General features: G+C 34.0%; 4 protein-coding genes and 1 long non-coding RNA gene across 7 annotated transcripts; 4 read left to right on the forward strand and 1 right to left on the reverse strand.

The window, feature by feature from the left end:
* The first annotated feature begins 9,241 nt into the window (after window positions 1-9,241).
* LOC112009407 (uncharacterized) lies at window positions 9,242-10,864 on the forward strand. The gene has a single exon (XM_024041740.2). The coding sequence runs from the start codon at window positions 9,242-9,244 to the stop codon at window positions 10,862-10,864; it is 1,623 nt and encodes a 540-aa protein (XP_023897508.2).
* Window positions 10,865-15,672: 4,808 nt separating this feature from the next.
* On the forward strand, window positions 15,673-17,580 carry LOC112009408 (uncharacterized). The gene has a single exon (XM_024041741.2). It carries the CDS (start codon window positions 15,673-15,675, stop codon window positions 17,578-17,580), a length of 1,908 nt encoding a protein of 635 aa, XP_023897509.2.
* A 2,631-nt stretch (window positions 17,581-20,211) lies between these two features.
* Window positions 20,212-30,069, forward strand: LOC112009409 (histone-lysine N-methyltransferase ASHR3). Its single transcript, XM_065766943.1, has 11 exons — window positions 20,212-20,799; window positions 21,663-21,809; window positions 22,949-23,113; window positions 24,960-24,986; window positions 25,867-25,981; window positions 26,205-26,298; window positions 26,903-26,996; window positions 27,187-27,265; window positions 27,808-27,979; window positions 28,046-28,126; window positions 29,594-30,069. Exons 1-11 carry the CDS (start codon window positions 20,455-20,457, stop codon window positions 29,748-29,750), a joined length of 1,476 nt encoding a protein of 491 aa, XP_065623015.1. The 5' UTR covers window positions 20,212-20,454; the 3' UTR covers window positions 29,751-30,069.
* A 3,839-nt stretch (window positions 30,070-33,908) lies between these two features.
* LOC136064772 (uncharacterized) lies at window positions 33,909-35,906 on the forward strand. Of its 2 annotated transcripts, none has more exons than XR_010626380.1 (3): window positions 33,909-34,061; window positions 34,243-35,735; window positions 35,829-35,906. It is a non-coding gene; the product is annotated as an uncharacterized LOC136064772 (long non-coding RNA). The 2 variants fall into 2 exon arrangements; XR_010626379.1 differs by having other exon boundaries at window positions 34,243-34,352; window positions 34,446-35,858.
* A 13,732-nt stretch (window positions 35,907-49,638) lies between these two features.
* On the reverse strand, window positions 49,639-53,373 carry LOC112009412 (gamma-glutamyl peptidase 3). 2 transcript variants are annotated; one of them, XM_065766945.1, is made up of 4 exons: window positions 52,919-53,373; window positions 51,801-51,897; window positions 50,095-50,336; window positions 49,639-49,931 (listed from the first exon to the last, which is right to left on the reverse strand). In XM_065766945.1, the coding sequence occupies exons 1-4, from the start codon at window positions 53,234-53,236 to the stop codon at window positions 49,836-49,838; spliced, it is 753 nt and encodes a 250-aa protein (XP_065623017.1). In that variant the 5' UTR covers window positions 53,237-53,373; the 3' UTR covers window positions 49,639-49,835. The 2 variants fall into 2 exon arrangements, with proteins under 2 accessions (XP_065623017.1, XP_065623018.1); XM_065766946.1 differs by lacking the exon at window positions 49,639-49,931 and having other exon boundaries at window positions 50,083-50,308; window positions 51,785-51,897.
* Window positions 53,374-72,089: the final 18,716 nt, after the last annotated feature.

Genomic DNA, 72,089 nt, shown 5'->3' on the forward strand with positions numbered 1-72,089 from the left:
GTATAGTACTTACCATAGAGATAAGAGGCATACCATTGAACAATGCAAGGTGTTAAAAGATCATTTAGAGCAGCTGGTAAAGGCAGGGTATTTAAAAGAGTATGTAGTGGACCCAAAAAATCAAGAAGCTAGGCAGGGAACTCAACCTCAGGAGAATCCTCTCCCACCCCTATTGGGAGTGATAAAAGTCATCCACGTAGCTTCAAGGGGTATCATGGTATCTAACAAGAGAGGGGCACTAGTTGTGGCTCCGGTAGAAGGTTGCCCGGATGAGTGGCCCTCTAAGAAAAAGTTGAAGTACACTTGAGAGCCCAATGCCTTCAATGACAACGATCTAGAAGGAACGATTCAACCGCGCAATGTTGCTTTGGTGGTCACAGCCCAGATAAATGGTTTTATATTGAAGAGGGTACTAATAGATCAAGGGAGTGGAGCTGAAGTGATGTACCCTGACCTATTTAGGGGACTTAGCTTGAAGAATGAGGATTTCTCTAAGTACGACACACCCCTGGTGGGGTTTGATGGCCGGATGGTGATCGTAGAGGGGCATATTTCACTTTCCATAAATATAGAAGGTAAGGAAGTAATGGTGACATTTATAGTGGTTGCTTCGTTTTCTCCATATACAGCGTTCCTTGGAAGGCCATGGATTCATGCAATGGGGGCATTCTTGTCCGCTCTCCATGTCAAATTTCGCACCGAGTAAGGTATTACTATAGTAAGAAAAAACCAACAAGTGGCCAGGAAATGTTTGGTGGCCGCCATTAACCGGGAGATCAAACAAAAGGAATCAACCAAGGAAGTACCCATATAGCAATTATAGGAACCCCAGGAGGGAATAGGGACTAGTTGTGCTAAGGGCTTAATAAGAGAAAGAATATTGCCGAAAGATGATAGGAGTTTCTAGATATGAGCAAGTATGAAGGACGTAGATAGGGTGGAGATGCTACTATTTCTTGTATAGAATGTTGATGTATTTGCTTAGAGCCCATACGAGATGATCGGGGTAGACCCCGAGTTCATAGTTCACAAGCTTAACGTGGACCCATCATTCCCTCCAAGAAGTAGAAGCCAAGGAGATCGGCTAAGGAGCACGTCGAAGCCGTCAGGTAAAAGGTCAAGAGGTTAAAGGAGGCAGAGACAATAAATGAGTTTTTCTTTTCGGAATGGCTAGTGAATACCGTGGTGATAAAAAAGAAGAATGACAAATGGAGGGTTTGTGTTGATTTTACTGATTTGAACCGAGCATGCCCAAAAGACTCATTCCCCATGCCGATGATCGATCAACTAGTAGATGCCACGTATGGGCACCCGAGGATGTGCTTTCTAGACACTTTTTAGGGTTATCATCAAATTGCCCTAGCCGTTAAGGATCAGGAGAAGACGGCATTCATATCCCCTGATGCTATTTACCATTATACTGTAATACCGTTTGGGTTAAAGAATGCTAAAGCTACTTATCAACGGATAATGACGAAGATGTTCAGAGATAAGATTGGGCGTATGGTGGAGGTGTATATTGATGATATGGTGGTTAAAAGCAAATGAGAGGCGTAGCATATTGATGATCTTAAAGAGGTGTTTGAAGTGCTCTAATGACACAAACTGCGCCTCAATGCTGATAAGTGTGCTTTTGAGGTGAGGGCTGGTAAGTTCCTAGGGTATATGATCACTAGCCGAGGAATAGAAATCAACCCCAATCAAATTGAAGCTGTAGAGCGCCTCAAGCCGCTGAGCAATCCAAAGGAGGTCCAAGTGCTGACCGATATGCTAGCAACCATTAACCGGTTTATTTCCAAGTTAGCCAATCGATGTCATCCATTCTACCAGCTTTTGAAGAAATGGATAGGATTCTAATGGAACGAAGAGTGTGAAAAGGCTTTTCAGGATTTGAAGAAGTATTTGGTGCGAGGGCCTATGTTGACAGCCCCAAAACCCAAGGAGGATTTATTCTTGTATCTCTCAGTGTCCAAGCATGCCGTAAGTGTCATGCTGCTGAGGGATCAAAGAGTGTAACAACCAATATATTATGTAAGCAAAACCTTGATTGATGCCGAGACGAGGTACTTGTCTCTAGAGAAGTTGGTATAAACACTAGTACATGCTACAAGAAAGTTGCCCCATTATTTCCAAGCTCATACCGTCTATGTATTAACTGAATATCCTTTGTAGTCATTGTTGAAGAAATCTGACTTCACAGGCAGAATAGCTAAGTGGGGACTCGGCTAGGCTCCTTTGACATTAGGTACAGACCAAGAAGTTCGGTGAAGGGTCAGGTTCTTACCGATTTTGTTGCAGAGTTTTCCCTGAGGGGGGAGATAGAAGTGGTTTGTCATGTGGAGGTTCACCCGTGGAAGGTATTTGTGGACGACGCATCTAGCACAATGGGAGCTAAGGCTTCCAACAATGAGGCCGAGTATGAAGCCTTGCTTGTCAGATTGAAAGCTGTTCTGGATATGGGTACTCAAGAAGTTGAGGTTATTTGGATTCCCAGTTGGTGGTTAATCAGGTGCAGGGTAGTTTTGAAGCTAGGGATCCCCGAATGATGGAATGCTTGCCGGTGGTAAGGCAGGTTATGAACTAGTTTTTAAAGGCAAAGGTGGTTCAAGTAGCCGAGGGGTAGAATTAACATGCGGACTCTTTAGCCACTTTAGCGTCATCACTGACCGAGGAGATACCTCGATTAATCAAAGTGGAGCTAGTGGTGGAACCAAGTATTAACGCAGGGGTAGGTGTTTTAGTGGTAGCAATATCCGAGCCGTGCTGGATTGACTTTTGGTAGAAGATTGAGTGCCGGATGACGAAAAAGAAGCTGGCAGGGTGAGCATGGTAGCTACTCGGTACTGGTTGTCAACAGACTGTAAGCTGTACTGGATGTCTTTTGGGGGGCCGTATCTTCAATGCTTGGGCCCCAACAAAGTTAATGAGCTCTTGACCTAACTCCATGAGGGGGTATGTGGCAGTCATGTTGGGGGACACTCTTTGGCACACCAAGCAATGACTTAGGGATTTTGGTGGCCACAGATGCAAAAGGATGCTGCCGAATGCGTGTGAAAGTGCGAACAATGTCAAAAGCACACCCCGTTGATCCATTAGTTAGCAGAAAGTCTGAATCCCGTCAGTAGCTCGTGGCCCTTTATATAGTGGGGGTTGGACATTATTAGTCCATTCCCCCAGGCTACAGGCAATCGCAAGTTTGTTTTAGTGGTCGTGGACTACTTCACTAAGTGGGCAGAGGTTGAGGCATTGGCTAATATCTAGGACGTAGATGTTAAGAAGTTTGTGTGGAGAAACATAGTAACAAGATTTGGAGTGCCGGAGTTCCTAGTATCTAACAACGGGTTGCTATTACGGGATTTGTACCTACCAAGAATGGCAAATTAATGGTGAAGCAGTTGGACCTGTTAAAGGTATGCCAAGAATCAGCGACTATACGACTAGCTGAGTATCAACAGAAGCTTGCCCGGTGATACAATAAGGATGTGAAGAGGAGGGAATTTAGCACTAGGGACTTGGTGCTATGGAAAGTAGTAGGAAACATGAGGGACACCAGTGCAGGAAAGTTAGCCCCAGCATGGGAGGGGTCGTATAGAATTACTGCCATTGCTGGAGCAGGAGCTTACTATCTAGAGGATTTGGATGCAAGACCACTTCCTCGGCCATGGAATGTACACAATTTGAAAAAGTTTTACCATTGACTGTCGGAATGTAGAAACACAGGTTGAATGCACTGTAATATTAACAATGTATATGCATGCATGTGTATCCATATTCTCTGCATCGACATTATTAATTTGTTGCCTAGCCTTTATTTTATCTAAGGACAGGAGCCTGTCCCTACTTTGATCCTAATCACCGAGCAGGTGGAAACCTAGCCTCTATTTTATCTAAGGACAGGAGTCTGTCCTTAATTCGATCCTTATCACCGAGCAGGTGAAAACCTAATCTTTATTTTATCTAAGGATAGGAGCCTGTCCTTGGTTCGATCCTCACTACCAAGCAGGTGGAAACCTAGCTTGTATTTTATATAAGGACAGGAGCCTGTCCCCAGTTCGATCCTTATCACCGAGCAGGTGAAAACCCAGTCTCTATTTTATCTAAGGATGGAAGCTTGTTCCCAATATGGACCTCAAGACCGAGCAGGGGGAGACCCAATCCTGACCTGTATTTAATCTAAAAGCAGAAGCCTTTTGACATTGATGGCCGATCAAAATAGCATCCTAATTCGGTTACGGTGAAAACCTAATCTTTATTTTATCTAAGGATAGGAGCCTATCCCTGGTTCGATCCTCATTACCGAGCAGGTGGAAACCTAGCTTGTATTTTATCTAACGACAGGAGCCTGTCCCCAGTTCAATCCTCATCACCGAGCAAGTGAAAACCCAGTCTCTATTTTATCTAAGGATGGAAGCCTGTTCCCGATATGGACCTCAAGACCGAGCAGGGGGAGACCCAATCCTGACCTCTATTTAATCTAAAAGCAGAAGCCTTTTGACCTTGATGGCCGGTCAAAATAGCATCCTAATTCGGTTAAGCAAAGAAAAACGTATCCAATAAAGTTCAACTCCAAATATATTAATGAAAACCATTCATCGAGGCAAACATCAATAAAGTTGTTTGCAGATTTAAAACAAAATGTTCTGTCACAACATCCAAGTGACCATAGGCAAATCAATCAAAATGAATACGAAAGTTAAATAAGCTAGGCATAGGATAAAATAAGGCAAATGTTCTGTCACTACATCTCGGTGACCATAAGCAAATCAAATGAAAGGAATATAAACAGACAAAGGAATATAAAAATAGATAAGCAAAATCTTTTAAACAACAAGATATTCAGGTAGACGGGGAGTAGTGTCATCGCCTTACTCGGCTGGGGCATCTTCGGTGGGCTGAGAGGCAGGATCAGGAGTGGAGGACGGGGCGTTGTGTGGCAGGGCATCGGGGTTGCTTGTTATCTCGAGATCAACTAACTCCACATGAGAGTCAATTGCCTCTACCAATGCCCTCATGCTAAGGGTGTCTCCTTCTTCCTCGGCATCTGCAGGGTTTTAAATTGAAGGGGGAGGAGGCTTAGGGTAAGGTATTTGCTCAGGGTTTCTCAATGGCGAATCATCAGGGACCTTTATTGCTTGTAAAGCAACCACCCACTCTTCACCAAACCTATGGCGCCACGATTGGTAAATGAGCTCCACAAAATTTTTGGCATTCGAGAAGCCTGCATTGTACCATTTATCCTCGGCCGCTGCAAGGGCTGCCTTCAGCTCTGCTATCTCAGTGGCCTACGCTAGACTTAAGCTCTCCGTCTCAGCCAGCTTAAGCTCCATCGCCCCCAGCTTTTCACCCGTCTCCGCTAGGCTCTGCTTGGCTAATGCCCAGGCCTTCTCAGCTTCCCTCGTTCTTTTTTAGCATCCTCAGTCGCCTTTCCCTTATCCTTGGCTGTGGCCACTGCAACGTCTTTCAAAGCTCGCTCTCGGTCAACGTCCTCGATGGCCTCTTTCAGTTGGTCCTCAAGCATGTAAGCCAGTTGTGCTTAACAAGTGTGAGAGAAAAGTACAAACAATTACCCGTGAAATAAAAAAAAAAAAAGAGTGAAGTGCGTTACCGCTATAGTGTGCCACTGAAGCCGAAAGGATAAGGATTCGTCTACACCACCCGAAAAGAAGTGCACGTCCTTTGGGAGCTACAGGCCCTGGCCTAAGCTTCACGCTACCCGAGCACCCTCGCCCTGAGCCCAGGTTCTCACACTGGCAATCAAGGGGAGGGGCTCATTCCTGAGCCTAAAAAGGGTCTGCCATCCCACCGACGGGCATGTGAAGGAAGACACCACATTGGATCTAAGCTGCCGAGTAGGGCGAGCTCCACCAACGGGCTCCCAAATAACCACACCGCCCGTCGCGACGACCAAGGGAGTCCTTGTGAAGGCTTCTTCTTATGTTCGAGGAGGGTCTGCAGTGCGTTGCCTTTTCCAGGTTCGGGAGGTTAAAGGATGTTGATCTCTACCCGAGGCCTACTGTTGTTGAGTTGATGGGTGTGCACTAGGGATGAACCTTTCCATTGTCATTTTCCTTTGAGTTAACATGTTGCCCTTTTCCTGTTCGGCTTTAACTTCAGAAGAATTTATAGACTCGACCTCCGCTTGTTCGGCTATTTGAACCATGGCACCAGCCTCCTCAACAGGTTTATGAACCGCACAACCTTGAAAACAATGTTGGTAGATGCGTCTCTCATAGGGACTAGTGACTCTGCTCTCATCAACTGAGGGCCGAGATCCCGGGCTTCGCCTAAGGTTAGGTCGGGAAGGAGGAAGTTTGGAAGGCGTACGTTTATGTAAGGTAGTAACGAGCTATCTACTAATAAAGCTTGCTCGAACGGTTGCCAAGTGGAATAGACTGGAGTGCAACTGAGTATCAAGTGGGACGCTTGGAGCTGCCCGTCAAAATTCACGAAGATTTCTAATCGGAGGACAAAGTTTAAGTCCCTTACGTGTATGGCTCTGATGTCCAGTTTGAATCTTTTACTGTCTACGTTAAAAAATAATAATAATAATAATAATAAAGAGAGAGAGAGAGAGAGAGAGAGAGAGAGAGAGAGAGAGAGAGAGAGAGAGAGAAGAACACAACAAATAAACAAATACATTTTAGACAGTAACAAGGATAAGTAAAATACAAGTATAGATAGTTAGTTATGCACAGTACCGACCAATGTCCAAGGGCGAGGTTGGGTAAGTGAGCTCGTCGGCATGCCAATTGCCACTCACCCAGACTTATTCTCCCATTGAATTCATATTAGAATCGGGCAAGCATGATATAAGCCATACCTGTACGTCCCTAACTTTCAGGTAATAATCTATCCTAATGTTACCACACAAACTATACATGATATTGATGTCGTGGTGATCTAGTTGCAATCCGTATAACTAGTTTTAACGGTTGACGCAACTCACTACTCGATAAAAATTGGGAGAGAGTTGGTCGGGACTCAACCCGTAAAACCTAAGTGTCCTAAGTATCAGAAGGTCCACGAGAAACTTGACCCCCCCTTCTAAGATGGCCATTAATGGGAAAAATACTACTTGAGGGCGCCGTTCAAGGGCAATGTTACCCTCATAGCAGTAAGCTACTTTTACATCCTCAGGAACCCCATAGGTTGCTCTAAAGTTAGTCAGGGACACCTCAGTGTTAAGAAGGTGAAAGTACCCCATTTTTGAATCTAGAATCAGAGAAGGAAAAAAATATATTGCAGGAATAAGTGTAAAGAGTGAGAGGATGGGTACCCCATTTTTGAAAGAAATCAGATAGTACCCCATGGTGAGAGTACCCCATTTTTGAAAGAGAAGAGGGATGGGTGCAGGAACTTACTGCAAGCTCTAGGAATTGGAAATCTTGGTTGAAAATCTATGATCGGAAGAAGTGTGCTCGACAGAGGATGAAATTCAGAGAGTAAGGGTGTAAAGAGTGAGAGGATGGGCCAAAAGGTACTAGTTATAAAGGGAATGCATTTAATGAGGAGAAGCAGGAAAAATCCTTTGAGCTTCTTTTTGTAACTCTCACATGTGTAGCCTCGATTCACGAACCGCCAAGCCATGATTATGCTCAAACTTGATAAGCCGTCATAGCGCTACTTTCAAGAGAGCATTAATAACCGTCATAGAGCTGCTCATTTAATGACTGACAGTTAAACTTCCGGAGGAGTCTTTGGCACCTATTTGGTTGTCCTTAATTCGCTCCTGGTAACCAAGCACGAATCAAGGGGAGGCTATTATAGGAGGTATGGCCTCGGGCCTAATGGGCCTCAGCTATTGTACGGGGTACGGCCTCAGGCCCAATGGGCCTCAGCCCGAACATTCTCAAGAATCAGAACTAGGCCCAAACCTCATAGTGAGTCCATATCTGTCCTAAATGCGTGATTGATAAGCCCATATCTGACCGTTCATTGTCTGTTTGGGATTGCGCATGCCCGGAATAACGTACCTCCCCTGTGGCTCTGTATTGCCTTGGGGAGTATCGTTGCCGGGCAATCTTTTCGAGGCAGAAATCAATTCCAAAGCCACTACCACCATTTCCAACGAGATAGATTCTATGTCAGGGATAATCACATCAGATCCCACCCATACAAGTGAGATCAGAATGTAATCATGAAACCCCCACAAATCTCAAGCTATAAATAGAAGAATTGTGTAAGGAAAGGGGGTTGGGAACTCTGGGAAGAAAGGGAAGAAGAGAGAGAAAGTGAATTAGGAGAGCTAAGGAATACTCGGGGTGGAACTACCCTTAGTAGGAAACGCTAGGCCCATTCAATAAATAAATTGTGAGCCCAATTCTGGGCCCGGTCTTTAAGCCAGAGTTTGGGTACCCACATATATATATATATATATAGATGTAATACATACCAAGTTTGTAATATGCTTTTCTTTGCACATTAAAAATTATATCCTTTGAGTTAACAAGTTGTAAATGGTAAACTATGAAGCACTCTTTGAGGTAGGTTAATGTAAAAATTAATAAATACTACTTACCACCTCAGTAAGTTATGAAAATATTATGAAAAATTTTGTGTTTATAACAACTCTATAGCAAACTCGATTTGAATAAATTCAATAATCAAATTAATTCAAAATTTTTAATTTTTGATGCTAAGTTCTTTTTTGTTGGGAAGATAAAAACAAAGGATAATTTTAGAAATCTGTATTTAAGTTTAACATAATTCATGCATGCCATAATTGATACGTTAATATAATATACTGCTAGACTCAACTCAAAACACTTGGTGAAATAGTGTCACCCTACGTTCAAGTGGAGGATAAACTATACTTGTATTTTCCATTATTATCATGCTCTTATTATTAAAGTAAAAGAATAAAAAAGTGGGGATAGTTTTTTACTCTTCTTCTCATTACCATTTTCTCTCATGTTTTTTCCTCAATTTGGAAAGGAAAGAAAAAATGATAGACCCAAGTAAAAAAGCCCCATCTTTCCTTTTCTTTTCTATCCCTTTTTTACTCCAACCAAACAATGAAAAATAACATTTTCTTTTCCCATTTCTTTCCCCCATTTTCTATCATCTTTCTCTTTAATTCCAGTCCATTGGCTAGGCAACAAGACATGTATAGCCTACAGTATTAAATCAATGACAAGGTTTTTCAATTCCTTTTTCATTTTTGGTTTAGAAATGGAAGTTAAACTGATAATAATAAGAAAACTTTGCTAATTTTTCAGCTACATCTCACAAAGGAGAAATCATGCACCTAGATTTGATTCCAGGAAAATTGAAGGTCCTTTGGGATGTATGGGGTATTGATACCCTAGTCATGGTGAGCATAGCGTTGCAAGTCATTCTCACTCTCCTTGGTAGCCGCAGAAGATACATCCCAGGACTTAAGATAAGATTCACAATTTGGTTTGCCTACTTGTTGTCAGGTTCAGTTGCAAAGGTTATTATAGGTAATCTCACCACAATAGAAATCAGTGACACTAAGAAACACGATGTCACCTTGGAACTAGAGGCACTGCTCGCACCCATTGTCTTGGTTCAAATTGGGAATCCGGATACCATTACTGCCTATTCAATAGAAGATAATAAACTTGGATTGAGGCAGTCACTTAACTTACTCTTCCAAGTGGGTGTGGTAGTGTATATCCTTGTTAGGTGTTGGACTAGTTCTTTGCTCTCCATCCTATATTTGCCAACATTTTTGGCCGGAGTAATCAAGTATGGAGAGTTGGCATGGGCTCTTAAGTCAGCATTGAGGAATTATGGTTTAACCATTGAAGAAATAAACCATGAAGAAAATGTTCCTAATTTATTTCGAAGGCTACCTAGGGACATTCCTGGTCTAGAATTAATCTTAAAGGCTTATTACCGCTTTAATTGCTTGAAGCCTCACCTTGAGAACTGGCTTTATAAGCCCTTATATGAATCTCTTCCATGGATGTCCATTGATGCATATTCAGCTGAGGATGTCTTCAGAATCACAGATTCTGAACTTGGCTTCATGTACGATGTGCTCTATACAAAGGCACCTGTAACATATACGTGGGCAGGTTATATTCTCCGTATCATCAGTTTTTTCAGTTTAGCATCAACTTTCTGTGCATTCACAATCATGTTCAAGACTGCCATTTTACATCATATGGATGCTGGCTTTACCTTCTTGGTACTAATTGCAGCTATCATTCTAGAGGTTTATCAAATCTTACTATTACCCTTTTCAGATTGGGCAATAATTGAAATAACTAAGCACCATGATATGCCAATTATGATGCCATTCTTGCGATTTCTAGTCCCAAGAGCAAATAAGTGGAAAAGATGGTCTAATTTATTGGGACAATTCAATTTGTTAAACTTCTGCCTTCATGATAAGCCACCGAAGTTCGATAGAATCCTCAAGTTTCGAGGCTTTGATATGGAGTACAAAAAGAGCAAGAGTAGGACCCGTGTGGAGTTGGCTAAAGGATTGAAAGAACTTATGGTGCAAGAGATGAAAGAGGTGGATGCAATGAGAGATTTAAAGCCCATCAGCCAAAGAGGTCAATGGGCACTTGAAAGGTATGGATGCCTCAATCATGAATTCAAACGGAGTGTTAAGAGAGATTTCGATAAGAGCATTAGCATATGGCACATTGCAACAGACATTTGCTACCATTCAGATGTTCAGAATGCCATTGCAAACTCTCAAATTGAAATGGGTAAATTGTTGTCAAACTATATGATGTATCTTCTTGCCATGCGTCCTCACATGTTATGCACTACTACATCAGATATAATATTCCAACATACCTACAGTACACTCTCGAAATTTTTAAGAACAAGACCATCAATAACAAGAGATGAAGGTGAAGCTTGTAGGATTTTGAGGACATAAGAACTTCCCAAGGAGTTAGACTTTGATAGAAATAAGGAAACTATGGTGACATCTAATTGGCATGTCTTAAAAGATGCACAGGGACTTGCTAGGAGTTTGATGAGCAGGGAGAACAGATGGCATATCATTAGCAGTGTGTGGGTGGAGATGTTGTGCTATGCAGCAAGTAATTGCCCAATGGATTTCCATGCTGAACAGCTAAGGCGAGGTGGGGGATTGATCACTCATGTTTGGCTTCTCCTAGCCCACAAGACAGACAAGTTTTATACCAGTGACTAATGCATTTTTTTTTTCAATGTATTTGTTTGTTCTACATGTTCTGAGGCATTTTAGCTGTAATATCTAAATGTAATCCAATTATTATGTGAAAAGTTTGAAGGGATATATCATCTCCAACAAATCCTGCTCTCATGTTAGGATGAAACTAGCTTCCTTCAAATGTGGTTAGAGAGCTAGAGTTAATTATGATGGTAATACTTTAAAACTTTTATTGGTTTCTATCCTTTACTGTTTGTTTGGCTTGGCAACTGGAAAGACATTACAATTCTTAAAACTGAATATATAGTTATATATGAGTAAAACTTAACTACAGTACTTAAGTGCTATTTTCCCTCTTAGGATTTAGTCATGTGGTTATATTTTATTAAAAATGAACTTCTATTTATGAGAAAAAACCTGTATGGCTAAATCTTAAAAGATGAACATAAAGAAGAGCACGTAAGTACTATACTTAAATTTTGTCCATCACATATATATTGTTAAATTGTGGCTATTTAGAAATAAAATATTAAATTTTGACAACATTAAACAAGGGTAAAAAAAACATACCCCTATTTGTTCAAAAAGCTCTAATACATTTGAAAAGTAGGATTTAGATGTCCAACAACTAAAGCAACAGATTAATTGTTCAAGTTATGATTTTATCCAAACAAATAGCTCAAGCAAGTATTTCAACCACTGGAGCAATTGGTCAAGTTACAATTCAGTCCAAACAAATACTTCAAATAAGTAATTGATCAAAGTTACAATCTAGTGCTTCAACCACAGTTTCCAATCACCTAATCTAAAAGCAATAAAATTAAATCAATGAACAACATACAAATTTGTAAATATATAAATAAAATAAAATAAATAAATAAAAACTAATAAAGAACATCTTCAAGGAAAAAAAACACTTTGAAAAATCCACCCCCGTCGAAATTTATAAAAGAAAAAGTTATAATAACCTACTTACAAAACTCTTGCCGTTGGACTCTCTATGTAAAGACAGTGTTTTGGTTTATTCAGTCCTCCTTTCATTGGCTACAATTAATTCTAAGGATCTTGGATTTCCACTTTCCATTAGTTGCTAGTATTTTAATGTGCATTAAACTTTCCCTTAAAAAAAAAAAATATATATATATATATGCATTATACTTTCAATTTTTTTTGAGAAACCATTAAACTTTCATTTGATTCAATCTCTGGTTCAAGAAACCAGCATACCTTTATTCTTTTTTGCAAAATGCACGCTTTCATTCTTTCGAGCCAAGACTAATTAAATAGGTTTAAGCATGCCATGCAAGTTGCTACTTGCTACTTTGGGCAAAAGTAATGTCCGACCAACCCAAAAATAATCACTTGCATGTGACACGTCACCTTAACTATCTTTTTCTCTTTTGAACGGTTTCTTTTATTTTGTTTTGATTTTGAAATATTAAATCTGGAAACAAATTGTTTTACTTCTTTTTTTCGTAATTGCTGTGTTAATTGTTTTGTTTGGTCCATAATAAAAATGGTATTAATGATTGATGTGACAAATTGGAATTAGTTTAGGTGTGTAATGCACTTTCACTAGAACCGCCATTGATACTAATTTTATTGCACACTAATTACAATCAACGATCTTAGTAGTTGTGTAAAATCTTGTGATATTTTTGGGTACATGAGGGGAAAAAAAGAAATAAATAAAAGACAAGAAAGCAGAGTTTTTCATTTTCACGTGGGCTAAACTAAAAAGCTATTGTAGATCTCTTGCATGGTAGATTCACAAAGGACTCCTAAGAAGAAAGCCAAGCTTAAGGCCCATATAAAGTTTCACGTGAGCGGGGCACAAGGAAAAGGGAATAAAGCAAAGGGTCCAATACTATGATACCATAGATACAAGCATCCCAAAGCACTATTACAAGGTAAGAATAATTGGTTCCCCAAACTCCATTTTAAAAGTGAATAATTGGTACCATATAAATAAAGGTCATTAATACTTAATAGAGATCACTTAGTTAATGAGCAACCCTCATAGGCTATCAAAGATAAGAAAATCATCCTCCAACTCGAGCAAAACTTTGTAGAAAAGAAGAAAACAATCTCCTCCCCTTTTGGTTCTTTGATTCACATTTTCTATTAGCACTACTGGAGGTGAAGGAGACACTTCCTTCACACCAATCCTCATTGGCAATCGATCAAAAACCTCATTTTTTTTCCATTTCTTTTTTCTGATTACTGTATGCTTCACTATTACGTTCGATCTTGCTGGAGTTAGGAACCCGGTCGCTCAGGTACGTTACATGCAATATTTTAACTTCTTTTTCAAGTTTATGTCATTTTTAAAATTTAAAAAAAAAAAAAAATCAATAGTTAAATCAATAGGGAAGAGAAGATTTGAACCCTAGTTCTCCTTATAAAGAAAACAGACAATAACCACAAGCCCACAATAGTTACGAAAGACTTTTAAGTTAACATCTCTATGACTAAATATACTTGTAGGAAGTGTTGTTTATAGTTTATATGTTATATTTTTTACCTTTTTACATATTCAAATGTAACTCAATAGTATATGATACGACTCATCAACAACGCTCAAACTCTATCATTTATCTCAAAAAAAAAAAAAAAAAAAAAACCTCTATCATATATTCCATACATTATATAATATGATGGATTTTACATAATATATTGGATTTCATATTAATAGAATAAGGATTTAATAGATGTGCAAGTTCTATTACCTTATGATTTATTTATTCTTTTCTTTCTGTTTAAATTGTTGATCGGAAGGTTGTCTCAAGATATGCTATACTTGAAAGCTAATTAAAGTGCATTTGGATGTGCCTTGTTAATTACTTATGTTCTAAAAGTGTGATAGATAAGATTGGGTTAAAATTAAAAGGAAACAAAAAAATGGGTATAGAAACCTGTCAAAATTAGCTCAAAAACCCAAATAAGTTGATTTTTTTTACTAACTAAGTCACTAAATACACATGCATTTGCCATTAATGGTTTTTTCTTTTAACTTATTTGCTTATGTCCAATTTTTAAATTTTTTTTTATGTATAATTATACTTTCATCAATTTTCAGTAAATAAGAAAATAAGTTTTTAACAAAAAAAAATTGCATCCACAAATTTTTTTTGTATATAAAATATTGAGGATTGGGATTGTAATAAATTTTGTATCACCTATCACATCTTCTATATGCATATTAATTTCGTATCCTTTATCTTATGCATGCATGCATGTTCGTAAATTGATATCTACCTACCTCAATATAGCAAGGTAGGCATGCAATGAACGTAGAATTGCTCCAGATGCCTTTGTAGGAAAAAAAAAAAAGTAATTCTTAGATGTGCATGTATGTTTACACAAGCTATACATATGGAACATAGAACTTCTTTCAATAATTCAATTCATGATGTGTTCATGTGTATTATTTAAACAATTCATATAACTTTTTAAATAAGTCATGTAACAAAAAGTACATGTAGATAGCCTTATCAATAGTAGAAAATTGTATAAAATTTCTCTAAATCACAGTTGGGAGATAAACTTTTTTGAATCTACTGAGATTCCAGAATTCCAGATTCACTCATCTAACAAGAGGGATATCAATTACAAATCTGATTTGAGAACCATTTTGTTCTTCCTTTTCGGCCTAAGCTAGCTACCATGTGAACTGTAATGTAAACTGTTGCATTATATTCCTCATGCTACTTGATTTCGATTTGTAGGTTCTTTTTGATCTGTTCTGTTTTTGTGTTTGGACTACTCGTTTTTTTGGTTTTTTTGAAGATTCCCATTTCGTTTTCAACAGTGACTATTGTCATTGGGCTAAACGAATCAGTTTGTCTTTTCATATTGGTAAGGTTTCGAAAAAGAATTCCATGTGCGGAATCATCGGACCTAGAGATGTCTGTCTCTGGCCATACATTCCTTTCCTTCTGTTTTGAGTCATGACCAAATCTTTATTGCCAGCTCTTTTCGTATCCTAGAAACTTGTTTTTCCGTCCATTCAATTCGATTAAGATCTGGATTGATTAAAATACTCGTTACTCTTAAACCATTTTATGTTTTGTGTTTAGATGAAATCTCCTATAAATAATTTTTTAAGATAAAAAGGACATAAGTAAAAGCATGAATTCTATGAAAATCTTGGAGTTGAACCGAATTCAAAGTGAGTTATATATTTTATAAGTACTTAGGAATCATTTTGGTCTTAGCTAATTAATACCGATTTTCACCCCTGCATTACCCTATCCAGGTAAATATTGTATATGACTATTCCACATGAAATTGATGGATTTGCCAAAGTCAAGTACCATAGGGTTAAGTTTATTGCTCAACATAGAGGTTTATATACATTTGTAGAAGATTAATTATTGTTGTACACACTGAGTTATACATTGTTGTATACACTCCAGCTGAATCGTGTTTTGACTTGTGAAATGGTGAAATTGTATTTTGAAAATGAAAGGATGAACGTCTAATTAACGTAGTTTCAAAATATATATGTTTATGTTGCAGCTGCATTCTAAACTTTGGCAAAAGGAGAAATGTTGATCTTAGACTTGCTTCCAGGAGAATTGGAGGAACTATGGAATGCGTGGGGTATGATTACGCTAGCCTTAGTGAGCTTTACTTTGCAAATTGTGCTCACTCTCTTAGGCAGCCGCAGAAGGTACATCCCTGGAATCCAAATAAGATTTACAGTTTGGTTTGCCTACTTGTTGTCTGGTTCTGTAGTGAAAATTATCATGGGTAAGCTCACTACAATTGAGGTCATAGACACTGAGAAACAAAATATCACTATTGAACTAATGGCACTGTTGGCACCATTGCTCTTAGTCCAAATTGGAAACCCGGACACTATTACTGCCTACTCTATTGAAGATAATAGATTGGGGTTAAGGCAGTTACTTAGCCTCCTTTTCCAAGTGGGTATTGTAGTTTATATCCTCATCAGGTGCTGGACTAATTCTCCACTCTCATTTCTATACCTGCCAACGTTTTTGGCTGGAATAATCAAGTATGGAGAGTCAGTTTGGGCTCTCAAGTCAGCACTACGGAACTCTGGTCTAACCACTGCTGATCTTGCCCAAGAAGAGAATGCTCTTTCTTTATTCAAAAAGCTATCAGAGGACGTTCCCGATCTAGAATTGATCTTAAAGGCCTATTACCGGTTTAATTGCTTGAAGCCTCACCTTGAGAACTGGCTTTACCAGCCATTTTATGAATCTCTTTCATGGATGTCTATAGATGCATATTCAGCTGAGGATGTCTTCCGAATCACTGATTCTGAACTTGGCTTCATGTATGACGCGCTCTATACAAAGGCTCCTATTATATATACTTGGATAGGTTGCATTCTTCGTATCATAAGTTTATTTAGTTTAGCTTTCACATTATTTGGATTCACAATCTTATTCAAAGAGGGCTTCATAAGTCATACAGATGCCGGGTTTACCTATTCAATGCTAATTGGAGCCATCATTCTAGAGGTTTATCAGATCATCATATTGCCTTTCTCAGATTGGGCGATAATTGAAATGATTAAGCACTATGACATGCCATTCGTGATGCCTTGCTTGCGAGTTCTAGCTCCACGGTCATATAAGTGGAAAAGATGGTCTAATTCACTCGCACAATTCAATTTGGTAGACTTCTGCCTCCGTGATGAGCAATTCAAGTTCGGTGGAATCCTCAAGTTTCATGGAATGGACATGAAGATTAGAAAGTGCAAAAGTAAAACTCGAGTGGACTTCCCCAAAGAATTGAAAGAACTGATGGTCCCAGAGATGAAAGAGATTGATATAGAGAGAGGGTTAAAGCCCATCACTCAAAGAGGTCAATGGGCACTTCAAAGGTATGGATGCCTCGACCATGATTTTAAATGGAGTATTAAGAGAGATTTCGACAAGAGCATCACCATTTGGCACATTGCAACAGATATCTGCTATCGTTCAGATAATGCTCAATATGATACTACAAACACCCAAATTGAAATGTGCAAATTGCTGTCTAACTACATGATGTATCTTCTGGCAATACGCCCTCACATGTTATGCAGCACCACTGCAAAAATCATATTCGAACATACTTCCACTAAACTCTCGACATTTTTAAGAGCAAGGCCATCAAAAATAAAAGATGAATATGAAGCCTGCAGGATTTTGAGGACAGAAGAACTTCGCAAGGAGTCAGAAGCCAATAGAAAGAACGAAACTATGGTCACGTCAAAATGGCACGTGCTAAGGGATGCACAAAGATTAGCTAGGAATTTGTTGGACAGGGAGAACAGATGGCTGATCATAAGTAGTGTGTGGATGGAGATGTTGTGTTATGCAGCGAGTAATTGCCCTGTTGATCACCATTCAGAACAACTTAGGCGAGGTGGGGGATTGATCACCCATGTCTGGCTTCTCTTAGCCCACAAGACAGATAAATTCAGTACAAGTGACTGATATATACCATTGAATTCAGAGTATCAAAAAATTATTTCTTTCAAATAAAATTCAAGTTCTGTCAAGGGATATTTCTACAATAAATGCTTATCCCTTGTTGGCTTCTATAAGAGGTTTCCTTTGATGGTGGTCTCAGGTGTGGGCTAGAGTCATGTGTAATTTATGGATGGTAATACACTGTTTTTATTTTAAGTGATTCTTCTAGTTTTTTATTTTTTATTTTTTTTTTATTGTAGAGGAGTCTTGAAACAAAGGCATACGAATAACATTGATGAAGTCATTGCCAACAATATTTACTACAATGGCATGGAGTCATAAGAATTAATTGATCTTTTTTCTTTCGTACAGACTACAGACATCTTTAGGAAACCATCAAAATGCCTAGCACACTTCTACTTTCATTCTGAACTATTTGTTGGAAGTTTTCCATATGATCCGTATATAATTATAATAGAAAAAATTAAAATTAAAAAACTATATTGATCCTAGTGAAGCTAAGTAATGGATTATTTGTCACTTATTCCCAAATTAACACCATCACAATAATAATTACCACAATCCAATGCGATATATATATATATATATATATCTTTTACAGATTTTGGTGAAAGTGGAAAACTTTTGAAGAATTCTTCAAGAGAAAAATCACTTTGAGGGAATCCAACCTTACAAGAAAATTTTCTACTATAGAAGATATAGATAGTTGTTACAAATTTGTTTATACTTATAGAAACATACTAGACATTAGGGGCATTTAGTTTGCTATGATGTGCCCTTTATGTAATGCACATTACGATGATGTAACATTAATATTTTTGGTTTATTTTATTTTTTTCTAACATTACCATAATTCAAAATTTACAAAATATATCACATCATCTTAATCTCATTATCTTCCTAAATAATGTAATATCATATTCTTGTATTGAAATTACATTAATATAAAATTACAAAAACGTAATATTACACCTGACTTCTAGACTAACCAACGTTTTGTAACCCCAGCACATTACTTATTTACGTTAGCCGGTTAGGTCCATAAATGTAGGTTGGAAAATTGTAACAAAAAGTTTGTCTTGTATGTGCTTGAAAGTCTATTCGAAGTCCAGGATTCAAGCCCAAACCAGCTCAAAGCAAAAGGAAGTAATTGGAATCTAGACACTTAGGCCCAATAAGCTATCCAAACTCAAAAATTTTTGAGCTCAATTTGCTAGAGTATAAAATGATTAATTACAAACGATTTAAAGTCTGTTTGGATACCATTTATTTTACTGAAAACTGAAAATATTGTAACAAAATAATTTTTGAATGTGTGAATAGTATTGTAGGACCCAGTTTTAAAGGTTTTTTTTTTAAATAAAGTACATGTGAATCCCGTGAACAGTGTACGAGACACACTAGAAAAGTAAAAAAAACACTAATGCACATTCTCATTTAAAAAAAAAAAAAAAGAAAAAAGGCTAAAACATCGCTCACCATCAATCAAAGAAGATCAGAAGAACTAGTGATCAAGTTGAAGCTACTGCAATCAACATAGATGTGCTACTGTGCAAATCTTCCATAGGGTTCTCGAAGTCACAAATGAATTATGTAAATTAATTCATCGGAGTTGGAGCTGCGAGTGGTCATGGGTCACATTAATAAGTATTTATTGGAGGTAGCTTTAGACTTATAAGGTTAATTTTATTGTACAAACTTTGATTTTACTAATGGATCTATTTCCTTAAAAGTTTGACAGTAAACCGCCGAAGTATTTTTCCTATTAGAGTTTTCACTTCATAACCATATTAATTGTATTTTTTACTTTTTGCACTTGTCTATTTAGTAATATTGGTTTGCAACGATATTTAAACAAAGAATAATACTATAGATACAAACTATTTTACAATATTTTTACAAATTGCTGATGTAACTTTAGTATTTTCTAAATAGTTATTGCAAGTAAAAATATGATGTTAGTGATAGACTCATATTAAAACTAGTAAGAATTTGTCATATCAGCAGTTTGTAAAAATATTATAAAATAATTTGTGTTTGTAGCATCACTCTTTAACCAAAACTAAATATCAATATCATAATTAATTTGGTATATCATTTTAAACATATGTTTTCAGTTTTTAAATAACATATATTTTCATACGCTTTTTTACTAACACGTATTTCTAAAAAAACTGAAAAATGTTGTTTAAACACACGAACTAAGCTACCCTAACTTGAATTGGCTTAAATTTGCTAAACTGTTGGCAATCAGGGTCTAAATTCCATGCATACATCTGTGGCGAGATTTTCATTAAATATATTGAATACGTGTCTAGACATTTTTTCAAACACCTTACAAACATACAACTGGGAAAGCCAAAGTGAACAAACAAACAAGACATGAATCACACAGATACAAATACATAGCCTTATAATGTCAACCAAATTTGTGGGAAAATGTAAAGAATGTGAAGGGAAATTCATTATATAAAAAAAAAAAGCTTCAGAAAAATTGGCATTACTGGATGAAAAAGGAAAGCAAAATTGATCTGTTCTGATTGATTTATAATCAAACGGTGGCTGATTGGTTTAAAAAAAAAAAATTATATTTAAATCCCAACGTACAAGAGTGCAGGAGTTGGGAATTGGGACCCATCAACAGGACTACTCTCTCGAATAATTCAGCACCCACCAACACCAACCCATCTGACCTGCCAGGGGGCACTCTCGTAAATAACACCATTACCGTAATTTTCACTTTCCCCTCCTCTCTGCAACTACAAAATTTTCACTTTTCCCGCCCAAACTCCTCTCTCTCTCTCTCTCTCTCTCTTTCTCTCGCTATACATAGTGAGAGAAAGAGAGAGAGAGGGAAATAATGTTCTCTTCACAAAAATGCCAGACCTTGGAAACCTCTCCCTCTCGTCTTCTCTCGCTCTGACTAACCTCAAGCTAGTTCCTGACCCAGACCCACCCAAAACCCTAGACCAAGAACCCTGCCATTGGGACCAAAGGTTGCGATTCCCGATTCTTCACAAAGGGGAGGTCAGCGATGTCAATGGTAATGGAAATGGAATTAGGGTTTTGAAGCGGAGCCGGGGCTCGTTGGACCGGCCTAAGAAGGCCAACAACGGGAAGAGCTTGGAGGACCATGTGAAAGCTTGGGCTCTGAGTAAGATGGAGTTAGGGGTTCCCGAATCGCATTGCTCGCTTCCTTTCCTCGTTGGAGCTCCCAAAATGGTACCTACATTTTTACTCACTTTTGAGAAATTGAGGAGAAGTTTTTGAATTTTGAGAATTGAGAAAAAATTTGATCTTTTTTGGTACAGTAATTTGGGAATTGTTTTTAGTGTAATTTAATTTGTATGTGGTTTAAAGCAATTTTATTGAAATGAATGTTAGTTCATAAGAATGTTTTAGGGACAATTCTAGTTCTTCAAGATCGGGAGCTTTTCCGCTTTAAGCTTTAACTAGTTCATCAATTATAATTTAGAACAAGTCTACTAGCATCAAACATAGTCCCCACTTTGTTGAGTGATGATTCATACACTAGGTTTCTTCTAATGTGAGGAGCATGAAGAGCAAATTTCAAAGCTAGAGGATTGCCAGAAGTTAATTTCAAGAGTATTTTTCTCTGCCCTGCAAGTAATGTAGTATGAGCGTCTTCTAGATTGGTGCTCGGTCCATCTATGACTTCCTTATAATTGAGGAATAGCTTTTTGCTAGAACAAATATGTCTGGTGGCCTTTTGTCCATCTTCTGTTCAATTATGTTAACTGTATTTACTTCAGAGGCAACTACAGCTATCACCTCAGATTCTGTTAGATTAGCTTGAGACTTGGGTGATTAAATTTGAAGCTTGTCCAATCTTTCCAACAGTTTTCAAGCGTAGGTGGAGCTGAATTTTTTTTTTATATTTGTATTAAATTTGAAGCATTTTCAACGTAATGAACTTGTTTGAAAGGCGTATTTTCGTATTTTTTGTTCATGGACTTGTTAGTGATTTTTAGTGAGAATTGTGACTCCAACATGATGCTTTGTAATGCATTCTTGTCATTTGATACTTCCCCATTTTGTTCCTCTCTTGTTGGCATCCATTTCAGGTTGAATGTCTTGTTTGTCATAATTATATCTACCCTGAGGAGGGGGTGTTATGCTCTGTTCGTGGTTGTCAAGGACTCTACCACATACAATGTGCAAAGGAAAAGCTTCAGGTCTCAAATCTGAAAAAATTCAAGTGCCCACAACATGTAAGGTCTCATCAAACCCAATAGTAGTTTCTTTTTTCTTGATTTTTGGATGTATAAATCACTGAACTGTGTTAATTTGCTTCAATGTAACAATAATAGACACACACACACAAAATGTCATAATTTATGCTTGTATACAGCAAACAAGCTGGCTATTAATTTGTATTTTGAAGCTGCCTTGCATATTTTTGTGCTTTATTGATTTTGATACACCTTCAGTAGTTGGTCCACTTATTATTGAAATTCTGTCTAGGCTGTTGATACACACATAATAGCTGGTCTTTTTTAAAATGTGGATCACATCAAATTCTTACTATATTGAAATGGAAAGGCATACCAAGACTTCTTTTGGTTCTTACTATTCCTTGCATTTTGTTAATTTGATTAGATGTAACAAGGTTGCATGCACACTTTATCTTATATTATGCCTCTACATAATAAAAAATCTTGCTTTTGTTCTATACGTTGAAGGTGCTTTGTATATTTTTGTGCTTTATAGATTTAATACAACCCTTCTTATATTTGCAATTTTGCACTACTTATTATTGAATTTTATATAGGCTATTGAAATGTGGGTTTCCTTGGTTCTTTTTTGCTGTTGTAAGAAATCCTTCATTTAATGTTTCTTTACTTATGAACCCCCCCCCCCCCCCCAAAACCCCCTTTTTTAAAAAAAAAAAAAGAAAAAAAAAAAAAAGAGAAAAATACTTTCATTTAATGCCATGATGTGCTTCTATTATATTGTTTGGTGTCTTATCTGCCGTCAAATGTCAGCTTTATTATCATTTTATCTCTCATTTTATTTTGGAGGTAACTGTGGTAATTATTTTCAAATCTAGTCATCTCTTAAGTCTTAACTTTTAGGAGAAATTAAGAGCCCTTATTTATTACTTCAGAATGTCTCTTTTTTCATATCTGTTTTATAATACTATTATTTTTGAATTTTTTTGTCATTTTCTGAATCACAAATTTTTTTTTTTTTTTTTAGATGGTTAAATTGACACCTTTTTTGCCCCTGTTGATTGATATATGTTAATTTTTTTTTTCCTGTCAGAATAATGAATATCTAGATATTCTTATTGATTATTATACTTCTACTTGTAAAGGTGCTAATGTGTTTTCCATCTTTCGATGAGCAGGCCTGCTTCATTTGCAAACAGAAGTTACATTGGCGGTGTGTGCGGTGTCCAATAGCATCGCATGATAAGTGTGCACCATGGCCAGACCAAGTAAGGCATTTTGAAAGCCAACCAGGGAAAGCTGTTTGCTGGAGGCATCCTAGTGATTGGCAACTAGATATGAAGGTCAAATTTTCCTTTCCTTTGTCAATTTGGTTTCATTACTATTATTACCTTTTTGAAATATCTATTATAAGGGTTTTGTCGTTGCCTATTTAGTAATATTGATAAATGCTTGTGATATCAATGCAATCCACATGAGGAGCATTCTTTTATTATATTATATTCTATACCTTTTCTATTGACTCATTGTACCATGATTGTGTCTTGATTAACAAAAATTCATTAGTCAATTTTTATTAGTATTACATGTCTAGTTTTGAGTTTGTATAATTAATGTGAGGAAGCAACATTAGACAAGAAATAATTTCTAAATGTTCTCTTGTGAAGGCCTTTTTTGTGTGTTGTGTGGGCATGTGTTGAGTCCATGTCTAGTGTTTAATGGGTAGATCTTAACTATATAATGATTGCGAGAAACAATAATTGTAACTTGATGTGGCTAGTGCTTTTCTTGAGCTGTGAGAAATGGTATCTAAGGACCTTGATAAGGACATTAGGGATATAGGTGGAGGATATTTTGATACCTAAATTGGATATGAGTGTGAGTTGCGTGGGCATGTCAATTCCCACATCGAGCGTGTACTAGTTTAATTTGGGTTATATAAGCAATTATGAGGAATTCTAATTGTAACTTGGCTAGTCCTTTTGGTATATGGAGCAGATGTGGATAGTGTTTCCATCAGGTCACGACACACATGACTGCCAATCTTGTCATGTATGCATGGACAAAAACACACTGAAGCAAGTTGTCTTTGCAAATGGATCAATGGGTGTTAAATTTGTTATCTTGTGCTCTACTGGCCTTTATTTTCACCAAGGGGCCTCCCGTTCACCAATCTTTAAATTGCATCATTCCAATCTGCTTGTAGCACCCACCAACAATTTGAGGGGGAATGATAAAGAGTCAAATCTTAACCATGATTGATGCCTTCCATGCATTGGAGGAAATCATACCTTAATTATGATTCTTACCCATGATTGATGTGTTCAACTTGCATATTATTGTCAATGAATGTAAATTCACACTCTATATACAATTGTAAAGTCAAAGCTTAGCGGCTCAATCTAATATAAATATAACATTACAGCCCTAACAAGGAAACTCTTCCCAAATTACATTTATTAATTGCTCATGAATCAACATGTACATCTTTTAAGTTCTTTTTTTGGTGGGGGGTGGGGGGGGGGGTGTTATTTAAATCCCCATTGGACTACAAATCAGAGTTAGCCCTTGTAGCACCCACCAACAGTTTGTGGGGGAATTGTAAAGAGTCAAATCTCATTTGTAACGCTGTATTCTAGAATAATGGAATAAAAAATAACCTGCCAAAGGGAGTTTAGGAACATAGGGGTCAATAAAAGAAGTTTCTGGGGGAGCTGAAGAGGTTGGATGTGAAGGAGGGGGTACATGGGCTCACTGAGGAGGAGAAATGCTGAAGGAATAAAGTGCCATGGTAGTTACAAACTTGTACATTTATGAGAACCCTTTGAATCCCACTTGTAGGTTTCTAGAGGTTGCAACTTCCCCAATATTCTCCATAGAGTGCTGAACTGTGATCTATGGACTTCTCAATATGTTATCTTGTCATTTCTCTTTAAACCTATTTAACTAGTTAACTGATACATTAAGTTGCTGTTCTTGTGGGGCTCTTTGATTTACAATCTAGAGTGCTTTAAATACTTTTGTGGTTTATCAAAGAGAAAAAGATGATTTTGGGGTTGAGTTATACAGATTGAATTTTATTCAACTATCTCTCTGTATTTTAAATTTTCATTGAAGTTTTATTTCTTCATTCAAATTTTTCATTGATTAGGCTGGCTGACAAGACTGATATATTTGTTGAATGAGCAGCATGCAGCTTGGACAAGTGACATAAAGGTAAAATTCATGAGGAATCTGTTAATATAATTGTTTGAACTTATATAATGTAATCATATGTTACATGAATGCCCTGAAACTATGTACCCATGTCAGACATGACAATTCTTGGTTATGGGTATGGACATGGGATATGCTGGGCCTGCCTGCTGTCCCACGGTGATGTTATAGATGTGCCATAGAAACGAAGAGAGTAACATTCAGGATCCTATGAATCTAGAAGATTTTTTTTCCCAATATGTTGCAAGGATGAATATTTTATAATAAGAATAATTTTGTTGCACGCAACTGTGTTTGCATGAATAATTTATTCTATTGTGACATAGAAATGAAAAAAATTGAATCTTTTGGTATTGATTTGTCTCCTTTTGGTTAGAAATTGAAAGTGTGTATCAAAAAAAGAAAAAGAAATTGAAAGTGGAGGCACTCAATATCAGAAGCAAGTTAACACCCAACACAATCACCCCATGTAAATGTAATTTTGAGAAATGCTTTAGGAAATTTGCATATTTTCCTACCTTTAAAGTCTAAACCTAGAAATTACTATGCTTTGTCTGTGAGTTCAGTAGAGGAGTTATGTACTTGTACTTTGGGTGTTAGTGTTTGTTGTTTATGGTTTACCTTGTCAGGATGGCCTCTAGTCTCGGCCCTTACCAAATCAAAGAATGAACAAAATGGAAGTAGAGGGAACATAAATCTTAATATGACTTATTGAATCAGCAAATTTTTTCGACTTATACCTGTAACTTTATAGAGAAGCAAAGAAAGTCCTAAATGTTCTATTGCATATAAAGCTATAGATATTTGTTTAGTCATCATCATATACCAGTGTCTAACTCTCTTTCTCCCCAAAAAGATAATGAAACTCTTCAAATTTCAGGAAGTTTTTGGTCGCTTGCCTCTGCCTTATACAAATGAGGAGTTCAATGTTGACTCAATATGGAAAGACATGGAAAATAAAGTGGAGCCGCCCCCCTATATGCACATCAGGCGCAGTATCCTATTCTGATATGTTCTATATTGGATTAGTTATATTTTCTCTGCACCATCATTGTATCAATCATTTAAGCAGATCATTGCATATTTGTTAAAAAATTTATTGAGCAACTTCTTGGTGAAACAGTGAATGTTGCTCCAATTTGGCAGGTTATTTTTTATTCCATTATTCTAGAATTCAATGTTTATAACTACCATGGCACTGGCCTCAACTGAAAATAGATATCTACCTAGTTAAGAAGAAGCGTGATGTTGCTGATGATGATATTGGATGCACAAATTGCAGTTCTATGTGCTCTGAGGATTGTGTCTGCAGGTCACTTTCGTTTCCCCTTTTTTGGGAGGGTGTGCCCCACATGCTCTCACTCCCCCCCCCCCCCCCCCCACCCCCCCTTCTTTTCTCTATTAAAGTGGGGGAGAGAGATATTATCCATGGGCATGTACTAGAGTATAGGGGTTTGATTCTCTTAATTATGGAATTGATTGGACATAAGGTTGGGGTAAACAGAGAAATCATTTCTTCATTTGAAAAATGAAACGCTAAAAGAATAGCTCATATTCAGACCAAGCTATCATGTTTCCTCAGTTTGATAATTTTCTCTATGAAATGTAATTGGTTAGTTTTTGGTGGATAAACCACAAAATTTTTCCTGCACAAATTGCAATTTGCCAAGAGCCATGTAGCTCAAGTGGTTGACACCTCCTAGTGTTTCTAAAGGAGACATCTAGGGTTCAACTTCCCCCTCCCCCAATTATCGAATTGTCAAAAAAAAAAAAAAATTTCCCTGTGCAGCAGTGGCACTACTTTCTCTCCTACCTCCTTCAATTAAATTCTTTATTAACTACATTGCTATTCATCTGAGTAGCAATGTTATAGATACTCTAGCTGCTTTAGCATTTTTGTTTGTATTGCTTAATAGGGTTCAATGCATAAGCTGCTCTAAGGCATGTCGATGCTCAGAAAATTGCACAAACCGGCCATTTCGCAATGAGAAAAAGATCAACATCATCAAGGTGAAAATTTTGAATTCAGGAGTGCATGAAGTTTTTTTTTTTTTTTTTTTTTTTAACCTCAAACTTGTATTGTTCTAGGAGAAATTATAAAGGATTTTTTTTTTAAAAAAAAAAAAATTATTTGATTTCTCTGTTGATGTAGTTCTTGGTTTCAAGTTTACTAACCATTTAATGGTTATCTTCCTCTCAGACAACGCTTTGTGGTTGGGGAGTAGAGGCAGCGGAAAAAATTAATAAAGGCGATTTTATTATTGAGTACATTGGAGAAGGTAGTCTGTTTTATTTGAATTTAGCTCATACTGTCACAAGCCTACAATATTTTTTTTAAAAAAAAAAATTGGTTTTTCACCTTTTGTTCTGTTGCTTTGGCTTTATTTTCATGAATAAGAATCTCACATTTCAAGCATTGCCTCTGTTACTCATGCCTTGTGATGCCAATCTTATTTTTTATTTTTCGCTTTTCTTGGGTGTATATATGATTATCAGGTCACTAGATCCTGCCTACTTGCTTGGAAAGTTTGTCATTTTGTAATCATAATTAGGTAGGAGGATTTGGAAGTTTATTCAAATTGTTGTGTATGTGTGTTAAAACATGAGCCTTCGAAGCAACTTCTTGTTGCTGCAGCTGTGTGCTCATATAAATCATAATTGCTTTGCTTCTATAGGAGATTTCATTTGACTTTTCTTGGGGTTGCTAGTGAAAATGACAAAATACTTTTCTTTGTAAAATAGAGTGTGGTGTCATTCTTGTGAAATTAAACATATTTTTCAAGCTTTTTGTACTAGTTAAGTTGTTGATTTTCTGTTTCAGTCATTGATGATGCTCAGTGTGAGAAAAGACTTTGGGACATGAAATACAGAGGTGCACATAATTTTTACATGTGTGAAATTCGAAAAGACTTCACAATTGATGCAACTTTCAAGGGGAATGCTTCTCGCTTTCTAAACCATAGTTGTGATCCCAACTGTGTTCTGGAAAAGTGGTTAGTATGATTAGTTTAGTGACTGTTATGTCCTTTCCGGTTTCTAATTGATATTTTCCCTTCCAGGCAAGTCGAGGGGGAAGTACGCGTTGGTGTTTTTGCTGCTCGGTCAATCAAGATTGGAGAGGCGTTAACGTATGATTACAGGTATATCTGGTTGTACCTTGTACTTATGCTTTACTTTGTTTATATAAACCCATGTTTTATGTTGCTGGTCCTTTATTAGTACAAAAAAATAAACAATCAAAACCAGTCATACATATGGATGAAAATACAAAGTATTTGATATGTGCTTATATTTCGATTACTGTGTTTTCAACTTAATTCTAACCTGCACATTTTTGTGTTAGATTTTTTTGAAATATTCGACCATATTTCAAATTTAACAGGGGACCCTGTCAAATTTCGTCTAGGCTTGCCTGAGTTTTATTGGTTGAAATCAACACAACTATATTGTGGTCACTTATGCTCCTTGATATTTCTTTCTTCTTTTTGTGTGTTTGGGGTTTGGAAGTAGGAGGGGTGGAGTGATGGAACTTGTTTAGATGAGTCATAGTGCATCATATTTAATCTGCTGAGCATTTACAATTACACCATAGAGGCTCCCATGTTCAAATCTGCATAACCATTTGTAGTGGTCATGCATTCCATGTCTTCTGACAATGGCACCAGATTTCTGTGCTTCATCAAATTATACAAATGATGATGTACATTATACAAATTATGAACAAAAACTAAATCAGTAAATACAGAAATGTGGATGTGATGTGGTGGAAGTTTGCTGCACCTAATAAGAGGTTCTGTGGACTTTTACGTGTTGGACTGTCAATTTGTATCATAATTTAAACCATTTGTGTCAGGGTTTTCAGTGGCTTAGATGAAGAGATATCAGATTTCATTTAGACAATTTTAGTTGGAATAGGCTCTTTTTTTATCTTTTCTTTTTTGCTAACATGAGTGTCTAGATCTCTTCGAGCATCTAACTATGTTCCCTGATGTGTGTAGTCCCTTCGTTCCACAAACACTAAGTAATTATAGGAAAGTATTCCTCAAACCTACTTATATCTCCTTGTCTTATCATTCCAATGTGTTTAATTCTGTCATGTCCTCAACAAAAGTCCACCTATTTGTCTTGCATACAATGAATTTAAAAGCGTTGCTTTATGATCTCTCTGGTTTTGCCATAGCTGTCTTTCTCTCCGGAATCAGTGCCACTTTATCTGTAAAATAATTGTAATGAAGTTTTGCATGTGAACAATCTCTAAATTCTTAAAAGGGGTGATTGATTATTAAGAAATTGGGTTCATTATCGTGACTGGCACCATTAACTAATTATCGGCATGAAATTTGCTTGTGAGCAATCTCCTATTTTGTTTTCTAAGGTTTCTTTCTAAGATACAAGAATATTATCTATAGAAAAATGGGAGAACCCCTCCAGGCATCCCATAGCTGGTGGTTCAAATTAGTACACCTTGACTGAGAATTATATAAAGCAACAGGTCCTTGTTTTACTGATTTTTATGGCTACTACAAGTTTCTAGCATATAATTTGTTAAGAGTCAGGACCTGTGAGTTGCAAAAGAATGAGAAGTTATATGGTTTTTGGCATTGTAGATTTGTGCAATTTGGACCTGAGGTGAAGTGCCACTGTGGAGCTCCAAGTTGTCAAGGCTATCTTGGGACCAAAAGAAAGATTGGTAAAGTGGATATTTGCTGGGGAACAAAACGGAAGAGAACATCAACTTCTTGCTTAACTATCATAGCAGTATGATTTGTATTGACAAATGTTATAGGTGGGATAGTCATGTCATATATCACTTCCCATAAAATGTGGTCAAATAAAAAAACTAAAGAAAAAGAAAAGGAAAAAGAAGGGGAGTAGAAAGTAGTCTCTTGTCATTGTTTTACAACCATTCAATCTATTACATCCTCTCCAGATTGATTTTTTTTTGTTGTTGTTGTTGTTGTTGTAACATCTAATTCCCCTATTCCCAGAATTTTTCTTCTATAGACTTGTAAGTGTAACATTGTGAGTCAGTCAGGTAAAACAAATTCTGAAAGAATGTCAGATTGGTTGGAATTATAGTTTTCGAGGATTGTTAAACATGGTATAATTATTTAATTGAAATATTGAGAAATATGAGATGTTCGGGTTAGTCTATTGTGCAAGAGTTTATTTATTTTTAATTAAAACTAAAAATCATGGTAAATAATTAAAATAAATAATGCAATATCTTTTTAATAAAATTTGATTACAAACTTAGTTATAACTAACAATAAGAAGTAACGTATATTCTTGCTATGTACAATGCATATGACTCACTTAAAACTTTTTTTTTTTAAAGTGTGGTTTAATAAGTCATGTGCATTATAAGAGTCATGCTAGGGACATATAACTTTGTGTCACAATTTGCCACATGACGAGTTATAAATGGTGGAAGTGTGTTCTCACATGACCCACAATTACACATCCACCAATCACAACTTGCCACGTGGCGAGTTGTGGCACAAAGTCGTGCATTTTTATGTGTCCATAGTATTACTCGCATTATAATGACACATCTTCCTATTGTTGGTTGTAATCTAAGCCTTTAACCAAGTTTGTAATTTTGTTCACATATTTTAAACTTGGTTTTATTCAAAAAAAAAAAAATTTTGTAATAAAATTTTAATCATAATTTTTTTTTTGGGAGAAGAAAATCATAATATTTTATACTAATTAGGCTTTTTTATTAATTTGCTAAGTAATTAAGGAGAAGGAGAGGTACTTATTAAAGTGAGATACTTAGGAAAAGTATGTTGTATAACATGTAAAATCTATGAACTCTTGAGTAAAGCAAGTAAGATTTGGCTTTTAGTATTTTTATATGTCATGCCTAGAATGTTGAATCCAGATAGGAGAATCTCAAAGTCATTAACAAAAATAAAGATTCTCTGCTTCGTGATTAGTTACACATGCTATTTCTTAAGGGATATCTAATCAATGAATAATTTAATACATAATGCCAATAGAGGGAAATACAAATTGGCACTGACAATAAGATGAGTAACAAAGTTAATTGTGAGAAATTAAATTACAAATATTTGAATTCAAATATGCAAACAATAACCCTATTCTTCATCACTATATACATTGTTTGATCATAACTATCATGGTTATGTACTTTTACAAAACACTTGAGAATTATATAAAATATTATGTATAAAATTTCAATGACTAGAAATTGTAAGGTTGAAATTTATCAACCATCTTGTTGGCTTTATTTCATGCCAATTTGCTTGTAATTTAAGCATTTAGTAACTCTGTATTTAGGTGGGATTATTGTAAGGGTAGTGTGTGAGAAGATGTGAAGAAAAGTTCAAGTATGTGCAAGAAGGCAGAGATTCGTGGCTAGGACTCGCGGTTGATTCGTGACTGGCAAGCCGCCAACTGCAAGAATGTGAGATGCACACAGGGGAGCTGAAGGGTCTCGCCAGCTGTTGCACTACAAGACAAAAGTCCCAGGCTGGCCAGGTCGTTATCTCGCGGCTTGAACTCGCGACTCAGACCAGTCACAAGGCCAAGCCGCCAATCAGCCCTATTTGGCAAAAACTGACTCTTCATATTCCAAACATACACCACTATATATAAACCCTTATACCCACTAAATTGAGAGAGCTTTCAGAGAGAATTTTGTGAGAGAAACCTTAGAGAAAAACAAGATTGCCTCATCCACAATCTTCACTAAGAAACTCTACAAATTCCTCTACTCTCTTCCTCTCCATTGATACATCCTTGAGAGGTTCTTGACCGAATCCTTTTCTCACCGCACCCACGTCTGTGAGAAGGTTCATTTAGTACTAAGGGAAGCAATTTGGAAGGAACCAATATACATTGGTTGATGTTATGGTCTAGTAGCAAAATCCGATAAGCTAGAAAAGAAAAATGTTCGGCGCAACCTCGTTGGAGCAGGAAGCTTGGAGGGCTTAGGTACCTGGGTAGATTAGGCTTTGAGGGTCTATTGCTATTTATGTATTCCAACTATATTTTCTAGTGGATTATTGACCGTTTGGAGGGCGGTGAAGAGGTTTTATGCCGAGAACTTCGGTTTCCTCTTTGATAACACATCACGTGTTGTCCTTGTGTTTGCATCTCTCTTCTCTTTATCTTTACCATTTAATTACTACTGTGATTGTGATTATTTATGGTTTAGATTGTTTATCAATTCTATTATAAGCTTGTTATCATTTTCCGCACATACATTGTTTGATATAAAACTTGAATTGGTAATTTTGTAATTGGGGGTCTTAACGTTCAAGGGTGTTTTAAACACATATTGAACTTTCAGAAATATTGACCATTGATAATTGTTTTCAATTTGTTATATAAAAATTTAAAGTATTGAAATAATTTGGGTAAAATTTGAACTTACAAACATTATACGAGTACACTTAATAAGTAAAATATACAAATTTTGAGTAATTATTATTTTTATTATATGTTATGAATATTTTATTAGCAGTTCCCTATTCTTCATCACTCATGATCAATGTTTTCACTTTGTTAACTAGTTTGAGCGATGAAGTATAGGGTTATTGAAGTATAGTCTGGGTTAATTATGGTAGCTTTCTTGTCTTTGCTAGAGACTAGATTGGGATTTGCTCTAATACCAAAATTGATGTAGGACAATGAACTCTCAATAGGATGTTTCTAAAGTTAGATTTATTAGAAGACAATGAATTGGATAAAGCACAAAGAAAAGTTTAATCTATATTTTACTTGCTAGTCAGGTTTTAAATAAAACTTTTTTTTATGTGATTGCTGAGGTGTGTTAGAAAACTAAATTATAGTTCTAGATTCAACAAACTAAATTTCACATACAACTCCAGTGAGTTGTGTGAGTCAACGGAGGAGAAGGACGTGAGTTTAGAGAGAGAATAGTAGAAGAAGATGGGGAGGGTGGAGAGAGAATTAATGTTTTTTTCTTCTTTTTTAACTAGAAAATTAATGAATTTTAATGCGTTAGATTACTTATTTTTTAAAAGTTGATGACATGACAGCTAATTGTGTGTTATAAACCATTAAATCTAATTAAAATCAATAGTTAGAAAAATGTATAATTAGTATAACTTGAACCCTTCTCATAAAAGTAGCCCATGTTATTAAAAACCAAAGCATGAAAAGAAACTAAGATGCCTCTAAGCTTAATTTCCCTCTTCCTCCTCATACGTGGAAATGATACTAATGACCATAGGAACAAGGTCTCCTCAACACCATCTGGAACCTCATGCAACACTGCAACCACATTTTCAAACTCCTCTTCAAATTCTTTAGATTCCTCCCCTTCTTGCTCAAGTGGCTCGAGCTCAAGTCTCATCTCTTGCTCTGGGTTAAAGTAGAATGGAATTGAGTTTCTCTCAATTCCATCAACCTAAAAAATGAAAACATTAAGTAAATCAAGGCATTTTCTTAAGTCTTAACGAAAAGTGAAGCTGAATATATATAATGAAAACTATACAAGTTGTATTAACTTAGTTGTTTTGTAAGGTGCTAGGCTCATGTATAAGCGGTAATTTTAGGTTTATGATCTTTGTATTGTATTTGTATGTAGTAGATAAAGTTTTTATGTCTTGTGCTGTTTTTGGTAGAAGTAACTTTTTTGTCTGCTGGATTTGGCTTTTAGACTTTTTAATTCAATTCGGCAGAACAAAAATTTCTTGCTAATTTGTTAAATTTGCTCCTTGTTTTCTCGGTTATATTGCAGATGCTCTGTGAGATATGCAGTTCGTGCAGTCAGGAGTTGGGGTTGTGCATGGAGAAGACATGTCGCCATAGAAGGAAGAAGAGGGTTCAAATTATATGCAAGTTAGTAATTAGATTTTGTGGTTCTAAATATTCATATATGGTATTGCTGTCTCAAGCACGTTATAAATAAATTTATAGCATGATCGCTGCGACCGACTTGGTGTGGTTCGCATTCTGAGCCAACTGGGCGTGCCCCTCAATAATGGCGAGGAAACAACAGTGATGCTGTTGGAGTGCGATGGCATGGTCCAGATAGACGAACTTGACACCAACTTCAAATGGATTGCTACGTTTGAGGTATGTATTCAAAGCTTTCCATTTCTTATATATCTTTCCGTTCAAGTCTTCCACTCTGATTTTCTTTCTCTTTCCCTCACTTTTTACCATAGCAAACAACTTATAGAGATTCTGAATTTCTTCAAAAACTACATCCAAATATTACTGACTTCATCTTTTATGTTTTTAATTTTATGTTCAGGACACGTTCCAAATGGATAGTAGGTAAGGATAGCCTACTGTCTCTCTGGTTTGATAAATGGCTGAACATGGGCACCTTGCGAAGTTTGATATCTGGACCCCTTAACAGAGGTGAGGAATTTCTTTTGTTAAAAGACATTTCTGGTTTCTTTGGTTGGAATTGGGAGGGTTTATCTTTTGTGCTCCCTGCAACTCTTCAACTAGAAATCAAGGCCACTCCTCTCCCCCTTTCCAGTCAAGGAAGAAACCGTCTCTCTTGGTTTTCCTCTCCAAATGGTGACTTCTAGTTTAAGGAGGTGTATCGGCTTGCTAATCGGGAAGATAACTAGGAGGCAAATCAGTCTTTTAATGGGGATTGGATGTGGAGAGTGCAATCCTTACCAAAGATTAAGTGCTTTCTCTGGCAATGCTACCACCATAGTATTCCGATTCGAACCATTCTGTCCAGCAGAGGTATGGATATTCCTTTCCTTTGTCCCATGTGTAATAATGCCCCTGAAACAATTACACACACATTAAGGGATTGTCCCACGGCTCAAATGTTTTGGAATTCCTTAAATCCCCATTTTCCCAAAAGCTTGTTTTATGGTGCTAGCCTGCTGAACTGGTTGAAGCTGAACTGCCAAAGCTCAAAGATCAGTCCCGGTTCGAACATTGATTGGAGTATTCTTTTCCCTTTTGCTCTCTGGAGTCTCTGGATTCACCGTAATAGTGTGGCCTTTGATAGAGCTCATAATCATCAAGACCTGAAAGCAGTGACTTTGGGCCCTTAGAGATGGAATCAGATTATGTATTGCTCTAAAACTACAAGCAGTGGTGATTGAACTTGATTCTAAGGTAGTGGAAGATCTTTTGAAGAAAGAGTTGAATAATCCAAATGATATTGATGTTTTGGTGGCTGACTGTAGGAATTATCTTAGAAATATCCCCATAGTTAGGATTCAGCACTATTATAGAGAGGGGTATAAGTGTGCGGATGCCCTCGCTAGACGAGGTGCCTCTCTTAGTCAAAATTTCTCCATTTTTCTTGAACCTCCCTCTGATGTAGCTCTCCTTCTCAGCCTTGATGCGGCTGGAACTTTGTATGACCGGGTTGTTTCCTCTGTTTTAGAGGCCAGTTAGTTTTTGTTTAATGCAATATCCTTTCAACAAAAAAAAAAAAATTTATGTTCAGGACACAGCAGCATTCCACATATATGCAGGCGAAGTCAAAGTGCTAATGCCTGAGTAAGAAGAGGATGCGCTGGATGAGGTTGAGCTTGAGGAGGATATGCATGTGCAACGGAAAACTATCTTTAGTCAATGGAAAACCCTAATAAAAATAAGGCTTATTTTCTATGGGATGTTTTCCAATATTTTTTTTTTTTTTTTTTTGGGAAAACAATCTCTTTCTCTCATGCATCACATCTCCTATAAATATTATCTTTTTCTTTACCCTTTATAGCCGCAGGAAACAACTTATTTGGCGCCTACTCTCTCCCTCACAGTCTCACGGTAAGCTCTCTCAGTTTGCTCCCTTCTCTTTGCTTTTTCTCTCCTCTCATATTCTCACTGTCTCTCCCCCTTTGGTCTCTCCTCTTTTCACAGATCTCTCTCTATCTATCTCTCACAGTCAACAACTCTTCATTGCATTGGTAATATTTCATTCTTCTCTACAAAAACCCCAATTCTATAGTTTGCTTTTTGTGTTGCTAACGATATATATGGTAATTTCATGTTTTTATAAGATAAGTTTCTTGATTTCATTACAGCAATCCCATGTTCGACATTAATTAATATTAAATTTTATAACCTTTGGCATTTGTTGTGGGGTGGGGGGCAGTTTGAGTTGAAAATATGTATGAGAAAAAATTGACTACAGTTTAGGTGTTTTATATGGTTTTTGATGTTTGTGTCTGATGATTTCGACAGTCAAGCATGTGGGCATGTTCAGACATCCATAATTCTAATTAATAAACTCAATAGATATTTTTTTAACATTATGAAGAAAGTTTGCTATTGAAGATTGTGCTGGATTTTGAGTTTGAATTTATGTACAATCTTACACACTTATGGGCAAACTTTTGCTTTGATCTGGTGATTATTGTTATTTACTTGGTACAGTTCAAAGTAGATACTTTTTTTCTGCACACTAAATTCGCGATTGGTTTACGACTTATTATTTGTAATAAAAATTTAGGCAGAAATCACATTTTTGTCCCTACATTTTTAGGCAATTTTCATTTTGGTCCATAGATTTATTTTTACCGCTTTTAGTCCCTATTTAGAAAAACGTCATCCATTTTAGTCCTTTCCGTCAGTGCCCTAACAGCAAAATCCTAGGTGGGAAACAAAATTATTAAAATAATAATAATAAATTTTATTTTGTCATTAAAAAATGCCACGTCAGCATCTAAATTTAAAAAAATTAATTTATTAATTTTAACTAAATAAAAAAATTAAAAACATAATTAAAAACCAAAAATCACATGAATTGAGGTCTAAGTGTGTCTTGAACAAGAACACAAACCCAAATGTAACATACAAACCCAGAAAACTAAACAATTCACCTTCTAGTCCTAGCTACCACAACTTAGCAGCTCAATTCCTTAGCAACAATGCAAGTCAAGATCTCACACACCACCTAAGCATCTCCCACCACTACCCTCTCGCTGCCACTCTCCGCCAAAACCACCTCTTTTGCAGTATTAAAAACCTAACCATGCTGCTTATCCATGCCACCATGGATGACACCACTCTCGACTCTTTCAACTACCTCGACGACAACCTGGATACCCACTTTCTCAAGCAATTGGTGCCCGACTTGGATCAAGAAGAGAGGCTTGTAACCCGTGTGTGCTATAAGTCACGGTGTTCAAGTGTGGCGGGTTTACTCTCGGGACCGCAATACACCACTCATTGTGTGGGTTTGGATAGAAGGTTTAGTTGCGGCGCGTTTTCCTCCTGTGCGTTTTCTTAAAAAAAAAAAAAAAAAAAAAAAAAAAGCCGCACTTGTTGACTTTGGGGGACAAAATTCACTGTGCGTGCACTGTTCACGCAATATTTAATATTAAAAGTGGGTCCCACAACACTATTCACACATTTAAAAATTATTTTGCTATAGTGTTTTCAGCAACAATCAGTTTTTATCAACTTTTAGCAACAATAAGTGCTATCCAAACGGACCCATTGTGTGATGGACTCGGCGCGACTCAGTTCTTCAACGTTTTGGCTAAGTTGGCTCGTGGGGTGACTCGGGTTTCGGTTAAACTAGTGTGGGATTGGACGAGTTTGTTGGGACACAGAGACCTGCCAAGAGTTGAGGCATCAATTCATCATTCATGAGTTCTTGAGTTTGGAGAAGGGGTTTTCATCGTACAGTGAGGAGACTAGTCCGGTTTTGAGGGAGTGCTTTAATGTGAGTGATGAGTGCTTTAAGGTGAATTCTTTAGTTTTCTAGGTTTGTGTGTTTGATTTGGGATTGTGTTCTTGTTGTTCTTGTTCAAGACAAACTTAGATCTCAATTCATGTGATTTTTGGTTTTTAATTTTTTTTATTTAGTTAAAATTAATAAATTAATTTTTTTTTTTAATTTAGATGCTGACGTGGCATTTTTTAATGCCAAAATAATTTTATTATTATTATTTTAATAGCTCCGTTTGCTACCTAGGATTTTGCCTTTAGGGCACTGACAAAAAGGACTAAAATGGATGGTGTTTTTCTAAATAGGGACTAAAAGCGGTAAAAATAAAATCTAGGGACCAAAGTGAGAATCGCTTGAAAATGTAGGGACGAAAATGTGATTTCCACCAAAAATTTATAGAGAATTTCTGCTCTGCATTCTGTTTTCCATGATACAAGTTGTTGTTCTACCTACTCTATTCATAATTTAGTCTCGTAAGATTTGCATAGCTGGTTCTTGTTCGTGTGTGTTTCAATATACTTGATTTTATTTCTTCTCGGTTTGATGGATTCCTGTTTGAACTACTGCAGAATTTTGAGCTTGCTTTTATTTTTTTGTCACTGGGAATTATACAGATTGTTTAGTGCTCTATTAGTAATATTAGAATCCTCTCTCAATGTCTAGGGAATTAAAATTATTAAAGAGTTTTTTTTTTTTTTTGTCCTTCTTGTATTGAGAAAGTTCCTCATTTGCCTATTGGAAATTGAGGAGTGAACTGACTCGGGCATGTCAAATTAAGGTAATACTTGTTTAGTATCTCAAGTAGAACATCACTAGCAGAATTAATTTGCTAGATAAAGCTATATCTGAAATAGCATAGTCAAAGGCAAATGGCAAAGTTAAGGTGCCAAGTCTTTGTATCACAAGAGGCATGAGGAGTCAAAAAGGTGCTCACCCAAGTGAAGCAAGGTGCCAAACTCTATATAATGAACTTAAATCATATGTATCTAATACTCATTAGGCACAGTTTGAATTTTTCTAACTGGTAGGAGTCTCAACTAATTAATCTATGAACAGACTTTACAACAATATGAAAAAATTTCAAAAAACGAGTAAGAGCAAATGTCCCTCCTTTTAGTTTAGTCTCATCAAACTTAAAGTGGTCATTTTTTTTATGAAGTGTTTTCTTTAAGTACCTGTATATATGAATGCTTTCTTTAAGTACACATTTAATTCACACATCAATTTTTTTGGAATATAGATGGATAACCCATCACTTCCTGCTGCCATAATGGGGGCAGGTACATCTGTTATTACTTTGGGTGTTGTTCTTTTGAAAGGACTAAGATCTAGGAGAGTTATTCCTAGAGAACCTCATGTCAATCGAGAGTATGAAAGAGAGACATATATGAATGATATTCTTTGTAGAGGTGGTGCGCGTTGTCTCCATAATATAAGGATGAGACTCATTGCTTTGTATGCGCTATGTAAAATTTTGAGCGAGAATAATCTACTTCAAGAGACCATTCATATGTCCATTAAAGAACAAGTGTTAATTTTTTACACACTATTGGGCATGATGTGAGGTTTCGAGTTGTTGGTGGAAGGTTTTGTAATCAGCTGAGACAATGCATCGATACTTTAGGCACGTCCTTAGCAATGTTTTGAAACCCGGACCATTCATTGAACCGTAAAAGAGAGAGATTCAAGGTTTTTGAGGTCGAACCGTGATGACGTCATAATTAATTTAATAATTATTTAAATTATAAATAATTATATTTGGTAAAAAACCTTAAAAATAATAAATTGCAGAAAAAATGGAATATTTTTATATATATAATACATAGAAGTCTTAAATGATAATACGTTGGGGTAAGTGTTCACTGTTCAGTGTTTGGTAGAAAAATATTTAAAAAGTAGTGAAAGTTATTGGTGATAAGACCAAAGGAATCAAAATTAACTGGTAACGTGTCTTTCTAAAATTTTCACATGTTCCAAGTAGTTTTTGTCGGTTATTTTACACCACACATGTTAACCTTACCTGAGTTAACTTCTCACTTCAAATTTTTTTAAAATTTCAGCTCTCTTCCCACCAGTTCTATCTCTCTCTCTTCCATCAGTAACCACTTATTTTTAGATATTTCTCAGGCTCTCTCTCAGGTGAGGCATTCAGCTTTGTTTCGCTGACTCAATGAAAATTGGTACGACTGTTCACTGCTAGTCACCGTCATCATCCTCGCCAAAGTGAGGCTGAGATGAACAGATCTGAGGCCGATGGGTTACTGCAAGCGTTAGATCTGAGTTTAGGGTGAGAAAAATTGCAAAACAATCCTCATTTTTCTTATATTAGATAAAGAAAGCTTGGTTTTTGTTCCGGTCCGGTATCTAATTATCGGCCGAAATCCTTCCGATCTTTGTTCTTCTTCGTGCTCTTTCATTTCTTTTTCATTTCTTCTAGATCTGATCATAATTTCATATCGGTGTATTGGCCAAAATTCACCAGAAAAGATGAAACAAAAAGAAACCGTCCGAACCTCAAAAACCGGTCATGGTTCTCAGAACCGTACGGTCCGACCACGGTTCGCACGAGTCCCTGTTTTTTTCCCATAGAGCGGTTCTTGGAGCTAAAAAAATCGTAAAACTGAGAGGTTCACGATTTTTCTGGTCAGACCGTACGGTTCGGTCCAGTTTTCAAAACCATGGTCCTCAGAGTAGTTTTGCAATTATACAAACACATGATTAAAGAGCATGACAAAGATACACCCTTGGAGATAAGAAATAGCAACAAGTTTAACTCCTATTTCAAGGTAAATTCCAAAGGCTTTCATTTTCCTTTTTTTTATATACATATAAAGATATAAGATAAATGTAACTTATATTGGTCGTAATTAGGATTGTGTGGGAGCTATTGATGGAACTCATGTTCGTGCATCTGTTTCAATTCAAATACAAGGAAGGTTTCGTGGCTGAAAGGATGGAACAACACAAAATGTCCTTGCTGCTGCTACCTTTGACTTAAAATTCACTTATGTATTAGCTGGTTAGGAAGGAAGTGCACATGATTTACATGTCTTAAATGACACACTCTCTGGGCGAAGGGGATTCAAAATTCCTGAAGGTAGTATAGGAATAGAAAGTGATTTTATTATGGATAATAGCTTTTGGAGTGATTTCTTTTCCTTTTGACTATGAACATGTAGGTAAATATTATCTTGGTGATGCTGGTTACGGAGTTCGAAAAGGAATTATATCCCCTTATCGTGGTGTTCGTTACCATTTGAAAGAGTTTAGTGATAACCCGCCAAGAAATGACAAAGAATTATTCAATCTTCGCCATTCTTCTTTACGCACTAGCATTGAGCGTTGTCTTGGGGTTTTGAAGAAACGTTTCTGTGTGTTATATGCAGAACCTTTTTGGTCATTCCCAACAAAAGTGGATGTAGTCTTAGCTTGTTGCATAATTCACAATCATATAATAGGAGTTGACCCTTTAGACTCAATTATGAGCAATGGGCTTCGTGGTATTCCACTTGCAAATGACAGTACAAGTAGAGAGCCCAACAATCACAAAGGGAAATCCAAGAAGAAAATAGAGAATGGGTTAAAAAACAGGATGATATTTGTCGTAAAATGTGGGAGGATTATAATGCTATGGAGTGATTTCATACTCTTTATATTAGTTGGTTGTGTAATGGATTTTTTTGGTTTCATATTTTCAAGACTTTTATGTTACAATTATTTTTGTTTGTCATGGACACCCCTAATTCATATTTTGTATTGAATATTATTTATATTCTTTCATTTTGTCTCATTTTTCTGGTGAATATCATTGTAATAGAATTGCAATAAGAAATAAAAAGGATGCTCAGAAGGTCAAGGACACCGAGACCAACTTTAGGTGGTCACAACCAATGCAAAATTTATTACTTGAGATACTTGCAGATGAGGCTCTTCATGGAAATAAGAAATCCAACACATTTAAACATGCATCATATGCTAAGTAGCTAAAGCAATTATTGAGAAATTTATGACTGAATGTACTCCAAAGCATGTGGAACATCGCTTTAAAACACTCAAAACCAATTGGAATACAATTGCATTACTTCGTAATAAGAAAAGCAAGTTTGGATGGAAAATCATCACCTATGATAGGACAGTGTATGATGAAGAAGTCGAGGTAAGAAACTTTTATTATTTTTATTTTATAGGTAGAAACTTTTTAGTTTGTATCATTGTAAAGTTTAAATTTTTTTCATTATTCTTATTGCTCTCATATTAGTTTTTGACTCTTTTCCTTTCTCTTTTTTTAATTGTTTCTTTTCCTTTCTTTACACAGGCACATCCAAATCATGCAAAATTTCTAAACAAGAAAATTGAGATATTTGATGAAATGGCTTTGGTTCTGGGTAAGGATATGGCTACAGGAGGTTTTTCCAAGGGAGTTGGTGACATAGGTGTAGAAGCATTGGATGACTCACCTCCACTTGTTGATGCTAATGTTGATGACGTATCCAAAAAGAAGCAAGTAGATCCCTCACATGTGGCCTCAAATGAAACATGGTCTCACAGGAAACGAAGTCATGCTACTATGATTGAAGATGCTGTTTACCAAGATTTGTCTATACAACTTGGTAAGGTTGCTTCTGCAATAGAAAAGATTTCTGAAAATCAGCTAAATTTTGGTAGTCTTTATGAAGAAGTTATGAAGATGGATGGGTTTGAAGAAAATATGCTTGCGTCTACATTTGACCATTTGAATGGGGATGAAAAACAAGCAAAGTCATTCATGTTGAAAATTGACAAGCTCCATAAACAATGGCTGTAGAACTTCTTTGCAAGGGAGTCAATACCGTACCAAGAGTTATACTGATTTGGCCACCGGTACGATATATTTCGGATACCAGTCAATACCGGTATACCGTTTCGGGTTTACCGCTATTTTTTATATTTATAAAATATATATATATATATGTATATATGTATGTGTGTGTGTGTATATATATATTATAATAAATATAAAAGTTTAGCATAAAACATTTCCTCAATTCAGAACTAATTATTCATGATTTTAGACTTTAGTATCAATTAAAAGAAAAAAAAAAACACAATATAAAAAATAGAAAGTTTAAAAGTTACCATTGCATACTAAGAAAACAAATAATACTAATAAGTTAATGCAATTAAGTTATCATTTTGCTCTAATAAAAATTCAAAAATTACAAAACTTATTAAATAAAATAAAAAATAAAAAAAAAAACTTTTTTCTATACCGGCCAATATTAATGTTGAAACAAACAAAACGTTAAGAGGGAGTAGTACTCATTTTCAATATTTTGACTTTGGCGAAACTACATTATTGGTCTCTAAAGTTCACCATGTGTGCGCAATTAGTCCATCAAGTTTGAAACGAGCACAATTAGTCCCTTAAATTTTAAAACTGAGTTGTATTGGTCCTTTTACTAAATGCTGTTAACAGCGTTACTTTCATGGCTAACGAAACAATGACTTGGCATTTTTTTAAATGATGTGGCATGTTTTAAATTAAAAATTAAAAAAATAGTTTCCACATTAGATGAAATTGAAAAATCATATTGACTGGATAAAAAACAAATCTGATATTTGTTTAACAAAGCACGATGGAAAGAGAGAGAAGGGAAGCAAGAGATTGACAGCCACCATAATTCAAATGGAATTTCCATCACAAGCTCTTTTTTTATAATTAAAAAAAAAAAAATCAAATCTGGAAAATCACTTCACTAACTAATAGTCCATCTCACCCACCACAAATTCGTTGGGCTTGTTATCATTTTAGCCAACACTTACTTTAAGTGATTTTACTTGTCTGTTTTCGCAACTTTCATTACAAGAAGGAGAATCCTAACGTTGAATCACAGAGCTACGCCACCAAAAATCCAAACAGATTTTTAAGAAAAAGAAAACAAAGATTTGTTTTCTCATTCTATCTCAATCCTTCTTCTTGTCTCTGTTGCTCTCAGATCCTTCTCTTCAATCTTAGATCCTTTTCTTCAATCTGATATTCCGGCTAGCCAAAATGATGCTGCCAGAGCAAATCCTTCGCCTACAATGCTCAAAAACTCAGTGGAACTGCCGGAGCAACATCCTTCAACCCTGTGCTAGAGCAACATCCTTTGCCATCACCCTCATCCCCTGTGTCGCCTTCCTCCTCGACCTCGGCAGAACCGCCATGCTCACCACCCTAACCGTCAGCCTCATGGTCTCCTACATCCTTGATTCCTTCAACTTCAAACCCGCCGCCTTCTTTGATGGTTTTGATGATTTTGGGATTTTGATGGTTTTTATTCTTTGTTTGGTCAGCAGGTTAAGGGAGAGTTTGATGATGGTGCTTGATGATCTGGATTTTGATTAGTGGCTGATGATGGTGCACAGTCTGCAATGGCTATGCTTGATGACTGTGGATTGATTGTTGATCGAAATTTAAAATATCAGATTTGTTTTTAATCCAGTCAATATGATTTTTCAATTTCATCTAACGTGGAAACTTTTTTTTTTTTAATTAAAAACATGCCACATTATTTATTATTATTTTTTTTGAAGTCAAGTTATTTTTCCGTTAGCCACGTAAGTAACACCATTAACAGCAATTAGTAAAATGACCTATACAACTCAATTTTAAAACTTAAGGGACTAATTGTGCTCGCTTCAAACTTGAGGGGCCAATTGCGCACACAGAGTAAACTTCAGAGACCAATAGTGTAATTTTGCCTTTTGACTTTAGTTTTATTTACATTTCATAAGATAAGAACAATGTTAATTTACAATTCTTGTGCTTTTTGGTCTTTGACTTTTATGTTAGGACATATGTGTTTTCACTTGTTAAGAACATATGTCACTTATTTATGTAAATTGGCTAATCTTTTGATAAAACGCACTCTACTTGTAATTTGGTAGTTCTAGGTGTTTTTAATACTTCAAGAAACAAGGTTTTAAGATCAAGTGTTGAAGTCATCAAGTATGTCCAAGAAAAACAAGCTCAAGTGCAAATTCATTAAAGCTCAACACCTTCTCGATAGCTCCTCGACACCTGTTATCTGTAGAGATTTATAAAATCAAATTTTCTGATCTGATTTCTTGGGATCCGTGAATATGCTTTTGGGCCTTCTTTTCTCTTAACCATAAACGTATAAAATGATTGTTTTAAGAGCCCTCAAATTGAACACAAGTTGCACAAGAATTGAGCAAACTCTGTCAAGCAATTTGTGATCAAAGACGAAGTTCTTGACCTAGTTCATCTTCTCTGAAGAAGTTGTTGTGTATTTGCACCAAAGGGTTTTGTGACCAAGCATCTTCCTGATCTTCATCGTGTAGGATGAACTGAAGAACTTTGCAGCCAACCTCTCCTTCTAAGTTGGTGTTTGAAGTCGCGTACTGTGATCCGTGCATTGGTTAGTCACGTACTTGGAAGCCGTGCATCAAAAGGGGGAACTGTCACTACAGATCAAGTCCAATTAGATATTGGGATAAGGGTTCAACTGTAGGTTGGTAAGGTACTTGGGATTCCTTTACTTGTAACCTCTTGATTTGATAATAGTGGAGTTTCGGGAGTGGTGACCTGAAAATCACCCGTGGGGTTTTTGTCGCAAGGGTTTTCCCCATTCGTAAACAAATTGCCGTGTCTTTTAATTTCCGCTGCATATTTAGTTTTTGGTGATTTATTTGTGCTTCCACACGTTTGCATGATAAATTGATTAACTAATAACTTGGCTAATAAATTAATTGGTTTAATCACAAGTGGTCATTCAGTTTGTGACCTATCATTTTAGATGTACGATGATTAAACCATATACATTATTTGATCATGACTATCATGGTTATATACTTTATAAAACATGGGAGGATTATATATATAAAATATTGTGTTTAAAATTTCTATGACTAGATTATTATGATATTGACCACTAATAATTTTTTTTTTCAATTTATTATATAAAATTTTAAGAATTGAAATAACTTAGGTAAAATTTGAACTAAAAAACATTATACAAGTACACTTACCTTCTTCTAAAAAAACAACAAAAAAAGTACACTTACCTAATAGTTAAAATATGCAATTTTGAGTAATTATTATTTTTATTATATGTTACAAATATTTTATTAGACATTCGCTATACTTCATGATCACTTGTGATCAATGTTATTACTATGTTAACTAGTTTGAGCGATGAAATATAGGGTTAATGAAGTATAGTCCAAGTTAATTTTGGTGACTTTCTTGTTGGAGATTGGATTGGGATTGAGAATTATAGTCCGAGTTATTATTATGTTTAAATTTTTTATGACTAGATTATTATGATATTGATTATTGATAATTGTTTTCAATTTACTACATAAAAATTTTAGTCATTAAAATAATTTAGGTAAAATTTGAACTTACAAACATTATACAATTACACTTATCTAATAGATAAAATATACAAATTTTGAATTATTATTATTTTTTATTATATGTTAGAATTATTTTAATAGAAGTTATGAGGTTAAATTTGAAAACAATCCTAGACTTTAAGGCCAAAAGTGTACACTAGCCTATACTTAATTATTATAATAGATTCACCATGATGTAAGTTTTAGTAAAAAATTAAAAACCAACCCATGCATAGCATAGCAAAATTTTTAATGCCACAGCAATTTATTTTGTTGTTCTTTGTATTAATTTCAATAGTTGATGCGAAATCTGAGGTTAAACCAAATCATTAGGATCTTGGTTAAAAGGTAAGTTTATATCATTCTCTAATACAATTTCAGGGATCCAAATTATGTAATAATTATGGATAAATAATAATAATAATAATAATAGATAAAATAATAGGAATATAGTCCGAGGAGTATATCCTTTTCAAATACGAAGAATACTAGTCAAGCAAATACCTGGGTGGCTTGGGCAATCTTCCGGGAAGTTCCATCAATAAGGATGAACTTCATACACGTATAAAGATGATAAGAACAGAGAAATATCTAAGGGAAAAGCTGCTACCACCGCATTAAATATACTGCAGCAACTTTTCTGACTGCATTTATATAGAGAAGACTCCTGAACAGTGTAGCCTCAGCTACCACCACTCATGGAGAACTAAAGAAGATATCTGATGAGACATATACTCAAGTGAATGCTTAGATGAAGAACAAGTATACGATTAAGATAGACAAAAAGAAAACTATATAAATGTAAAGGACCTATCATAGCGAAGGGGGAGAAAAAAAAAAAAAAAGAGAAAGGAAGAAAGGAAGAAGGTTTACTATAGGTCTAAGAATTATACAAACAAAAGTTTATCTCCTTGGACAACAATTTATTCAAGTTTCAAATTTGTTCTTGCACTTATTTATTTGTTGACTCTTTATTAGACGTTGTTGAGTTCACTATCAGCCTAGCTCTTTCACCCACTCTCTACAAATTCATTGTATTGAGCTTATTGGGCTCATATTCCATATTTTTTGGGTTTGGGATACAATTCTTGACCCTACAATAATAATAATAATATTCACATGCATGACTGCTTTGTATGGAATCTATTTAGTAGTGTGAAGTATGTGATTCGAACAACATGTGAGGGAAAAAACATGTACTCTCAATTTGACAAATCTCATGGATAAAGTTATGAGAATTATTCTTCGGTGGCCTTGCCTAATGGGATCCCAAGCCTCCCACTAAAACAATTTCATTTCTAAAAGAATAGCTCAGATAGGATCTGTAAAAGGTAAACTAACCACTCTTTTGTAATATCAATGCTACACTTTCCAGATTCCAAGGTTCCTCAGTTATGTTCGTTTCTATATATATCTATAAGAAGAATTGGATACTAATATTCCCTCTGCAATATGTATTAAAAGCCTTTCGTTAATGTACAACTAAAGAAGAATTGTTATCCATAATTTTAGTGGAACAGACTTTTAAGTTAAGAAGCCTACTATATATGTCGGAAAGGTAATGTTCCAATTCAGATGAATCCGTTTCTTTTGATTCAGAATTTTTAGATTAAAATATATATAATTTAAACGTGTATAAAGTATTGACTTAGATTAAATATTTTAAAAGATATAATATTCTCTACACTGTTACACCTAAAAATATAATATTCTCTACACTGTTACCCCTAAAAATAAAGTATAATCTTTGTGAGTTAGAGTTGGCATAATCACCTCTGCGTTATACCCCTAAAAGAATTAGTCATAATTAAAACTTCTTATAATCGTGAATATATAAGCTCAAATTGATTTAATACATATTTGATGTAAGACACATTTACACATGTATAATAATTTTAAAGTTCAAATTTACACAATCTGAGTATAATCTAATCTACCGCACTTGATTTTCAGGCAGGAAAATAGGAGTGGGATTGGGGTGGTTATCCGTGATCACACAGGGGCTGTTATTGCCTCTCTTGCTCAAAGCATTACACCTGCTCTTCTTCCTATAGAGATTGAAGCAATAGCAGCTGCTCGGGCCCTGGAATTTGGAGAAGAGATAGGCATAACAGAGGCTGTACTTGAGGGAGATTCAGAATTGATTATAAAGTCACTTAAAGGAGGTGGTCATTCTATAGCTTCAGTGGAGCCTTTGCTTCATGATGCCAAGGTTTTTTCCAGTTGTTATGAAAAATTGTTATACTGTCATTGTAGAAGAGATGGCAATAGATTAGCACATAGTTTAGCAAGATATTCCATTAATGTCTCAAACTATGTAGTTTGGATGGAGGGAGTCCCCAATCCATTATTTACTGTTGTTCAACAAGATGTAGCTAATTTGGCAATCTTATTTTAATAAAGTATCAAGCTGGTTTCTCAAAAAAAAAAAAAATCTACCGCACTTAAATCCACAACGCTTTCATTAAGGTTCAAGTTGAATTTTAGTGCCCCAAGTCACGCAGGATGTTATTAGGTTAGAACTCGATGTGCTTATGTTGCCTAAATTGAAACACATACTTGCAGACACGTTTATTCTTGAGAGGCTTTTTTTTTTTTTTTTGTGTGCGCGCACGCGCAGAGGTTTATAATGCAGTTAGGTCAAGAACCAACAACCATAGAGGCCGTAAACATGATGAGAGGGACAAGGGTGTCGATTTCATTATTACTGTAGAGTCCTGTCAATATTTCACCTAACTAATTTGTTCATTGGTTTAAATGCAAAACCTACCTTCTTCCTGCCTATTGAGATGTGAACATCATCAGAAACTAAAACATCACAGCACTTGATGAAGACCCTTTTACCTCCAAATCGGATTTTAGTGAAATTGATACACCATTGCACCTCCAAACTAGGTTAGATGAATTTTCTTAAATCCACTACGTAACGGTTTAGACTATTCACGTGTATTATCGCATGATCTATTAAATCATTTAAAAAAGTCATATGATTATTAAGTAGATTATGTGACTAAAGATACACATAAATAATTTTGTAAGTTACCATGTCGTGAATTGGAGGAGCCTCGGTCCATATACCTTAATCTATGTTAACATCTGCATCAACTCATACAAAAAAATTGTCTATTTAGTATAATAACCTATTTTGTCTATTTTATCTAGCCATTTTTCAAAACAAACACATTAGGTTATCTATTTAGATACTTTATTTCATTAAAAAAATATATCAATATTTTTTAATCATTTTTCTCTCTTCACACATAATAATTATAGTCATTTTTTCTTTCATCCTTGAAGCATAAAGAAATAATAAAAATTATTTTGCACGAGTTACAGTGACCGGTAAGACGTGGACGTATTTTGGGCCTTATTTTATTTTTGCACATCTGATTTGATGTGAATGCTTTTTGGATCTGGGTAACAAAAGTATCAAAAACAATCCGCAAAGCTTTGTGCTACAGAATTTCACTTTATCCCAGCTGCAAAACTGAAAGTCAACTGGCTTAATTTGTTTCCCAAATGGATATTATTCAAGACTGCAAAACTGAAAGTCACAGAAATTACTCCCACATGTTTCAAAAAAAAAAAAAAAAATGAAATTACTCCCACATGTACTTGAATCTTTGTTGTCACTAATGCATTACAGTTTGTTAATTTTCTTAATGAAAGGATCTTACACAGTATAAGACCTGCTCATGCTAATCATGTTGGGCTAGTCTAAGAAAGAAAACAGCCCAATTTTTTTTTTCTTAGAAAAAAAAAAAAAAAAGAATTCCAGGGTCAGTGAGAAAGCAAGTGACGTGAGTCTATCATCCCTGAAGAAAGTTCCTGCATATCCTTTCCCAGCACATCCTATCCGGTTCAGCTGTCTGCATTCCCAACCTTACTTCGTCCGCAAAACCTTTCTGTAATTATTCAAATTCATATATTTAAAAACAAGCTAAATATATATATATATATATATATATAATATAATATAACCAAAATAGAGACTATGAATCAATGGACAAAGTGTTTGTGTTTGTGTTTGTGTTTTTTTTTTTTTTTTTTTTTTTTTTAAAAAACTACCTCCATAGCATCCATACTGAGAAGGCGATCAACGAGATTAAGAAGAATGTCACTAGTGTACTCGGGATGGCCTTGAATGCCTAAAATATGGTCTCCAATGGCGAACATCTCCACACCTGTTTTGTCTGAGAATCCAATCACTTCCGCACCCAGAGGGACCTCAAAAACCTCATCTTGGTGACACTCAATAATGGAAAGGGATGTTGGGATTTCACCCAAGTCATCAAAGAAGTAATATGNACGCCTGGTACCGCCTGGTATTGCCCGAAATTGGTCGGTATGCTCGGTACATGCCGGTACGGCCGGTATTTTTTCCGGTACGAAACCGGGGGAGGGGGTTATATGTATCGGTTTACTTGCCGGTATGGTATATTCCGGCGGTACCAGCCGGTACGGTACGGAATTGACTCCCTTGCTTCTTTGACAACTATTTAAGCCAATTTTGATTATGTAGGTGCATTTTTTTTAGAATTTAGGCTTTTCTATTTGGACAATTTGGCATTTTGGTATTTATCAAACTATTTGGTGTCTAGTTTGCAGGTTTCGAGATCATTTTAATGGGCATTGATTTGCAACTTTTAGTCCTTTTGTTTCATATGCATATGGATCTGGAAGCAACTTTTTGTCCTTTTGTTTAAAAAATTTTTTAATATGGAATGATTGGTTTGCCATTGTTTTTTTTTTTTTTTGAGAAATAATTACAACATGCTGCTAACCCCGCAGCTCGAACCCTTTCCCTCCTAGACCCTTAAGCACTTTGTGCATAAGGAATGGTCAATTCAGCTATAAGGCTTTTGGCATTGGTTTGCCATTGTTACTAGTGGATATTGATTGCATAATTTTGGTGGTTAAGAGTTTAAGTGCCATGCTCAATCATGATAGGAAGCTTAGAAAAATTGATGCTTAGAGTTCCAGAGCCACAAAAATTGCAATGGTATAGCTGCAATGAGATAGTTTTCTAAAAAAATAAGATAGTTTTCTAAAAAATGTTTGTATATACTAAATACTAGAAAACATTCTTAATCTCATTTTCAAGGTTGTTACCAAACACTGAAAAATGAGATAGTTTTCAAAAAAATGTTCTCTAAAAAATAACTAATTTTCTAGAAAACATTAATGTTGAAACAAACAAAACGTTAAGAGGGAGTAGTACTCATTTTCAATATTTTGACTTTGGCGAAACTACATTATTGGTCTCTAAAGTTCACCATGTGTGCGCAATTAGTCCATCAAGTTTGAAACGAGCACAATTAGTCCCTTAAATTTTAAAACTGAGTTGTATTGGTCCTTTTACTAAATGCTGTTAACAGCGTTACTTTCATGGCTAACGAAACAATGACTTGGCATTTTTTTAAATGATGTGGCATGTTTTTAATTAAAAATTAAAAAAATAGTTTCCACATTAGATGAAATTGAAAAATCATATTGACTGGATAAAAAACAAATCTGATATTTGTTTAACAAAGCACGATGGAAAGAGAGAGAAGGGAAGCAAGAGATTGACAGCCACCATAATTCAAATGGAATTTCCATCACAAGCTCTTTTTTTATAATTAAAAAAAAAAAAATCAAATCTGGAAAATCACTTCACTAACTAATAGTCCATCTCACCCACCACAAATTCGTTGGGCTTGTTATCATTTTAGCCAACACTTACTTTAAGTGATTTTACTTGTCTGTTACACCCAAGTCATCAAAGAAGTAATATGGGGCCAAGTCTTTCACTATACTCACCTTCCTTAGCCCCACATCCCACCCTGTATAGGCTTTACCAACCTTTCCACCCAATGCTCTACATAATACCTGTTTCATAAAGATTGATTATTAACAATATTTTATTTGCATGATAAATATTGTATTTGAATCAACAGTAAATGTAGGCCCCAAACTTAATAAAGAATGGATGCGACATTCAGCAATTTCTATGGACACTGCATGCATATCCTGCATGACAATATTTATGTGACTTTTTTATATGTATATATATTATTAATTCGATAGTTGGGATAGTTGAGAGTTAGAAAGATTTGAATATAAACGTTTTTATTAGTGTTAGAGATATATATTAGACATATATTAGCCCAATGTAATAGGCCCAAGCCCAGTCCTACTTGTACTAGTAGTCTAGGGTTTAGTCGCCTATATATACTCATATTAGGGTTCATTGTAACACAAGGTTATTGTACTACACTCCTACACATAATATTATACAGACTATTCAGTCATTCTCTCTCTTTTTATATTGTTAACATGGTATCAGAGCTAATATTCAACATGGTATCAGAGCTGATGCGGAAGAGGAAGCATAGAATAGGAACATCAAGAACACGAGGGTTACGTGGTTCAGCCTTGACGGCCTACATCCACGGAGGAATCCCTTAAGGGCTACATCTTTATTGTGGTTTCTCCAAAGGCGTTCTTCAAGGCAACTCCAAGTGATTTTCTCATGCTTATCCAACCTCAAGCCTTCATCGAGCTTCCGCCTTGAGTTTGAGGGAGGGTGTTAGAGATATATATTAGACATATATTAGCCCAATGTAATAGGCCCAAGCCCAGTCCTACTTGTACTAGTAGTCTAGGGTTTAGTCGCCTATATATACTCATGTTAGGGTTCATTGTAACACAAGGTTATTGTACTACACTCCTACACATAATATTATACAGACTATTCAGTCATTCTCTCTCTTTTTATATTGTTAACAATTAGATATATTAAAAGTGCAAATTGAGTTATAAAGCTTTTAACAATTTTATGTGACTTCAATTCAAAAAAAAAAAAGTAGTACTGCTAATTAGAATCGGTTCACAAAAGTTAATTACTTACCTGGTGACCAAAGCAAATCCCAAGGACTTTTTTCTCCATGGAATCCAAAGTTTGCAAGAGCAAGCAGAGCTTAAGAATCCAAATATCATTGCCATAAGCATCACTAGGACTGCCAGTAACTACAAAACCATCATAGTTTTGGAGCTCATTCACGTCAGGGAACTCATCGTCAATAACCCTGAACAAGTCCCAGCTCTCTCCTTCTTCACCAAAAGCTGAAAGGTACACATTGAAGTACCCGCCATATACTTTCTTGGCATAGTCAGAATCCTTTGTTGCTAGAAGAACAGCATATCTTTTTCCTCCTTCAACCTTCATCTTCTATAGCTAGAGAACAAAAATAAATTGAGTAAAATTTTGAAATTGAAGTGGCTACTAAATATAGTGATATGTGTGTGTAAAAAGGAGAAGGAATTTGAAAGGAGATTAGGATTTGGATTGTGAGTGTTTGCAGAGGCAATAGCCCCTTTTATAGAATCTCAATAATGGAACCCTTTTGTGTAAGCGATAGAGATAGGTGACCAAGCAAAATTAAAAAAAAAAAAAAAAATAGAGTTAGATGAAATTTAACTTGCGGGTCTGTTTTTTTTTTTTTTTTTTTTTAAGAGAATTTTAACCTATGACGTCCGCTCTTGATGGTACTCTTTATCATCAAACCAAAATCTCTTATTCAACCATCAGAGATTTTATCTGTTGAGCTAACTGAAATTGCGGGTATATTTGAATATTACTTGTTACTGAAAACTGAAAATTAAAAATATTGTAACAAAATAATTTTTAAATATATAAACAGTATCATGAATCTCAATTTTAAAGAAAAAATTACTAAATAAAAATATTTGTGAATTTCATAATATACGTAATTTAAAAAAACGTTTCCGTTGAAAAACGCGCCAAACGCGCCTTTCTAACGAAGGCTGCTCGCTATGGGAATTTGGGTGAATAAAAAATGATATACCACTGTAAAAAAAGTTGGGACCTTCGTCGCTTGTGCAATTCAAAAGTGAGAACGAGTACCCATTTGACTTTGACAGATTTTGTCTAGAAGGAAACACGATTTTGCTAGATTTCCCTTTGTTTTTTTTCTTTTTTCTGGCTACAGGTTAGGTTCCATTATTGGTTCTTATTAAAGAATCACTAGATATGGGATTCAATATTAAGAAGAGAAAAAAAAAAAAAACTTTTTACCTTCTTAATTATCAAATAAATAAAATTTACTTTTTCTTATTCAACGGCTCAGATGTTTACCATCTTGGTCTATATATCAAGATGGTATTACATCGCATGCAATATTCTAGATATTCAATGGCAGTTCTAGAATTTCTTTTCAGGGGTTATTAAAAAACTTAAATTTAACAAAATTTAATAATAAAAAAGAACTCGAATATATCGAGTTATTAACAAAAAAAAAATCACATAAAAACATGGTATTTTATTATTTCCTTCTACAAATTTTCATATTTTAACATTATTATGAGTTTTCATTATCTATTATCAATGGGGTAGGTGTAACCATTTTATTTTGTAAAATTTGTATAACATTTTGTATTTTTATGCAGTTGTCATTACCAATTTATCATTGCTTTTATAAAAATATTTTAAACTGAATGACAAAACTCAATTCACGTTCATTGTATTAATTATTGACCCAAAGAGCCACATACATCCATATATATATAAATAATACACTATGTGTCTACTTAACCAATCATGGGCGACTCTAGGTGCAGCTCAGGGGGTTCAAATGAACCCCCTGAGCAGGGCCAAAAAAATAAAAAACTTTATATAATTTTTTTTTTTTTAATTTGATCCTCCTAAAATAAATTTTGAACCCCCTAAACTTAAATTTTTTTTTAAGCCTAGCTTAAATAAATTTGAATATGATCATCTAGACAATATCTTGATCTTTTTAAACACACATACAAAAAAAAAAAAAAAAAAAAAAAAAAAAAAAAAAAAAAAAAAAAAAAAACCAATATGATCTAAAATATGGGGGGAAAAATAGTAAACCTAACAACAAAAGTATAAATTTTTTCATCTTAAATCTAAAAAAAATCATTTACATCTTAACAAATTTGAAATAAACTAATACATAAAAGTTTATTGTATTTAGATCTCACTTGGAGTTCACTTAACAATAATAATTCATAGGTTGATTGTATTTAAAAATAATAGATTATTTCTAAGATTTAATCTTAATAACAATAATTATTATCTTCATTATATTAATAAACAATATACAATGAACTTATAATTTATCTTATATGAGCAATGTTATATTTATAATACGCTCATAATAAAATCGAATTGGCAAATTGTTACTAGTTATTACTAATGAGAAAAAAAAGTAATTTCAGTAGTGAGTTTAAATTAAAACTAATAACAACTTATAACCTAAAATTTGTTGGAAAAGTGTTGTGAAAATGTTTCAAATGTAGCACTTCTCATCTTTTATTCTCTTGCTACTACGTATTATGAAAAATTTTGTAATAAAGAAATCATGTAGACTACAAGATTCACTTTTTTTTACCCAAAATACATCTTCTTACTGACCCCCCTAAAAATATATCCTAGAGCCGCCACTGTAACCAATCAAATGTTTGAAAAATTAATGACTTTACTATTTTTTTTAATCACTAAATTTATAATAAAATGTTATTATAACATAATAACAATAACAATAACAAACCCTCTATATTTCCTAGTTATTAAATTTTGTAAAGTTATATTATATTTATATTATACACACACATTCACACAAATAATACTTACGTTATTACATTAACGTAATCCTTCTAGTATAACAAAAATAAATAAATAACGCACACAATCAGTATAAACACATACTCGCACAAATAATATATAGATTTATACTAAAAAGAGATACACTTACAGCTCACAAACACTCACTATTTACTTTTAAAGTCAGAAATACCAATAATTAGATAGAGAAAAGAGGTTCATGAGAGAGAGATTTGTGATTTATGTTATTGGTTGGTTTGGGATGGTCTAATTTGTATTGTTTAGTTTTGGGCTGAACTGATCTATGTTAGAGTGTGTAAAATTTGAGTCAAGGTGTGCAAAAAAAAATTTAAAAGGTAAATTAAACTAATAAAATAATATTTTATACATATCATTTTTTTTTAATATCAAGTCAAGGGGTTCATTTGAACCCCTTGAAGCATTAGTAACACCACCCCTATAGGTATTATACAAGATCTTGGTCTATATATCAATACTTAATTATCATCTCATAAGTTTTATAATAAAAAACATAAAGATATTACAAAATTTATTACAAATTATTTTCAAATTGATGTGATAATGAATATGATTGATGGATTTCAACAATATAATAAATGAATATTTAAGTTATTTTTATGTGGGTTGTGACATATTAATTTGTAAATTCTATATATTAAAATTTATATTATTCCTTAACATCTTATAAGATTTATTAAGAATCAATCTATTTACTATCGCACACTCTTGGTGCAATAGTCACTCCACAAGTATAAGTGCTTGTGGAGTGTGGGGGGGGGGGGGGCAAGGGCCAGAGTTCAAGTCTCTAGGAGGGAGCTTCACATATATATACACTTAGATTATGTTAGAGTAGAATTCTATCTACTCTAACATTTTTGGCCCTAACATTTTTGGTTCCTAAAAACAGATTTCCATTTTCATCCTTCTTCCATTATTTACTATTTACAAATATAGTAATATGTTTCTCCAAAAATAAATATATATATATATATATATAGTAATATGAGAAGTAAGAAGGCATTAAGCTTATTAAGTTGTCCTATTCAAAAAAAAAAAAACCTTTTTTAAGTTGTTTGATTTTTATTACACTTAACAATGTTTGTTTTAATAACTAAAATTAATTTAGCACCTTTTTTTTTTTTTTTTATAATTCGATAATTGGAGAGGGGGATTTAAACCCTGGACGCCTCTCATGAAAACAAAAATGTCATTTGAGTTATAAGGCTATCAGCAATAGCCCTAATACATCTACTCAAAAGAGCTATTTAAAAAATTCAACTTTTTCCATATAAAAAAGAAATCCAATTTAATTTATTAAAGAAATATCATTTAATACATTGTTTATTACATAAAAAGATTCATTTAATACATTGTTTATTACATAAAAAGATTCAAGTTTTCAAAATTATCCTATTTATTTTAGAGTAATACTGCAATCACAAACTATTTCACAACATTTTTACAAAATGTTGATGTGGCAAACCTTTTATTGGTTTTCATTTAAGCCCACCATAAATATCACTTCTTCATGTACTAATAATTACTCACCACATCAGTAGTTTGTAAAATTTTTTGTAAAATAGTTTATATCTCTAGCATTATTCTTTATTTTAAATTTTAGTGAAAGATGAGTATTTAGTTTTTAAATAATGTGAAGAGTATATTAGGAAATTAATTTATTGATTTTTCTATGAAAATTTTAGTTTGAGACGTCCCAACATGGAATAGATAACTAACAATTTGGACAAATGAAATATTTAATAGAAGGTTCTTCAAGCACCTATTGTGATGTTTGGGCACTGAGTCTCGATCCCTCAAGACCCATCAACGTCCCCAACACCCCCCCCCCCCAAATGAACATTTTCTTTATCACATTATAAACGACGACATTACCACAACACATGAAAATTGTTGCTACTATATATTGCCACTACCACAACTATCATCACCACCTTTAATTACAACGTACATATTATGAAGGCCATCAAAACTATCCGTTACCACTATTATTATTTGAATCACTACAAACGTTCACATTCACGTACAGTTTAAGGAAAACGTTTTATTTTTTTGGTGTTTGGTTGTATTTTTGAAAATATATGGAAAATATTTTCTAACAAATATAATACTACTAAATCACAAGCAAATTAGAGGGCCAGGGTAGCATACTCATCAAATAAAATAAAGCAAACAAAAAAAAAAGTAGAAAAGGCTTGAAATCAAATCGCCTTAGAGGCATTGACAAAGACATTTTTTTTTGGGAGATAAATATATCATGTAGTTCAAATTAAAAAAATAAATAAATAAATAGCAGGGCATATAGCATATCGGCAACCTGAAAGCAACAAAGAGGTGGCTGCTGAGTTGTGGGTTGTGTGGGAAGACAAGGTCAAAGGTGACATTGGAATATGTGGTGGCGATGGTGGCTATGGTGTGCAGGAGGGCGGGGAGAGCAAAGATGTGAGGGGTGTTGATATATATGAGGTTTTCGGCCCCTACCCGCCTGTGCCGGGGGGTGGGAATAAATCTGAAACACCTGGGTCAAATCTGAAAATTTGGAAATTGAAATTTTGGTTTACACAAACAAACGGGCCTCATATTAATTATAAGTTATATATATTTATCAGAATTCAACTACTAAAATTATCAAATAACACAATAACATAGAAACAGTTAATTTTTAGTTACAAAATTTCTGAATTTATAATTTCATTAATAATTCAGCTCTTAATTCTCTGATACCAAAATTTTAAATTTATTGAACAGCATTAAGTTGTTGAATTCATAGTGGTCATGAAGTTAAATACCATTTTTCTTTCACTTCAAGTAGAACACACAAAGTGCAAACATTTATATGTATGAACGCATATATTCGTCAAAAATAAAACAAGCTAGCTGTTACCAAACAAGAAAATCTTACCTATGAAGTTCCGGAATTATAATAAAAAATGGAATTTTTGACAAAGCAATTGCAGTGTAGGAAGAAGATACACATTTTTACTTGGTCATGCTCATGTACTTCACACCATCAACATGGCCATGTAAAAAAATCATGATATATATGGCTGTTTTGGTTATATATTAAAGGTTTGTAAGAAATGGAAAGTTCATTATAAAAAGAAAAATGATATGTTCACAATATTTTTACAACAAATCTTAAATGACAGGTTGTTACTAATTGTTATCGTTGAGACAAAAAAGTAATTTTGGTGTTAAATTCATTATAAAAAAAAAGAAGCAAATTTTGAACAGTGAACGGTAAATCTAGATAAGAGAGAGACCGTTAGAGGGAATCTTTAGGAGTCATTTGAACAAAGACAGTAATAGGGAAAGGTGCATGCATGGGAGCTTAAACCAAAATTATTCGTAAAATATATTCCGAATCTTGTATACAATTGTAGACTGAAAAAAATATAAAAAATTTCAAATAATGTCTCATTGTAACAATGAACAGTCATTGACACATAACCTTTCAAAGTCCAAAGGGTTATTCAATTGGCCATTATTTCTAGTTTCTTCATTTGAGAAAAGGAAATCATAATGTACATATAAATATATATATATATATATATGATAATTGACAATTTTGGTATTTTTTTATTTAGAAAGTTTTAAACATATATAATCTACTCATTCTGATGATTATTATTTATCATTAGACTAAAATATTAATTAGTACTAATTGAGTTAATTAGAACCTACACTAACCACTTGATTGTTAATTTTTTTTATATTACTATTTTCTATTTTTTATACTTATAAAATAGCATTTAAAGTAGACTCTGCTTATATTTTTTAGATGAATCTCTAGCTCCTTTGTCACAATCTAAACCAATTATTTCACAATGCGATTTAAGACATATTATTTTTAGTTAGTACAAAATCGTGTCTTTCAATGGTTTCTTTTCCCCCTAACTTTGCTCATATTGGACAAAACGACTTTTTTCCGCTTGGCCTCAGCGTTCGCGTTTTGGATCCGTGCGTTTTCCCTTTTTTTTTTTTTTTTGCGTGAACAGTAAAATTACTGTGCAGAGGACAGAAATTACTGTTCACGCACTATTTTTTACTGTTTACACAATAAAAAAATATTAAAAATAAGTCCCACGGTACTATTTATCCATTTAAAATTTATTTTGCTACAGTATTTTTAGTTTTCAGTTTTCAATTTTTAGTTTCAGTAATAATAAGTTCAATCCAAACAGACTCATAGTAGTAAGGAGGAGGTGATCTTTTTCACGTGGAAATTTCAGTTTTCAGCCAAATAAAACGTGGAGAACAACCTAGCGAACACGCTGAAGTTAACGCTCTTATTATAAAGACAAAATAGTAAATAATATTAGTCTAATATTTGTGACGGCAGTGTGTAACTGTGAACTTTAAAGTTTTAAACGCGACCGCGTCGGATTCTCTTTACACGCTGCGGGGTCCGCCAAGCGACCACGGTGAATCATGTGCATTTGCGGGCGGTAATCAACTGCCCTCCAACTCCAAATTAACTACTCAAATACCCTTAGCCGCCAATTACTTTTATGCCATCCTTATCTGTAGCCATGGTGGATAGAATATTTTATTCATAATAATAATAATAATAAAATAATATTTCATGTTTTAAATTGGTGAGATTGTCGGTACTAGGTAAATTTCAGTGTCAAAATATATATCAAATTGGGTTGTTTCAAAATAATTTTGTTAGGATTCTAAATGAAACTTTTTTCATTGAGTGAAATATGATTGTTTAAAATTGGTACATTATATTGTCGTCGAGATTTTGCTATAGACTCGCCCGAGAGAAATTACTGCAAATATAATGCTAGAAAACTTAACTTAATGATTTTATATGAAAAAAAAAAAAAAAAACAAACCACCCTTATTTCACAAATCGAGGGAAGGGAGGTTACTGACCTATAATATCAACATTATTTCTCTAAGAATAAACACTCTTTGACTCTTGAGCCTAAACAAATTTAAATTTCTTTTCTTAGCATATGCTTCTCCCGTGACATATTTTTAGAGTTTTTCTAAATGTTTCTACCCAAACTATTAATTCCTTGAAATAATAGAGTTATATTCTAGTTAGTTCCCAGTTGCTATGAATTTTTGAGGAGTTCCATGGAATGTTAGAGGTTTTAGTTTATAAAAGTGAAGTTTGCTTATGCAAAAAATCACTATAGAAGGATTCCAGGGGTTTTGGGACTATTGCGGTAGGAAGATAAATGAGGGAGTTGCAAGGATTAATAGAGTGTATGATTGCAAAGGTTTTGTGAGTATAGAGTATAGAGTATAGACTATTGTAATTGTTCTTTATAGTGGATTTTCTAAAAATATTGGATTTTCTAAGGTTTTTCCATTGAAGAGGCTATTCATTAATTAGTTTTCCATTTTGTTATCAAATCTTTTTATGGCATTATCTCTACTTTATTATTATTTCTTTAGATTTGATATTTGATTTTTGTGATTAATATATCTATTAATATATCCATTAATTTTTTTTGTATAAATTACTTGGTCTAAACTCTAAAGTAGATTTTATTAAGTGGTATTAGAGTTTTTAAAACACGTAGGGTCAAAATACTATTCTTCGAAACAAAACTCAATAAGAGAAATAAATTCATGTATCTCAAATAAATTGACATCACAGATTTTGATATTGTCAAAACATTGTGATCACTGATCACCATATTTATCGATAACTACAAACAAAATAATATCTAGAAATATTGTTAAAAAAAAATATGGACCAATGAATACAACATATTAAGAGATATTGGGGAAAAACAAAAATAATGATAAGATATATACAACCAAAAAATAAATAAAAATCAAGACAATATTGTAGGCTCTATAGATTAGGCTATTTATGAAATTGTCGCCTTTAAGTACATATATTTTGTATAAAAAAAAAAATTAAAAGTCCCATATATATCCCTTGGTCATAGTACAATACCATACTTTTATAGCAATCCAAATTAAAATATATCTAAAGAGTTACATTTACGGTAAATAAGTTTATATGCTTTATATAAAATAAATGTGAAAATTGGGATTAAAAAAATAAACGTGAAAAATTATAACATTTATTAAATTTTAAATTAATCCATCTTCACCGTAAAGGTTTTTTTTTTTTTTTTTTTTGGGAGAAGGTACCGTAAAGGTTAATTAAGGTTAGTGGGTGATATATTCTATTGATTAGTAGCGTTGTAATACTGTTTTCGATAAGTTAGGTTCTATGGGGGAATGTGCAGAATAATCATGGGTAAGAGGAGTATTTGGTTAATTAGACAACGCGTGAAACTATAAAGGAAATTAGACATCTCGAGTTTTAAAAAATCGAGATCCATTTACATAAATTTCGAGTTTTAAAAACTCGAGTTCCATGCAAAAAAAAATTAATTTTATCGCCCCTATAGTGGCGTTTTTAAGTCTTATAGTGACATTTTAAAGCCCTATAGCGGCGTTTTACTGCAAAATTTTTTCAGAAGTGTTCAATACCAGGTTCAGTGAGCCCTATAGTGGCGTTTTTATGCCCTATACTGACGTTTTAAAGCCCTATAGTGGCGTTTTTCTGCTAAATTTTTTTATAACTCCATTTTTAAGTCCTATAATGACGTTTTTAAGCCCTATAACGGCATTTTCGGAACTCGAGTTTTAAACACTCGAGATGCTAATTTTCAAAATTCTTTTGCAACGTGACAACTAACTAAATTTTTTAATATTTATTGTTATTTAGAAAAAAAATTCTAGGTTCTATCATATTATGCTTTAAATTTTATTCTATTCTAGTCATATTATAATTTTATATTGTAAATGGAATTTTTTTTTTCATTTGTAAAATATTTATAGCTAAAGTTAAAACAGTATGCTACAAAATATGATTTTCTTCAAATGAATAATATTTTTCTTCAAAATACAAGAGTACTAGAAATAATTGAATCTGAAAATTGGTGTCTTGAGAAATTTGTTACTAGCGCTAAGCAAAATATAACAAAAAAGGGAGGTGAAATTTTGATGATTTAGATTCATTTTCAAAATTACAAATTTTAAAAGACGTTTTACAAAAGGAGAAAAATACTTCAATTTTTTTTTTTTTTTGAGGGCCAAGAAAAATACTTCAATTGAGAAACTAATGGAGACATATAGGTTTGAATCATATATATTAAAGCAATGGAATGAAGATTACAACTTAAAAGTTTTTTTTTTTTTTTTTTTAACTCAATGAAAACCTGGAGAAGAAAGAAGGGATTTAGAGGGTAACATCTCATAAAATGAGTGTGCAAATGAAATTAGGGACTATGTGTAGTGCTTATTTGATAATAAACAGAGACATAATTTAAATATTAAAAAAAAATAGAGAGAGAGAGAGAGAGAGAGAGAGAGAGAGAGAGAGAGAAAACAGAGACATAATTTAAATATTAAAAAAAAATAGAGAGAGAGAGAGAGAGAGAGAGAGAGAGAGAGAGAGAGAAGTAAATTTAAAACAAAACAGAGGATACTATGGTACTCTTATATTTGTAATTAAAAATAAATAAAATTCAACACTACACTGATTACATGTTGGTGCACATCCAATCAAAGTTTTTAATTAAACCTGTTTCACGTGAATTGCATTGTCCAGCATTTCTCTTTCGATCATCATCAAAAAGGTTATAATTAACAATGGTCACCTAAGGACTCATGCGTAATAAACATCCGTTTGACATTTTCCTATCTTTTTTGCTTCTTAAGTAATACACAATAAATTGCACCAAAAATAAAATACACAATAATTTATAAAAAGGGGATAATACGACCAATAAAAAAGCTATTTCAAAAAGATTTGATTTTGACAATGAATATAAAAAATTTCATTTGCACTTTATTCGTCTTTGTTTGTTTGTTATTTTATTTTATTTTTTTATAGCAAAATTTTAAAAGTCCCTTGTGATTTTGGTCAATTTGAAAAATACTCCATGTATTCTTCATTTATTGTTATTGACTTATGAGGTTTAAGAAAAGTGTTAGGAGACATATGAATCATATTAAGAACATATATCATTTAGAATTAGTTAATTATTTAACAAAACGCACTTTACTTGTACTTTGGTAGATCTAAGATTTGTTTAATACTTCAAGGAATAAAAGTTCAAGTCCAAGTGTTAAAACCATGCAAATCTATCCAAGAAACAAGTGAAGAAATGCTGGATTTTAAAACTCAACAGCTAGCTCAATAAACAGCATCTATCGATGTTTAAAATAGATCTTTTGCTCAATGCTCGATAGCTGCTCAATAGATAACCTATCTATCGAAATTTATGAAAATCAGTTTTTTAGATTTGATTTCACACAAATCCATGTATATTTGTTTAAGCTTTCTTTTTTCACAACTCTAAACATATATAAGGATTATTTTAAGGGCCGTCACAGTTGATAAAACTTGATAAAAAGGTTTTGTTCAAGCACATTGTGACCGGAGACAAATTTGCCCTAATTCATCTTTCTTTTGAAGAAACTACTGCGTTTGTATGCCGTAGGGTTTTGTAACCAAGGAGTTTCGTGATCTTTATCGTGTTGATGAACTGAAGAACTTTGCAGTCAACATCCTTCTCAAGTTGGTGGTTAGTCACGTTCTTGGATCTGTGCATCGATTGGTTAGTCATGTACTGGGAGCCGTGCATTGAAAATGAGAGATTGTCACTACAGAACAAGCCCAATTGTGTATTGGGGTAAGGGTTCAACTGTAGGTTAGTATAAGGTACTAGAATTCCTTTACTTGTAACTACTTGTTGTGATAATAATAGATTCTTAGGAGTAGTGACTTTAAAATCACTCGGTAGAATTTTTGCCTTGAAAGTTTTCCCCATTTGTAAACAAATCACCATGTCAACTTTATTTTCCACTGCATATTAACTTAGTTGGTGATTTGTTTGTGCTACCATGCTTATTGCATGCTAATTGAATTAATTAATTAACTTGGCTAATTAATTGGTTAATTCATCATAAAGGGTCAATATATTTTTGGCCTCTCAAAAAGTAAAATTGATCTTTGGTTTGGAGAAAATCAATTTTACACAGCATGTGTTTGTGAAATATTGATGTTGCTATCAACAGGGTTTTTATGAAGTTGATGAGTGTCGTAATTAAATAAAAGTTAATTTTTGACGTTTATTGAGTGAGTTTAGTTAAGATTAATCTATGTGTACAAGAAAGATGGAAATGTAAACAACTGAATCTGTTGATAATAAACCTTCATTTAATCACTTGTTGAACTTGTGTGATATTTGATACTGTGATTAATTTGTTTGTAAATTTTGGAATTGTCTGTAATGCATGGGTTGTGTAAATGTTGAAACAATGCATGAGCTATGTAAAAGTTTAGACAATGCATGACGGTGTAAATCTTAATGCAACACAAGAGAGCATCAACACCAAATTGTATTATTACCAAATTATATAATTTAAATAGATACCAAAATAGTAATAGTCATCCTTTTTTTAAGTACTGATGGCATGGTAAAATATAATCTATTAATTTCAAAATGAATAAATTTAAATTTAAAAAGTCTTTATTAAAGTTATCCTAAAATTTTCTAAAATATTGGTAGAAAGAAGAGATGAGAGATTACATTTCTCTAGAGTTCTTAGCGTAATTCTACCATAAAATTTCTAAAATCCTATTTATCTATTTTTAAATGAATAGATTAAATTAAGCCACATTGTTGATAAATTAATTAAATAATAACCAAAATATATAATATATTATTCACATTTATTTAAATGTTATTTATGACATGTCAAAACCCAATCCACGTGTACAACAAAATAAGAAAACTCCATGCCTACGTGAACATTCAAGTATTGCTTATGGCTTATATATTGTTTTCTAAAATTTGATAAACATCAAAATTTCGCTGATGGTACAGAATTTTGACAAACTGAAAGAAGTGCACTAGGCTTTCGTACTTGAAGCTGTATGGGCATGGTGCTCTTAACAATAGAGATTTTTTTTTTTTTTTTTTTTGAGAAAGTAATTAATAATAGGGATTATGATTCTAGAAGTTGGATATATAATGAATGAAGTCTTGGCAAATGAGAAATGACGTAACAAATCGAATCTTTCATCCCTACTGGAAACCAATTTCTCGATCCTTTCATGCTTTGTAATTAGAAAGGCAACCAAAATTCCGATCGAAACATTGCATGTGGACGTGAAACCATCATTTGTACCATTTTTTCGCTGGATACGTCATGTGAGAGGATGCTTCAATTTTAAAGTATTAGGTTCTGGTTCCTTGTAAATTTTGGATTCCAATTCACATGGTGGTATAGAATATCTTACGAATTACGATTACCTTCTAGAATATGCTTGTTCCTTGAGCAATTTGCTCCACTTATTAGCTTCTTGTGCTGAAACTGTAAGGATTTTCTGTCATTTTAGTTTATATATACCTGCCTTATGGATTATCTTCACTTCTGATTTTTCATCGAATATGAGCTTTGCCATGCCTATCGCTATCAAATATATCAAGTTAAAGCGCACAGATGAGAATCTAAAATCTTCCAGAATTGCCTTTTCCACATTCACTTCTTTTCTTTTTTCCATGTATGTTTCAATCTTTAATGAGATATGGCTTACGCGGGTTTGCGTGATCAATCACAGGAAAAGAATTATTGAAATTTTGGCAAAATTCCATACCCCCTTCAGATTAGTTTCATGTGTAGTCACATTCAACAGGGCCAGAGTCACACTCACATTCCCCCCACGAGAATATTGATTCTCCAACAGGGATTACTAATTCTCCAACAGGGATTACTGATTCTCCAACAGGGATTACTGATTCTCCAACAGGGGCGGCGTTACTAACTTCAGGGGTCGTTACTAACTTCAGGGGTTCAATGAACCCTCTTGACTTGACATAAAAAAATTATATGTATAAAATATTATTTTATTAGTTTAATCTACCTTTGAAAATATTTTAACATATCCTGACTTTGATTTTGTACATTCTGAGTTTAACACAAAATTAAACAACACAAATAAGGCTATTCTAAAACCAACCAATAATATAAAATACAGATCTCTCTCATATGAATCTCTCTTCTTTATCTGACTATTGGTATAAATAGTGAATATTTGTGAATTGTAAATGTATCTCTTTTTATTATAAATTTATATATTTATTATTTGCGTGAGTGTGTGTCAATACTAATTGTGTGAGTTATTTATTTATTTTTGTTATAATGTTATTTGTGTGTATGTGTGCGTGTATAATATAAATATAATATAACTTTATATAATTTAATAATTAGAAAATATAAAGGTATGTTACGTATATGTGTATTGTTGTCATTATAATAATATTTTGTTATAAATTTAGTGATTAAAAAATTAATAAAGCTTAGTGATTCTTCAAATATTTGATTGGTTAAGTAGATACGTAGTGTATTATTTATATATGTGTGGATGGGTGTGGCTTTTTGGGTTAATAATTAATACAATGCATGCAAGTTAAGTTTTGTCATTTAGTTTAAAATATTATATAAAAAAAAAAAAGACAAATTGATAATGAAAATTGCATAAAAATACAAAATGTTATACGAACTTTACAAAATAAAATAGTTACTACACCTACCCACATGGACAATAGATAATGAAAATTTATAATGATGTCAAAATATAAAAACTTATAGAAAGAAATATTAAAATTTCAAGTATTTGTGTTTTTTTTTTTTTTTGATAACTCAATATATTCAAGTTCTTTTTTTTTTTTATCTTTTTTTTTTAATCAAATTTTGTTTAATTTAAGTTTCTTAATGACTCCACTTAAACGAAATCTTGGAGCCACCTTCGTTGTCCAAGCTCTTTTTTTAAAAATTTATTTATTTATTATAATTCTTACTATCAGTAGGGATGGGGATTAAATCTGTTTCTCCTAGTAAAGGAAACTAAATAATGTCACTAAACCAAGACTCTTGACTTAATTGTTGAGGGATTTTTTTTTTTTTTTGAGAAAAAAAATATATTGATGCTTTAGAGATTAATCCAATTGCATCTCAAGTGTGTCAAATTGTCAATATTATACTATAATAAAAGTTTGATTCTAGAAATTATATATGGTTCCATCAAGTGTTTATCCTCTTTATGTGGTAATTACCTATCTTGCTATCATTTATAAAAGATTTGAATAGATTACATAATTCCTCAATAATGTAAGATGGCTTTCAATTCAATCATAAATTTTTCAAATTTTCAATTCAAACAATGATTTAAAAAAAAAAAAAAAGAAAAGAAAAAGAGATTGGAAACTAAAATTGATCAAGTTTATACGAAGTGCATTTGTAATGTAGTATAAAATTAATTTTATTCTTACATATTTACTATCTATTTATTATTAAATGTAAATAATATTATTGAAAAAAAAAAAAAAATATATATATATATATTAATTTACATATGATTCTTTTGAAGTTAAGCAAATTTTTACTAGATGATACGAACAATTATTCTCTTTACTTCAATGAAATCCCTCGTCGGCTTATAAAGTTAGAAAAATTAATTAAAGAAGGAACAAACTTAAGCATCTTAAAATTGGGGCAGCTAAGTGGGTCCAATGCTTCATCAGTGTTGCAAACTTCTTTACGCAAGTGTTAAGTTCATCATCTATATGAAAAATCATCACATTCACGTTTTGATTCTCTCCAAAACAAATGGTATTTGAATAAGGTTTTATTTTTTATTTTTTTATTATTAAAGATGTTTCCTTGAACAAGCTTTCGTGGTTGATTAAAGATGTTTTTAAGTGGTGGACAATTGCCAAGAAGTCAGACATATAAATTGGAAAGTATTAGTGCGTTTTAATATTAATAAATAATTAAATATATGATTAAATTTCTTTTATTAAATAATTATTTGGATTAAACGGGACTTTTTTGAAAAGAGTAAGAGTTTCAAACTTTCAATAATAGAAACTTGGAGGAGAAACTCAGTGGCTTGAATTATAACTTTTAATCTTTAATTTCAGAAACTCCTTCCATATTAATGAACAAATTTTTAATTTATGTGAATAAATGAGTCCTAATTCACACGAATCTTGAGAAGTTCTAATCCTATTCCTATAAGCTTATAAATAAACCCATTTGCACAATATTTGAATAGAATAATATTGCAAAAGCCATATACTTCAATTGACATTTTATAGTACTTCTAACAAAAATTTTTAGAGTTCTAATATCTCATTTCTCATTATTGTAACTATTGGAGAAAAAAAAAAGAAGAAGGATAATATCGTATAACATTATATTTATAATGCACCAAATCACAATATATATATATATATATAATATTTGAAAATATATGGAGAAAGAAATGTGTTTTTATAGTGAAGTTTTGGGTTAAGTTATGAATACAAAATTAGGTTAATTCATACATGAATTTTTCCTTAATTTAAATAAAAATATATAGATTTTGTATTATTGTTATATTTTTTTTTGTACTTATCTAGCGTCTAATTCATTATTGATTAAAGGTAATTGATTATCAATTAAATGAAGGATAAAAATCAAATCAATTATCAATTTTTTTTATCATTACTATATTAGGTTATAAAGTACTTGATTTACATTTTAAATTGGTTTAAAGTATATATTAAAAAAATACTTATTCATTGTATTTTTGCTTTCCCATATGGATAAATTGTTAGCTCCCAATTCTCTTATTCAATAAGAAAAAAATTTTATCAGTTGAGTTAACTAAAAATACTTTTTTTTTTTTTTAAGCGAAGTTAACTAAAAACACCTATTGTATCATCACTAACCAAAAGGAATAATGCTCTCTCATTTGTCAAAGAATCTTTGACAATAATACCAAATTCGGTGATGGCTTTTTTTTTTTTTTTTTTTTTTTTTGGTTAAGAAAAAAATTATTTAAAAAAAATTGAGCAAATGACAAATTAGAAACCAAAACACAAAGAAACGGGCAGAACATTTTGACCATGTGCAAGGGCTGAGGCTCCAAAAGTGAATTGATAGGCCCAATAAGTAGCTGAGTAAAAATTAAATTGGGCTGATAATTCTTGGACCTCAAGAGTTTAAAAAACATATATGAACCGGCTAATAGTGCTACTTTTGTTTTCACCGCGGATAGATCAGCAGCAATGGAAGAGCCAGCAGTCAAGGTACTAGCGCAACACACCTTCATGATTACCAACTAATCAACTATACATTGGATCTAGGAGTTCATGTATTGGGTGCTTTTGTCAGATAAGGGACACATAACTCAGCCTCGCCTACACTAAAAAAATATTAATACCTTGATTAGATAGTAAAGCACAATAATAATAATAAAAAGAATGTCGTATGTTCAAATTCTTTTGTATATAATAATAAAGATGGGTTCAAGTTACATATAATGTAACTTTAGAAGAGTCACACATTTTTTAAATCATTGATTTATATATGATTTAATTGTTAAGACCATTTGTGGACATGTCTAGTAATTACTAATTAGTGAATAATACATCAACTATCTACAGCCGAATTCTTCTCTCACATTAATGACTTCCTTTAAAGTTTATATATACTACCTCGCTAAGCAAAGAACAAAGAATTGAACTGTACTTGCTTGCAATCATACCAGCGGTAAAGCAAGAAAGAAAATAAAAATAAAATTGATTAAGAGACTTAACTGTATTGTACTTGCTTGCGACCAAAACATTACAAATTGATATTCTTCTTTAATTACACTGATAGCCTTCTCTTATCCTTCTGAGTTTTGAAGTCATGTTCAATGTTAGTTTGGATCTTTTTGTACATATTCATAGCACTTTCAAGAAAAACACATCCACGATTGAGTTGACAAGAGCGGTTATGATGATGATGAAGCAGGCTATCCTGTCTCCTCACATTCATTTTCATTTTCTTCATAAACTGTTTAGGAGCTTAATAATTGAAACCTGGAAACTACAACAGTGCGATGCGGTATAATCACTAATAACGTTTGAAATGGGTTCTATTGAGACACTATCGGACAAGAAAAAAAAAAACCTCAGAAATTGCCTCTGGCTTTTGCTCCTCACACTCATTTGTGATATCTGAACCATGAGTCACAGGGCCACAGTGACATTTTTATCCAAAATATGTTCAAACGCATCAGTAAGGTTTGGCATTTGGAAGTTTTAATTAGATATTATTTTCTTGATCCAACAGCCCTAATATATATATATATATATATATATTCTCTTTTTTTTTTTTTATGAAAGGGCGATAATATTAAAAACTAAACACCAGAACAAGGTTCAGGACATATCCTGGTAAAACACATCCCATTGAGGTCACTCTCAAAAATATCAAAAATGTCCATATGCGGACTATCATAAATAAGAAAATCAGTAGACATCCTATAGCTCATCCTAGCTAAACCATCAGCACATTGGTTGGCTTGGCGGAAACAATGGTTAATATGAACTTGATGGAAGCGAGTAAGTAGCTGCCTGCAATCCTCCAGAATAGGTGATATAATGTTGTTAGCATAATCTGCATTTCGTAACACATCAACAATAGCCTTGGCATCCATCTCAACTACAAGACAATGAAAATTCAAATTGCAGCACTGTTTGAGACCCTCATGCAACCCCCACAACTTAGCGGCAAAGCTGTTGGTGACTCCAATCCGCTTACTAAAACCAACTACCCACTGCCCATCCTCACTTCTCACCACTCCCCCACAACCAGCCATGCCATGAAGCTCACTACATGCCCCATCAGTGTTCAATTTCTTCCACCCTTGCACAGGCCTCTCCCATCTAATTCTCCTCAAGACTCTACGGCTTTGCATCCTTGGAGCAGCCACACAATGAAGATACTCCATAGCTTGATACACAATATCCAAAGCCAACTTTTGATTCCGCCCTTTCCTATTGGAAACAATATCATTCCTACTCTTCCAAATGCTCCAAAGAGCAAAGGAAAAAACAAGTTTCCAAGGGGTACCCGTGACATGAAGCTTATCATTAGTTCTAATATTTAGAGCCAACCAATCCAACAAGTTAACATGCCAGAAATCATAATTTGAGGCCGTGACCCCTAGCTGGTTCCAAATGTGTTTTAGGTGAGAGCAATCTCTTAAAGCATGCAAGATAGTTTCAGCACCATTGCAGCAAACAGGGCACACTTCATCTTGAACCACTCCTCTTCTTTCTAAACAGACCTTTACACCAATACTATTATAAGCACACAACCAAAGGAACATACTAACCTTTGGCAGCAAATCTACTTTCCAAATCCAGCTAGCCGTAAACACAATCTCAATGGAAGACTCCATAGCAAACCCATAGGCGCTTCTGACATCAAAAGATCCATTGGATGAACCGGCCCAGGCCAATTTGTCCTAGCCACCTCCTAAGGTCGACATAGGAATCGCACAAATCAATCCCTTGAC

The sequence above is a fragment of the Quercus suber genome, unplaced genomic scaffold (assembly GCF_002906115.3).
Source record: "Quercus suber isolate HL8 unplaced genomic scaffold, Cork oak 2.0 scaffold_759, whole genome shotgun sequence".
Classification (NCBI taxonomy): domain Eukaryota; kingdom Viridiplantae; phylum Streptophyta; class Magnoliopsida; order Fagales; family Fagaceae; genus Quercus; species Quercus suber.

Excerpts from the sequence above, each read along its gene's own strand:
- LOC112009409 (XM_065766943.1), top strand. The coding sequence starts at position 20,455 with ATGCCAGACCTTGGAAACCTCTCCCTCTCGTCTTCTCTCGCTCTGACT. Across the intron at positions 26,997-27,186 it reads AAAAGATCAACATCATCAAG|ACAACGCTTTGTGGTTGGGG; the intron begins GTGAAAATTTTG and ends TCTTCCTCTCAG. Across the intron at positions 28,127-29,593 it reads GCGTTAACGTATGATTACAG|ATTTGTGCAATTTGGACCTG; the intron begins GTATATCTGGTT and ends TTGGCATTGTAG.
- LOC112009408 (XM_024041741.2), top strand. The coding sequence starts at position 15,673 with ATGTTGATCTTAGACTTGCTTCCAGGAGAATTGGAGGAACTATGGAAT.
- LOC112009407 (XM_024041740.2), top strand. The coding sequence starts at position 9,242 with ATGCACCTAGATTTGATTCCAGGAAAATTGAAGGTCCTTTGGGATGTA.